The sequence below is a fragment of the Bufo gargarizans genome, chromosome 3 (genome assembly GCF_014858855.1).
Source record: "Bufo gargarizans isolate SCDJY-AF-19 chromosome 3, ASM1485885v1, whole genome shotgun sequence".
In the NCBI taxonomy this organism is placed as follows: domain Eukaryota; kingdom Metazoa; phylum Chordata; class Amphibia; order Anura; family Bufonidae; genus Bufo; species Bufo gargarizans.
Genome location: NC_058082.1, coordinates 383,504,584 through 383,576,672, shown reverse-complemented (window position 1 = coordinate 383,576,672; position 72,089 = coordinate 383,504,584). Strand labels below are relative to the sequence as shown.

At 44.3% G+C, this 72,089-nt stretch overlaps 2 long non-coding RNA genes across 2 annotated transcripts; one reads left to right on the top strand and one right to left on the bottom strand.

Moving 5' to 3' along the window:
* Nucleotides 1-39,057: 39,057 nt before the first annotated feature.
* On the bottom strand, nt 39,058-68,203 carry LOC122933264. The gene is made up of 2 exons (XR_006388406.1): nt 68,147-68,203; nt 39,058-39,276 (listed from the first exon to the last, which is right to left on the bottom strand). It is a non-coding gene; the product is annotated as an uncharacterized LOC122933264 (long non-coding RNA).
* Nucleotides 57,863-58,461, top strand: LOC122933265. The gene is made up of 3 exons (XR_006388407.1): nt 57,863-57,916; nt 58,027-58,166; nt 58,250-58,461. It is a non-coding gene; the product is annotated as an uncharacterized LOC122933265 (long non-coding RNA).
* Nucleotides 68,204-72,089: the final 3,886 nt, after the last annotated feature.

The following is a 72,089-nucleotide window of genomic DNA, read 5'->3' as shown; positions in this document are numbered from 1 at the left end:
AAATAATATTTTTGTTGTTGTGGTGAACGATAACAATGAGGAAAACATCTAGTAAAGGACGCGGACATGGTCGTGGTGGTGTTAGTGGACCCTCTGGTGCTGGGAGAGGACGTGGCCATTCTGCCACAGCCACACGTCCTTGTGAACCAACTACCTCAGGTCTCAGTAGCCGCCAGAATTGACAGCGATATTTGGTGGGGCCCAATGCTGTTCTAATAATAATGGGCGAAATCTCGTTGCAGCTCTGGGACTAGCCGGTTTGACGCACATCCCTTGCTTGGTGCATGTGCTGAATTTGGTGGTGCAGAAGTTCATTCACAACTACCCCGACATGTCAGAGCTGCTGCATAGAGTGCGGGCCGTCTGTTCGCGCTTCCGGCGTTCACATCCTGCCGCTGCTCGCCTGTCTGCGCTACAGCGTAACTTCGGCCTTCCCGCTCACCGCCTCATGCAACATGCCCACCAGGTGGAACTCCACCTTGCACATGCTGGACAGACTGTGCGAGCAGCAGCAGGCCATAGTGTAGTTTCAGCTGCAGCATGCACGGGTCAGTCGCACTGCGGAACAGCACCACTTCACCACCAATGACTGGGCCTCCATGCGAGACCTGTGTGCCCTGTTGCGCTGTTTCGAGTACTCCACCAACATGGCCAGTGGCGATGACGCCGTTATCAGCGTAACAATACCACTTCTATGTCTCCTTGAGAAAACACTTAGGGCGATGATGTAAGAGGAGGTGGCCCAGGAGGAGGAGGAGGAGGAGGAAGAGGGGTCATTTTTAGCACTTTCAGACCAGTCTCTTCGAAGTGACTCAGAGGGAGGTTTTTTGCAACAGCAGAGGCCAGGTACAAATGTGGCCAGCCAGGACCCACTACTGGAGGACGAGGATGAGGATGAAGCATGGTCACAGCGGGGTGGTACCCAACGCAGTTCGGGCCCATCACTGGTGCGTGGCTGGGGGGAAAGGCAGGACGATGACGATACGCCTCCTACAGAGGACAACTTGTCCTTACCCCTGGGCAGCCTGGCACACATGAGCGACTACATGCTGCAGTGCCTGCGCAACGACAGCAGAGTTGACCACATTTTAACGTGTGCGGACTACTGGGTTGCCACCCTGCTGGATCCACGGTACAAAGACAATGTGCCGACCTTACTTCCTGCACTGGAGCGTGATAGGAAGATGCGCGAGTACAAGCGCACGTTGGTAGACGCGCTACTGAGAGCATTCCCAAATGTCACAGTGGAACAAGTGGAAGCCCAAGGGCAAGGCAGAGGAGGAGCAAGAGGTCGCCAAGGCAGCTGTGTCACGGCCAGCTCCTCTGAGGGCAGGGTTAGCATGGCAGAGATGTGGAAAAGTTTTATCAACACGCCACAGCTAACTGCACCACCACCTGATACGCAACGTGTTAGCAGGAGGCAACATTTCACTAACATGGTGGAACAGTACGTGTGCACACCCCTCCACGTACTGACTGATGGTTCGGCCCCATTCAACTTCTGGGTCTCTAAATTGTCCACGTGGCCAGAGCTAGCCTTTTATGCCTTGGAGGTGCAGGCCTGCCCGGCGGCCAGCGCTTTGTCTGAGCGTGTATTCAGCACGGCAGGAGGCGTCATTACAGACAAACGCAGCCACCTGTCTACAGCCAATGCGGGCAAGCTGACGTTCATAAAAATGAACCAGGCATAAATCCCACAGGACCTGTCCATCCCTTGTGCAGATTAGACATTAACTACCTAAATATATGACAATGGACTGTTATAGTGTTGGGTGACGTGAAGCCTGATTCTCTGCTGACATGAAGCCAGATTCTCTGTTACGGGACCTATCTCCTCTGCCTGGGTGCTGGGCCTAAATATATGCCAATGGACTGTTGCAGTGGTGGCTGACATGAAGCATTCTCTGCTATGACACGCAGACTGATTCTCTGCTGACATGAAGCCAGATTCTCTGTTATGGGACCTCTCTCCTCTGCCTGGGTGCTGGGCCTAAATATCTGACAATGGACTGTTTCAGTGGTGGGTGACGTGAAGCAAGATTCTCTGCTATGGGTCCTCTCTCCAATTGATATTGGTTAATTTTTATTTATTTTATTTTTATTTTTATTAATTTCCCTATCAACATTTCTTTGCAGGTGATTTACCTACATGTTGCTGCCTTTTGCAGCCCTCTAGCCCTTTCCTGGGCTGTTTTACACCCTTTTTTACTACCGAAAAGTTTGGGTCCCCATTGACTTCAATGGGGTTCGGTACGAAGTTAGGGTCGGGTTCTGATCCCGAACCCGAACATTTCTGGGAAGTTCGGCAGAACTTCTCAAACCCGAACATCCAGGTGTTCGCTCAACTCTAATCACAAAGTGACTTCAGAACTGAATTCGTACCTAAAAATTTGTTTTGTAAAAATTGGGGAAAAATTCAAGATTGGCTTCTAAACTTCTAAGCCTTGTAACAACGCTAAAAAATTATATATCATTCACAAAATCATCAAAAAATTAAGTGGACATATTGGGTATGTAAAGTAATAACTATTTTATTGAGGCATTAATATGTATTATAGAAGTAAAGAAATTGAAACTTGAAAATTTGTTAATTAAAAAAAAAATTATTGTTAAATTTGGTATTATTTTATATATATATAAAATTATTTATACTTCATTTTAACAGTATCATAAAGTACAATATGTGAGGGGGGGGGGGGGAATTCTCAGAATGGCCTGAATACATCAAAGCGTTTTAAAGTTATCTCCACTTAAAGTGACACTGTTCCGATATGCCAAAAATAGCCTTATGGTGATAAACAGACCAGTCCCTAAGGGGTTAACAAATAGAACGGATATATGACTATATGTATGAATAGTGCATTATAGCAGTTGGATTATCAATGCTAATAATGCTAGTAAATACTTTTGATTCACCCAATAGGTTGAATTGATATCTGTGTTAATCCTGCTAATAATAAGGTCTTTACGCAATGCTATTATTTTAACTTAAATTAATAGCATTGCTATTTTAACTTTCAACTGTCCAGATTGAACCTAACCAACCAATAAAGTGAATCCTGCTCTATTTTCTTATTTGTTAAATCTAATAATTGTTCACATTAGTCAAGTTTCCAATTAGTCCCCCACTATAAGTTTGGATCGCGTTCGAATGGAACATTAGCGCTATTAGTCTGATTTTAATAGTGTTTGGCTCAATATAAATAAGTTACATTCGCACTCGAATACAACTTAGAGCAAGGTACCAATATGATATTTGCCTGCCTATACAGTCTACTATGTTTGGTTCGTTATCTCGAAAAAACGTAATTTAAATCATTGTGCGTCTGTGCGTGCCACTGCCTGCGTCTGTAGGGGCGTGTCTAGGATAGCATAGTGAGTGGAAAGAGACTGAAGAAAATGGCACGAAGCAATTTTGATGTGGAAGAGCTGGAGTATTTCATCACTGTAAGTAATTTGACTGGAAAAAGTATGTCACTGTTAAAGTCCAAAGTGTGGCCACTGTTCCAAGTCACTCTTAAAGGGGCGGCCACTGTGCTGTTGTCCAAGTCCAAGGTGCGGCCACTGTTCCAAGTCACTCTTAAAGGGGCGGCCACTGTTCCAAGTCACTCTTAAAGGGGCAGTCACTGTTCTAGTCACTGTTCTAGGTGCGGCCACTGTTCCAAGTCACTTTTAAAGGGGCGGTCACTGTGCTGTTGTCCAAGTCCAAGGTGTGGCCACTGTTCCAAGTCACTCTTAAAGGGGCGGCCACTGTTCTAGTCACTGTTAAAGGGGCGGTCACTGTTCTAGTCACTGTTATAGGTGCGGCCACTGTTCCAAGTCACTATTAAAGGGGCGTCCACTGTTCCAAGTCACTGTTAAAGGGGCGGTCACTGTTCTAGTCACTGTTATAGGTGCGGCCACTGTTCCAAGTCACTTTTAAAGGGGCGGTCACTGTGCTGTTGTCCAAGTCCAAGGTGCGGCCACTGTTCCAAGTCACTCTTAAAGGGGCGGCCACTGTTCCAAGTCACTCTTAAAGGGGCGGCCACTGTTCTAGTCACTGTTATAGGTGCGGCCACTGTTCCAAGTCACTTTTAAAGGGGCGGTCACTTTTCTAGTGACTGTTATAGGTGCGTCCACTGTTCCAAGTCACTGTTAAAGGGGCAGTCACTGTTCTAGTCACTGTTATAGGTGCGGCCACTGTTCCAAGTGTCGGAATATTTATGCTATCTCCGATTGACAGTCTATATGATTTATGTGAATAAATTAAAATCGGTAATAAAGGAGATTCTAACTTATTATCATAAATATCAAGCTAAAACAAGCTCGTGATCTGCGTTGAATTGAAGACAAAACCCAGTTACAGACAAAATATATATGTAATTTATTAATACAATTTATAGTGCAAAATAATATATATAATAAAAATTGGCGGTAATAAAATTCACTCAATGATATGCAAAATAGTGGTAAAGACAAAAATAATTGAGAACATATATATATATATATATATATATATATATATACACAATTATGCCTTCTTATAATAATACCCCTCACTTATTTTAAAAGTCAATTTAATACTTGATTTCTCTCAGCCGACAAATGTCCGATTAAACCCAAATCTGGTTTATCTTTTATCTATATAAATATATATATATTATCAACCATACTGGTCTAGAACTGAATTCAGTTCCTTGGAGATAACACTGTGCTTTCACTAGTATATTTTTAATCTCCCTGTATTGGATTAATTTTCAGGATGATGCTGTAGGTACACCCCAATCTTATTCCAAAACAGATACTATACACAAAGTATGGTTAATTGAATATATATGTAGATATGTATTATATTAATTTATTATCCTATAAAATATAGGTAAGGTTATACTATACCAAAATGTCAGCTAGCAGAAATCAGTTTCAATGGTTCTAAGATGGCTGCCTCCAATACTGGCAAGGTGGTCAGGGCTGGATCTGGTCTTTTGATGATGTTCAGAGAGAGAGCTAGATAGCTCTAGAGATCGATCTCTTCTGTCAGCCCATACCATCTTATTATCCTATCTTAGAAAGGGATTGGCCAAGTTTAATCATTAACTAGTGACCTCACTTTACAATTAATAGAACCTCCCTCTAGGGAAAAATATACCCTAGATCTTTGTTACCCTAACACTAGATGGCACTAGTATTCCATACAAAAATCGAAGCACTCACTTATTTCTCTTATTTATATAATAGCAATAAATGTTATCTAAGGTTTCAAACAAAACCTTGAGAAGATCCCGAAGGGACAATGACCTTTATATTTGGTCCACTACCTTGTGTATCCTTAAATCTTTTGACCAGACTTAATTAAATCAAGATAAATAGGGCTATCTCAATTCATTGTTCTTGGAGGAGACAGGGTTTGTTCATGATCACCTGTGTCCACATTTCTCCATTCAAGGAAAGAAATACTTTGTCTTATCTAGGCCTTGGGACATCTTCTTCTCACAAAACAAACCTAGGTAAACACTTTGGTATATATCGTAAACCTTAGGTTAGCAATTTCAGAGTAAAAAAAAAAAAATCCTGAATTCACTCTGCCTTACAATAAGACAAAATGGTTGTCCCTTAGGCTCATGTCCATACTCTTATATAGGCCTTATAATTATGGACTTTTTTTCATACCCAATAGTTCTGACAAATCCCCCCCCCCCCTCCTTCTTCTTCCCACGTTAGTCAAGGATCCCCTTAAGACCTAACTGGGAGAAGGTTGGAAGAATTTTCATGTTCATCAATATTGTATCTGAGTCTTTTATCGCATCATAACGTCAATCCTGGAAAAGTATATTATCACAGAGATCCTGTGTTCAATGGTTTTAGCATGTGAGAAAAATGCAAAACTTGGCACCAATCATGCCATTATTGCTGTGACTTTGTTCTCATGCATAATGTACCAATTTGGTTCCTTTCCCAAGCTAAAATGGTGATATTCGGTATCTTCATCCAATGAATGTCCTTGGATCCAGTTTCGCAAAGATTCTTGAAATATAATCTTCTTAGCCATCATTCACAATCCTGGGACATCTGAAACACGACTGTAGATTCGGGTTGATGATTAGTTCCGTCTTTAATTGGACCTCTTGAATCAACACCATCTGCACGATATCTATATCTTTGTTGTCATCATCATCGCCAGGAATCACGTCTGGTTCCGCCCGTCCTTTTTCTATAAAGGAAAATGAAAGTATGAATACAGTATATATATATATTTTTCTTTTTTTTTTTCTTTTGAGATATACAGTTTCCCTAGCGTTGCTATGTAAAATGCTTTATATGGAAACCCCAGAATTGGAACATCTGTGAACTGAGAGAAATTAGATTAACGCATCCTTATTCATTCTCTTATTCAGCGTCATCTTCTATGATTCTTAGTTCTGATCTTGGATGACATACTCGCAATTGATTTACATGGACCCATTTCTCGATGAAACCATCTTTGGTATTAATTTTCACCTTATAAACTACAGGTGATATTTTATCAATTACATCATACGGACCTTTCCATGATGGGAGAAATTTTCTTTCTTTTACCCGATCCCGGGCAAAGTTATAGAGATACACTCTACATATCTCCTACCTCATATTCCTTTTTGGTCGTTTTCAAGTCATAATAAGTTTTGTTACTTACGGCTGCTTTCTCAAGATTCTTCTGCGCGAAAGCAAACGCGTGTTGAAGATATTTATGAAGGTCCTCCACATACTGATGTGTCGTGGCTGCATTGATCAGGTTATGATCTGATGTGCGATACAACAGATGTTGAGGTAGTACCATTCTTCTTCCTGTCATCAGCTCAAAAGGTGACATCTGGGTAGCCGTGCTTGGAGTAGCTCTAATGGCCATGAGTACTAATGGTAACCTTATATCCCAGTCTTTACCCGACTCCTTAACATATTTCTTAAGGATGTTGACAATAGACTGGTTATAGCGCTCAACGGATCCACTAGATGTTGGACGATAAGCAATGTGTAATTTTCTCTTCACACCCAACATCTTCCACATCTTCGCCATTACCTCACTTACAAAGTGTGATCCACGATCTGAATCAATCCTTAACGGTAACCCAAATCTGGAAAATACATGGTTAATCAACAAAAATGCACAGGTCTCGGCTGTGTTATTGCGGGCCGGTAGACACTCTACCCATTTTGTAAACACACAAGTGACGGTTAACATGTATTTATTTCCTCGGGATGACCAGGTAACAGGACCAATAAAATCGATTTGGATGTCAGACCATGGTAATGAAAAACCTTTCTTCTGAAGTGGAGCACGATGTTTAGGACCTTGCGGTTGAAATTGCACATATACCAAACAACCTTGACAATAACTCTGGACATCCTTTAACATATGAGGCCAGTAGGCATAATCACGTAGTGACTCATATGTAATCTTTTCTCCACGATGACCAGCTGTAGGTGCATCATGGGCATGCTGTAACATTAAACCTCTAAATGTAGTAGGAACTACCCACTGCTGAATACCATTTTTAGAGGTTCTCATTAATAACCCATCCTGAATACTAAATTGGGATTTGGATTTCATAAGTAATCGGAGGTCTTCTTTTTGGGTATAATTATCCTCCGATATGGGATTATTATTAGGATCCTCAATATGTCTATAGAAGATTCCCAATATAACATCTTCCTTCTGGCTTTTGATCAGATCCTCACTAGAAGATTCTTGGCTCCATAGAACTATACTATTTTCAGTTTGGGCCTTAGCCTGTTGTCTAGTGATAGCGTCAATGGGAATCATCTCTAGTAGATTATCTATATTCACATGATCACCATTTATGGCTCCTTGTTTGGCTAGTTTGTCAGCTAGGTCATTACCCTCTTTATCTTTATTTTGGGTTTTGGAATGACCTTTAGTCTTTTTCCAATAAATGGTTAGATCATTATGTCGGACTAGCTCATCTATGGCACAAAACAACTTGGCGTGTTTCACTGGTTTGTTATTGGACCGTAACATATGACTCCTCTTCCATGTGGGCATATATTCTAAAAAACTGTTCCGCACATAATTTGAATCGGTAACTATGACGAATTCCTTTATATTGTGCTCTATAGCAATTTTAACGGTTTGGTAGACAGCTGCTAATTCGGCTACCTGGCTACTCTTAGCCCCAATACTATAACCTATTGAAATACTCGGGCACCCATCTATCCACGTGATACCAATTCCTGCCACTAGTTTTCTTTCGTCCCGTACAATGGTGTGGTAAGCACAACCATCTATGTACGCACAAGGGAGTAGAGAGCAATAGTCGTCTTCATACGCTATGTAAGGGGAAGATTTTTGTTCCTCTAGAAAATCATCTACCAGCTCCTTGGGCTACTGGACACTTTTTATTTTGCTTATACTGAACTTCCAACGGCCATCCTTGTAAAGACAAGGTCCAAGCAGTGATCCTGCTGTTAGACAAGTTACCATCCCTAATTTTATCACTCTGTAGATATTGTAGGGGTTGATGGGCCGTTTCAACAATGATTTTCTCACCCTGTACAAAACTTCTAAAGTTTTGAAGCGCCCAGACTGTGGCTAGTAAAGCTTTTTCACAGTTGCTAAACTTTATTTCTACTGGTGACAGTGATTTACTTGCATAAGCTATAACTTTATGCAATTTATCCTGTTTTTGGCATAGGACAGCACTAATACTAAGATTTGTAAAACCAGTTTCCAGATAAGCTAGACATGGGGCTTGGGTGAGTCTCCTTTTAAGCTCAGACATAGCTTGTTCCTGATCCTCCCCCCATGTCCAGGGTACACCTTTCTTTAACAATGTCAGCAATGGTTTACTAATCTCCGCATAGTTATCAATGAATTTACGGGAGTAATTCATCATACCCAGAAATGATCTTAATTCACTAATGTTGGTAGGCGTTTTAGATTTCATAACAGCCTTCACCTTTTTCTTCTGGGGATTCAGGCCTTCACAGGTAACCTCATGTCCAAGGAAATTTACCTTAGTTCGACACCACTGGGCTTTCTGTAAAGAAATTTTCACACCTGCCTCTTTCAACTGATTCAGTACATGCCTAATTTCTTGAATATGCTGGTCAAATGAAGTACTTTTCATCAAAATGTCATCTACATAAGTTAAATTTCCTCTTTCTGTGGCATCAGGCATAGCCTTATGTAAAAATACAGAAAATTCATGACCTGAATTTATGTACCCAAACGGTAGTCTAGTCCAGGCAAACTGTTCTTTACCAAAAGTAAAGGCTAATTTGTATTGATCTTCAGGGCTCACTTTGATGGTCCAATATCCCTGAGCGCAATCTAAGGTGGTAAAGATCCTAACGCCTTGCATTTGTACCAAGCATTGGTCTATATATGGCACGGGCCAGCCGGACATATATACACGTTTATTTAGCTGACGAAGATCAGCACATAAACGCCATTGACCATTCGGTTTAAGAATTCCAAGAATAGGGTTGTTATAAGAACTGTGCACTGGTCTTATAATACCTCTCTCCTTGAGATTTTGGATTATTTCCGCTAGCGAGTCGTAACAAGCTAGTGGAAGACGATATTGCTTGATATAAACGGGAGGTGCCTCGGGATCAGTCTGAATCCTAGCAATGTGTATGTCAGTCAGACCACAATCAAAGGAATCTTTAGCAAAGATATCCTTGAATTCTAAGAGAACTTCCTTTAGTTGTTGTCGCTCTGGGTCATTGGAGCATCCATCAGCTAATGAGATTTGTTGCTGGACCATTTCTATAAACCCTGGAAAAACTTCTGGTTGACCTATTTCATAGGTTTCCTCCAACCTGTCAGTGAGGTCATGATTTGACTTACCTGCTTTTTCAGCAAACTCATGATATTCCTGGGCTTCCTGCTCATTGATTGCATGATCAAAGGTGAGAGAGGATTCCTCTACCTTACAGGTACCTTCTTCAAGATTAAAAGGATATACTGAACTAATGGTGAACAATCCTTCAGGAGAAGAATAAAATGTTTGTTCAACCAATTGTTCTTCTGTTAGATACGATTCAGGTATTAGGCCAATAATTATATTCTGAAACCCAAAAGTATAATAATCTAAATCTAATGCCATACCAATGATAGTGTCTTTAGACAAATGAACTTCATTTGGCATACCATTATTCACAATTATTTGGGTTTTAAAGGTTTGTAAATTCACCATAGGGGTATGATTTACTGAAATACCTAATTGTTGCATTCTGTTTGATAGGCATATCAATGCATCACCATTCTTTAATTTTTGGCCTTTTGACACCTGAATGGGTAACAGGAAATTATTAGTACCTGGAGGGATGATTATATCTCGTGGCACTAATACACTGACTGCATAAGGCAGTATCTGGGATGACTTGAGTGCTTCATGTTCATCCATAAAACCTTCAGGATTCCCTTTTAATCTTGTCCACAATGTGGAATTCACTATATCCACATGGATAGCAAAACGATGTAAAATATCGTTGCCAATGTACATAGGATATCTGGGTTCATCAAGCACCAGGAATAAATGAGTAGCCGATTTTCCTGCAATAGAAATGGTTAATATACATTTTGCAATTATATTATGATCATCAGAATCATTATCTAAGTCATGTATCCAATTATCTTGTGGATTTGGATATCAAATCACTTTAGAATTGGCCACTTGATTTAGTAGATCCCTACTAATATAACTGTTTTCATGGCGCAAATCCAATTTAGCCCTCTTAGTTCTTCCTAAGTCATTCACCTGTACTGGGAAGAACATCTCATCATCCACCTTTTCCATTCCCACTAGGAATTGTTCGTGACCATTAAACCCAATAGGGTCAGTAGTTTCTGGGTGTAGGTGGATTGTAAGAACATCCCCTTCCAAACAGACATCTTTTACTCGTTCAGGAGACATACATATAGTGTTATCTTCCTGTTCAACTACAGTGGAATTTGGAGTGATTTGCAAGAAAGAGACATCCGGGACTTGGCTATTTCGGAAATGTACCTCAATGGAATCCGGCCTTTTCTCTATCACATGGCAGTTACACCTATTGTGATAGGATTGTGATTGTTCATAATTAATGGGCATCCTCACTTGAGACCATATCACCTTATTAACAAAATCGATAACTGGACTTAATCTTTTCAGGAAATCAATGCCAATAATTAATCTATCAATGGGCATATCCACGATCAATGTAGGATGGCTAATTACTTTGTTTCCTACTTTAAAATCCAGCCAAGCTTTACCTAAAACCTTGAGGGCATTGCCTGAGACACTTACCAGGTTAGCATTAAAACTTTTTAACTTATACCTGTTAGAAGATACATCCTGCAATTGTTGGAAGTGTTTTACAGATAATAAAGTTGCTTGGCTACCTGTATCTATCAAGGCTATTATTGGCGAGAAATTATCAAATAATTTAACTTTCATATAATATCTATTATCTATTTCCTGTATGGAACAAAGATATTTGTCATGATTATTGAAATGGTTTTCCTGCTCAGCAGTTAGACTTGTCCTCAACTCCGCCTCCTTCCTTTTATGAGCAGGATCGCATGTCTTCTTCTGTGCAGCTGAAGACTTTGTGTGCTGTAAGACAGAACAAACAGGTTTCCCCTCCCCCTTGCCATGTGGCTTTGTAAGGGTTAAATTCCTTTTAAAGGGAAGGACAATTATGTTAGATTGCTCCACTTTACATACATTTAAGTCATCAACCTCTGCAACATTTGACATACTCACCTGCTTCTCCCCCTTTATATTTGGGGAGGATTCTCTACAGGAGGGGTTACCCCTAAAAAAGGATTTTTAGGGTTAGCAGTGATTGTTTTAGACAATTCCTCCATCCGTTGCATTAACATACCAAACTGATCTTGGATTTGATCCATTCGATCATATAGGTTACTTCTCTTTCTCCCATAATCTTTGGGAGATTGATTTTGGTACCGATATGATTGTGATCTCCCAGAACCACCTGACTCAGAACCACTTTGAGCCCTTTCTGGCCTACGTTGATATCCCCTATAATAATTATTTTGATATTTTTGAAAAGGAGGGAACCGTCTATTTCTAAACTCCTTCTGGTGGTTTAGGTTCTTTTCAGCAACATTTGGACCCTTATTCCCATCTGGCCTAGGCTGAATTTTATTTGGCTGGGAAGGTCTAGGAGTTTTTAACACATCAGCATAACTTCTTTTAGGGCTTTCAAATTTTCCTTGATCTCTTTTTATGTGAGTTTCTGCTATTTCCTCACTCGCTCTTTTAAATTTTCTATCAGGAGACTCATCACAATTTTGTATTGCAGCGTACATAGTTGTACTCTCAGTGAGTAACCAATCCAGAGTCTTTCTGGGATGGTAATCCCTGGCCAAAATAAATTTTATTTTATTGGGCAAAGAGTCATAAAATAACTGGATAAATTCGCTACCTTCAAAATTGGGATCTTTTTCGGATAAACTATAGGCATTTTTGAGGACTGACAAGAATTCCCTGGGACTTTGATTATGTCTACATTTCAGGGTAAATAAGGCCCTCCTTGCAGCAGTAGCGGACTTATAGGGATCAAATTCAGTTTTTATTTCTGCAACCACATCTGACCAAGAATCCCTACCCATATCTCTAAGGGAATTAAAGAAATACCGGTGTTTTGGTTCAAATACCCAGGTAATAAACTCAAGTTTCTGTATGTCCTTTTCTAAATGTAAAGTTTTCATGGCCTCCTCATATATTTCCAAATGACTTATTATGGAGGGTGATCCCTTTTTTGCAAATTGACCCACAGTTTACTTGAGAAACTTGATCACTTTAGTAGTGTCTATCATGGGTTGATAAGATCTCTGTACTGAACTTTTAGAGGACCTAGGAGGTGAAATCTGTCTTAATTTAGGAAGAGAATGTTCTCTCAGAGCCATTAACTCTTCTCCATTAAAGGGTTGTCATATCTACTTTCTTCATCTGATTCCCCCCTGGAATATTTTACCTTCACTCTATTAGAATCCTTAGGCTGTCTGAATTGAAGAGGGTCAAGATCCCGGTTATCTAACTCTGTTTGTAAATTTCTATTGTCCTTATACAACTTTTTACATTCCTCATCTAGATCCACCATAGACAACTGACATTTAGACAGTTCATTAGTAGCCTGACTTAACCACTTCAGCCCCGCTAGGTGAAACCCCCTTCATGACCAGGCCACTTTTTACACTTCGGCACTACACTCCTTTCACCGTTTATCGCTCGGTCATGCAACTTACCACCCAAATGAATTTTACCTCCTTTTCTTCTCACTAATGGAGCTTTCATTTGGTGGTATTTTATTGCTGCTGGCATTTTTACTTTTTTTGTTATTAATCAAAATGTAACGATTCTTTGCAAAAAAATGACATTTTTCACTTTCAGCTGTGAAATTTTGCAAAAAAAACGACATCCATATATAAATTTTTCGCTAAATTTATAGTTCTACATGTCTTTGATAAAAAAAAAATGTTTGGGCAAAAAAAAAATGGTTTGGGTAAAAGTTATAGCATTTACAAACTATGGTACAAAAATGTGAATTTCCGCTTTTTGAAACGGCTCTGATTTTCTGAGCACCTGTCATGTTTCCTGAGGTTCTACAATGCCCAAACAGTAGAAAACCCCCACAAATGACCCCATTTCGGAAAGTAGACACCCTAAGGTATTCGCTGATGGGCATAGTGAGTTCATAGAACTTTTTATTTTTTGTCACAAGTTAGCGGAAAATGATGATGATTTTTTTTTTTTTCTTACAAAGTCTCATATTCCACTAACTTGCGACAAAAAATAAAAAATTCTAGGAACTCACCATGCCCCTCACAGAATACCTTGGGGTGTCTTCTTTCCAAAATGGGGTCACTTGTGGGGTAGTTATACTGCCCTGGCAATTTAGGGGCCCAAATGTGTGAGAAGAACTTTGCAATCAAAATGTGTAAGAAATGACCGGTGAAATCCGAAAGGTGCACTTTGGAATATGCGCCCCTTTGCCCACCTTGGCAGCAAAAAAGTGTCACACATGTGGTATCGCCGTACTCAGGAGAAGTTGGGGAATGTGTTTTAGGGTGTCATTTTACATATACCCATGCTGGGTGAGAGAAATATCTTGGCAAAAGACAACTTTTCCCATTTTTTTATACAAAGTTGGCATTTGACCAAGATATTTTTCTCACCCAGCATGGGTATATGTAAAATGAAAGAACTAAAGGGGCAGTAGACTAAATAAAACTTTACTTTTAATACATCAGGAGATAAAAAAGCCCCTACTAGACAAACAACGATTAAGACGTGCCCGGTGGGTATTAACACCGAACAAAAATGTCACTGGTAAAACAGGCAGGAAGGGGGTGATTGACGGGCGGCGGATACGTAGACAGAGACCACTAGCCCTAGTACCTCCCTGCTTGACCTGTGACACCCTATAAGTATCCGAGTGACGGGGTCCAAAAAACCCCGCAAGGGGTGGCCCAGACAGGAACTCTGTTCCTAAATAAAATTCCCTGGTAAAGCCCTATTAGAGCAGTGCCAGAAAAAATAGGTGGAGTTCCCACTTTGGGATACTGAAGGGTACAAGTGAACACAATGCAATAAAGAAAAAAAAAGGGTATAACACCACCTGGATGTCTAGAAGTCAGAGTGGGTGCATACCTATATAGTCCCGACGCGTTTCTTCAGTTTAGAGCCCCAAGATTCTTCAGGGGACACGGGGCTGCGTGTTCATGTAAGTCAGACCTTGACTACGCCTATGGACAAAGACATGTGCATCTAAAAATATGTCACTATAGCAATAGTCAGATAGACAGAAAGTGAACCTCCCCCATTGTCTGTATCAGATCAAGGAGAGGTATAGAACTTACTTCGTTTGCGGCTGCGGTCGAGAGTGGCTGTTAGCGCACTATGTGGCAAGACCCAGTGTGGTGGTGTCTGCTGGAGTTGTGACCGGCACTGGTGGGGTGAAAAACGCCGCATTATAAGGCTAGAGGGCCAGGTGGAGCGCATCAGTCGGAACTAATGGACTTCCGGTAGGTGCGCTCCTTGATGACGCTACTGTATGGCGTCCTGAGGTCGCGATCACGTGGGCGGAAGTGACGTTTCCGCGCCTGCGCCTCTCTCATGCGTACCATGGAGCTTGTGTGGAGCGCACGGCCGGCGCCATATTCAGACGTCATCCGGCCGCGTCGCACCACTCATGCACATGTCAGAGATGCGGTCACATGATCGAGGCCAAGCCTCGGTCATACGGGCGCAGTGATTCCTCTTTATGGCCAGACTGCTGTGCATATCCACGATAGTGCAGTCGGCCGTTTCTACAGTAAGACAAAGAATCCTGTCTTATTATCTCCTACACTAAGCAGGGTACTTATAAATTCAGCCTGAAAAATGGATGATTCCCCATTTAGCCAAATGTGGGAACCTACACCCATCCCGGCTATGGAAGGTGAGGGGGGGGGGGGGAATCGAAAAGGGATGGGGGGGAGACGCATTGCTCGCTGGTCCAAATGCGACCCCAGCATTTCCCTAAATATCCCCCGCCTCCTCACGCGTAATTGACAGTTGTGTCAAGATCACGCGTGTACAAGTTCTGTGATATACTGCCGATGCCCGAGACATTAGTTTTATGGAATCGAACATGTTGCCAAACCGACCCGTGGGGGGGACTGGAACAGGTCCATCCTCCAAAGGGAGTGTTGGTGGACATATACACTGAATACAGTAACCCCCAATGGACTTAATGAACAGTTGAATTTCAGCTGTTTTCTGTAATTTACTCCTTTTTCCTGTATGGGCCCTGTGGCCACTTATTCTTACTTTTAACCTCTTTCTTTGGTCTTGTACACGCGTGATCTTGACACAACTGTCAATTACGCGTGAGGAGGCGGGGGATATTTAGGGAAATGCTGGGGTCGCATTTGGACCAGCGAGCAATGCGTCTCCCCCCATCCCTTTTCGATTCCCCCCCCCCCTCACCTTCCATAGCCGGGATGGGTGTAGGTTCCCACATTTGGCTAAATGGGGAATCATCCATTTTTCAGGCTGAATTTATAAGTACCCTGCTTAGTGTAGGAGATAATAAGACAGGATACTTTGTCTTACTGTAGAAACGGCCGACTGCACTATCGTGGATATGCACAGCAGTCTGGCCATAAAGAGGAATCACTGCGCCCGTATGACCGAGGCTTGGCCTCGATCATGTGACCGCATCTCTGACATGTGCATGGGTGGTGCGACGCGGCCGGATGACGTCTGAATATGGCGCCGGCCGTGCGCTCCACACAAGCTCCATGGTGCGCATGAGAGAGGCGCAGGCGCGGAAACGTCACTTCCGCCCACGTGATCGCGACCTCAGGACGCCATACAGTAGCGTCATCAAGGAGCGCACATACCGGAAGTCCATTAGTTCCGACTGATGCGCTCCACCTGGCCCTCTAGCCTTATAATGCGGCATTTTTCACCCCACCAGTGCCGGTCACAACTCCAGCAGACACCACCACACTGGGTCTTGCCACATAGTGCGCTAACAGCCACTCTCGACCGCAGCCGCAAACGAAGTAAGTTCTATACCTCTCCTTGATCTGATACAGACAATGGGGGAGGTTCACTTTCTGTCTATCTGACTATTGCTATAGTGACATATTTTTAGATGCACATGTCTTTGTCCATAGGCGTAGTCAAGGTCTGACTTACATGAACACGCAGCCCCGTGTCCCCTGAAGAATCTTGGGGCTCTAAACTGAAGAAACGCATCTTCAGTTTAGAGCCGGGACTATATAGGTATGCACCCACTCTGACTTCTAGACATCCAGGTGGTGTTATACCCTTTTTTTTTCTTTATTGCATTGTGTTCACTTGTACCCTTCAGTATCCCAAAGTGGGAACTCCACCTATTTTTTCTGGCACTGCTCTAATAGGGCTTTACCAGGGAATTTTATTTAGGAACAGAGTTCCTGTCTGGGCCACCCCTTGCGGGGTTTTTTGGACCCCGTCACTCGGATACTTATAGGGTGTCACAGGTCAAGCAGGGAGGTACTAGGGCTAGTGGTCTCTGTCTACGTATCCGCCGCCCGTCAATCACCCCCTTCCTGCCTGTTTTACCAGTGACATTTTTGTTCGGTGTTAATACCCACCGGGCACGTCTTAATCGTTGTTTGTCTAGTAGGGGCTTTTTTATCTCCTGATGTATTAAAAGTAAAGTTTTATTTAGTCTACTGCCCCTTTAGTTCTTTTGTTTGCATTTTTGAGCAGTATACCAGGGAGGCTTTGATAGCCCCTCCTGTTAAGACCACCATTTATTGTATATGTAAAATGACACCCCAAAACACATTCCCCAACTTCTCCTGAGTACGGCGATACCAGATGTGTCACACTTTTTTGCTGCCAAGGTGGGCAAAGGGGCACATATTCCAAAGTGCACCTTTCGGATTTTGCAGGGCATTTTTTACACATTTTGATTGCAAGGTACTTCTCACACATTTGGGCCCCTAAATTGCCAGGGCAGTATAACTACGCCACAAGTGACCCCATTTTGGAAAGAAGACACCCTAAGGTATTCCGTGAGGGGCACTGCGAGTTCCTAGAATTTTTTATTTTTTGTCACAAGTTAGCGGAAAATGATGATTTTTTTTTTTCTCTTTTTTCCTTACAAAGTCTCATATTCCACTAACTTGCGACAAAAAATAAAAAATTCTAGGAACTCATCATGCCCCTCACAGAATACCTTGGGGTGTCTTCTTTCCAAAATGGGGTCACTTGTGGGGTAGTTATACTGCCCTGGCAATTTAGGGGCCCATATGCGTGAGAAGTACTTTGCAATCAAAATGTGTAAAAAATGGCCTGCAAAATCCGAAAGGTGCACTTTGGAATATGTGCCCCTTTGCCCACCTTGGCATCAAAAAAGTGTCACACATCTGGTATCGCCGTACTCAGGAGAAGTTGGGGAATGTGTTTTGGGGTGCCATTTTACATATACCCATGCTGGGTGAGAGAAATATGTTGGCAAACGACAACTTTTCCCATTTTTTTATACAAAGTTGGCATTTGACCAAGATATTTTTCTCACCCAGCATGGTTATATGTAAAATGACACCCCAAAACACATTCCCCAACTTCTTCTGAGTACGGCGATACCAGATATGTCACACTTTTTTGCAGCCTAGATGCGCAAAGGTTCCCAAATTCCTTTTAAGAGGGCATTTTTAGACATTTGGATCCCAGACTTCTTCTCACACTTTAGGGCCCCTAAAAAGCCAGGGCAGTATAAATACCCCACATGTGACCCCACTTTGGAAAGAAGACACCCCAAGGTATCCAATGAGGGGCCTGGCAAGTTCATAGAATTTTTTTTTTTTTCGCATAAGTTAGCGGAAATTGTTTTTTTTTTTTTTTTTTCTCACAAAGTCTCACTTTCCGCTAACTTAGGACAAAAATTTCAATCTTTCATGGACTCAATATGCCCCTCACGGAATACCTTGGGGTGTCTTCTTTCCAAAATGGGGTCAGTTGTGGGGTGTTTGTACTGCCCTGGCATTTGAGGGTCTCCGCAATCATTACATGTATGGCCAGCATTAGGAGTTTCTGCTATTCTCCTTATATTGAGCATACAGGTAATGAGATTTTTTTTTCCGTTCAGCCTCTGGGCTGAAAGAAAAAAATGAACGGCACAGATTTCTTCATTCGCATCGATCAATGTGGATGAAAAAATCTCTGCCCAAAAAAAAAAATGGAGGGGAAAGGCGTCTGCCAGGACATAGGAGCTCCGCCCTACATCCATACCCACTTAGCTCGTATGCCCTGGCAAACCAGATTTCTCCATTCGCATCAATCGATGTGGATGAATAAATCATTGCCGGGATTTTTTTTTTTTTATATATATATATATACATACAAAGTGCTTGCCAAAGCATAGGAACGCCGCCTCCTCCTCAGCTCGTATGCCTCGGCAAACGTATCTGTCACTGCAGAGGAGAAAATCCCGTCTTGCAGCGCCGCATACACCGACTTGCGTGTAATCTGACAGCAGCGCAATGCTTCTGTCAGAATGCACATCGGTGCTGCAGCTAGTAGATCGGTTGGTCCACCTGGAAGGTAAAAAGACAAAAAAAAAAAAAAAAAAAGAAAAAACCAGGCCACAACGCAATAATTTTATTAACTTTGGAACAGAACATGTAACTTTAACTTTTGGAACTAAACATTAACCTGTTTGCTTACCTGTTTTTTTTTTTTTTTTTTTGTTTTTTTACCTTTATAGAACAAACCTCTCCTTCCCCATGGGTCAATGTGCAAAGCGCAAATCGCCCAAAGATGTGGCGAAGTGCGTTATGCACTTTGTCCCATGTGAAAGGAGACGTTTGCAGCAGCTGTGAGTGAATGGGCCCTAATAGCCCTGTGTGCCTATCCTGGTGAGATGATCCCTATGCTAATAGTGTACCTGTGAGTGGTACTTCCGGAAACACTCTCCAAAGCATAGGGCAGGGTGGTCGGGACAGTCAGGACAGAAATAGCGGGTGTCACGCCTTATTCCACTCCTGCTACAGACACGACATTTTTTTCGGGGTGGCGGTCGGTTTGAGGTACCAGCAATGACACTGGGGAAGTGTCGCTCGTGTAGACGGCTAACTACACTGGTGGATGGGGCCACGGAACCTCCTGGATACAGGAGGTTCGCGATGATCTCTTCCTGAAATTTGAGGAAGGATCCAGTTCTCCCAGCCTTACTGTAGAGAACAAAACTATTGTACAGAGCCAATTGAATTAAATATACAGACACCTTCTTATACCAGCGTCTGGTGCGTCGGGAAACTAAATACGGAGCCAACATCTGGTCATTGAAGTCGACCCCTCCCATGTGGAGGTTATAGTCGTGGACTGAGAGGGGCTTTTCAATGACACGGGTTGCTCGCTCAATTTGTATTGTCGTGTCTGCGTGAATGGAGGAGAGCATGTAAACGTCACGCTTGTCTCTCCATTTCACCGCGAGCAGTTCTTCGTTACACAGTGCGGCCCTCTGCCCCCTTGCAAGACGGGTGCTAACGAGCCGTTGGGGGAAGCCCGCGCGACTAGTTCGCGCGGTACCACAGGCGCCAATCCGTTCTAGAAACAAATGCCTAAAGAGGGCCACACTTGTGTAAAAATTGTCCACATAAAGATGGTACCCCTTGCCGAATAAGGGTGACACCAAGTCCCAAACTGTCTTCCCACTGCTCCCCAGGTAGTCAGGGCAACCGACCGGCTCCAGGGTCTGATCTTTTCCCTCATAGACCCGAAATTTGTGGGTATAGCCTGTGGCCCTTTCACAGAGCTTATACAATTTGACCCCATACCGGGCGCGCTTGCTTGGGATGTATTGTTTGAAGCCAAAAATTTCAGGTTGAAATGGTCTATGAGAAGCCGAATTTTGTGGAGCCGGTCAAAAGCAGGGTGGCCTCTGGGACGAGAGGTGCTGTTGTCACTAAAGTGCAGGAAACGCAGGATGGTCTCAAATCGTGTCCTGGACATAGCAGCAGAGAACATGGGCATGTGATGAATTGGGTTCGTGGACCAATATGACCGCAATTCATGTTTTTTTGTCAGGCCCATGTTGAGGAGGAGGCCCAGAAAAGTTTTAATTTCGGAAACTTGGACTGGTTTCCACCGGAAAGACTGGGCATAAGAGCTTCCCGGGTTAGCGGTTATAAATTGTGTGGCATATCTGTTTGTTTCGGCCACAACTAAGTCTAAAAGCTCCGCAGTCAAGAACAGCTCAAAAAATCCCAGGGCCGAACCGATCTGAGCTGTCTCAACCCGAACTCCAGACTGGGCAGTGAAAGGGAAAACTACAGGGTGCGGCTGAAGTTGGGGACTGCCAATCAGGGTTTGCCAGCACCTCTGGGATTCTAGGGGCTCTACGGGCACGTCTTTGCGGTGGCTGCGACGGGGTCACTACTGCACGTGCCACCGTACCAGCTTCAACTGCCCTTCTGGTGCTCGCTACTTCACCAGGTTGTACGGCAGTGCTGGTACTAGGTCCAGGAAGGGCTGGGCTGCTGGTGTATACCTCACCACGTAATCCGACAGCACCAGCCCCACTCTGCTGCTCTTGAAGCGGATCCTGCGCAACCTGCGGTCTAGCGACACGGGGCCGGGTACGCCTGGTGCTATCAGGGACCTCAACCTCCTCGTCCGAACTTTGGGTCAGAGAGCCACTGCTTTCTACAGGTTCGTATTCTGACCCGCTGGATTCATCAGATGAGGGTTCCCACTCCTCATCCGACTGGGTCAGAAGCCTGTAGGCCTCTTCAGATCAATACCCCCTGTTAGACATGTGGGCAACTAAATTTCGGGGTATTCCCTGAGACTATCCAAGAAAAAAAAAAGCAAGCCTGTCTTACAAAAGGGAGCCTAGCGAAGTACCGGAGGCCGCTGCGGTTGATAAAAAATATCAAAACTGATTTTTTTATCGCCGCAGTGCGTGTAAAGTGAATGTGCAGTGATCAAAAAAAAATATTTTTTTGTCACTGCGGTGGGGCGGGCGTGGGCAAACGCACGTGTGGGCGACCGATCAGGCCTGATCGGGCAAACACTGCGTTTTGGGTGGAGGGCGAACTAAAGTGACACTAGTACTATTATAGATCTGACCGTGATCAGTTTTGATCACTTTCAGATACTATAAAAGTACAAATGCTGATTAGCGATATGCTAATCAGCGAATAACGGACTGCGGTGCGGTGGGCTGGGCGCTAACTGATCGCTAACTACCTAACCAAGGGACCTAAACTATACCTAAAACCTAACGGTCAATAACAGTGAAAAAAAAAAAGTGACAGTTTGCACTGATCACTTTTTTTCCTTTTCACTAGTGATTTACAGGGTGATCAAAGGGTTAATTGGGTGCTGGGAGGTGATCTGGGGGCTAAGTGTACTGTAGTGGGTACTCACAGTAATGATGTGCTCCTCTGCTCCTCTCCTGGAACCAACCGACCAAAAGAAGGAGCAGAGGAGCACAGCAGCCATATAACCCCATCATATTTACTAATATGATGGGTTATCTGGCTGCTGATTCGTTTTTTTGAAAATCATCAACCTGCCAGCCAATGATCGTGGCCGGCAGGTTGATGACGAAGTTCTTCTTTGAATTTTGCCGGCCCGCGATGCGCATGTGCGGGCCGGCATACCCGGAAATCTCGCGTCTCGCGAGAGGACGCACCGGCGCGTCCACCCAGAACAGCACGACCGCCGCGAAGACGCAATCCTGCGTACGGCGGTCGTGAGGAGGTTAATTTCCATTGCAGAGTCCTAATAACCTCTTGCTGTTGACTGTCTCTGTCATTATATTCTGATAATTTAGCAGACCATTGTGCTAATTCACCAGAAACCATGGCCGCCTTATTTTCCATTTCAGATAAATCTTTTTGAAATTTATCAATTTCATATGCCTGTTCAACATTTTTATATTTTGCTTTTTCTAATTGCTTTGCTATTTCAATAACTCAATATACAAATTCAGGATAAGATTGAAGGATTAATGAATTCTTATCTTTCTTATGTTTAGCTTGGGAAATGTGACAGAGATAATCAGCAAACCGGGATTTATCAGACCAGATATCATCTGCATATTCTATAGCTCTCTTTTCCAATTCAACTCTCCAATCCTTTAACTCTCTCTTAATATCCAACCTGTCATGCATATGACCCAACACAATATATTCAATTAATTCTTGAGTCTTTCTATCATGCATATCAGTCTTTACCACTGCAGCAGCAGCCTGCATGCCTTGGCTAGCCTCGCCATTGTTATCAGACATATTTTTACTTGTTGCACTACAAGTACCACAATAACTTTATCAAACATATATTTTGCACCCCAAAATTTTGTTTCTATTACAAGCAGATCTCGGTAGGGACCTCCAAATTAATGTCGGAATATTTATGCTGTCTCCGATTGACAGTCTATATGATTTATGTGAATAAATTAAAATCGGTAATAAAGGAGATTCTAACTTATTATCATAAATATCAAGCTAAAACAAGCTCGTGATCTGCGTTGAATTGAAGACAAAACCCAGTTACAGACAAAATATATATGTAATTTATTAATACAATTTATAGTGCAAAATAATATATATAATAAAAATTGGCGGTAATAAAATTCACTCAATGATATGCAAAATAGTGGTAAAGACAAAAATAATTGAGAACATATATATATATATGTATATATATATATATATATATATATATACACACACACAATTATGCCTTCTTATAATAATACCCCTCACTTATTTTAAAAGTCAATTTAATACTTGATTTCTCTCAGCCGACAAATGTCCGATTAAACCCAAATCTGGTTTATCTTTTATCTATATAAATATATATATATATTATCAACCATACTGGTCTAGAACTGAATTCAGTTCCTTGGAGATAATACTGTGCTTTCACTAGTATATTTTTAATCTCCCTGTATTGGATTAATTTTCAGGATGATGCTGTAGGTACACCCCAATCTTATTCCAAAACAGATACTATACACAAAGTATGGTTAATTGAATATATATGTATTATATTAATTTATTATCCTATAAAATATAGGTAAGGTTATACTATACCAAAATGTCAGCTAGCAGAAATCAGTTTCAATGGTTCTAAGATGGCTGCCTCCAATACTGGCAAGGTGGTCAGGGCTGGATCTGGTCTTTTGATGATGTTCAGAGAGAGAGCTAGATAGCTCTAGAGATCGATCTCTTCTGTCAGCCCATACCATCTTATTATCCTATCTTAGAAAGGGATTGGCCAAGTTTTATCATTAACTAGTGACCTCACTTTATAATTAATAGAACCTCCCTCTAGGGAAAAATATACCCTAGATCTTTGTTACTCTAACACTAGATGGCACTAGTATTCCATACAAAAATCGAAGCACTCACTTATTTCTCTTATTTATATAATAGCAATAAATGTTATCTAAGGTTTCAAACAAAACCTTGAGAAGATCCCGAAGAGACAATGACCTTTATATTTGGTCCACTACCTTGTGTATCCTTAAATCTTTTGACCAGACTTAATTAAATCAAGATAAATAGGGCTGGGGGGCGGAGCCTGACCGTGCTGCATGGCGGCTGCTTGAGAGGAGCGCTCCCGCCACCAAGCTGCTTTCAGCCACATTAGCATTCTAATCCCAGTGCCATGGTCAAGATCCAGCCTAAACCTGGTGCAGGAGTACTAGCTGGAGGTTCTCGGGAAGAGCAGGAGGAGAACAGAATGGAGAAATTCGTTCACAAGCGTGCGGCACAGCTCCCCATCAGGGAGGACAAGATGGCGCCGAAAGCGCTGAATCGCAGACTGGACGCGGCTCAAGGAGAATGCACTCCGCCCCTGGAGGGAGACGGCCGGCCGCAACATGGGGTGAGCGATTCTACCCACCTATCTAAGGACTATTTTGACATGGCCCTGCAGAGAGCCTTAGCCCCGATCGCTGCGGACTTGGCATCTATTAAAGTAGATATCCGCCATATAGGCAACCGCGTGGAGGCCCTAGAGCAATCGCAGGACGCGCTCTTTTCACAAGCGGCGTCCGTTGCTAAAACTCTGGAGACCCACAACGAGGCGATCAACACGGCCCTGCTGTTAATAGAGGACCAAGAAAATCGCAGCCGCCGCAAAAACATCCGTGTGAGAGGCCTTCCAGAGGCTGCGGACAAAGAAAACCTCTTTGCGGCTATGCATGAGCTCTTTACTTACCTCCTGGGTGCTGAGCGTGCCAAAAACATCATAGTGGAGAGGGTGCACAGATCCCTTCGTCCCAAGCCGTCCCCGGCGGATAATCCTAGGAACATTATTTGCGGCCTACTAAGTTTTCAGGACACTGACGCAATTTTAAACAAAGCCAGAGGTATGGAGGAAGTAAAAATTGCAGACTCTACAGTCCAGTTGTTCCAAGATGTCGCCCCTTCTACTCTCCAAAAAAGAAGAGTTTTGAAACCACTTACAGAGGCTCTGCGTGCAGCCAGGATCCCATACAAATGGCTCTACCCCTTCGGGGTCCAGGTCACATCTGGAAATAGGCGCATTACAATCCGTTCACCCGAGGACTAACCTGTGCTCTGGAATGCCCTACAGATCCCACCAATCGCCATTCCTTCATGGCTTCCAGTCCAGCATGATGGCACGATCCCGCAACTCCCTACTCCGTGGACCACCGTTGGAAAGCAGAAACTTAAGAAGCCCAGAACGTCGCGGTTGGACTCTAATGATTAAGGCCTTTTTTAGGGTCACTTTAGTTTCTTCTTTTTCTACTTGCATGTCATTGGGTTGAGGTTGGAGTTGTGAGGATGAGGCCCTTTTTTGGTCTTTTTCCTCACTAATAACTAATTGGTTATAATGCCTTATATTTTAATGCTTATATATAATAGGCTATATGCTTACTTTATTCTCCCTCTCCCCTCTCCCTCATGTAATTTTCCTATGTAGTGTTGGGTTTGTTCCCCCCCCCCCTTGTCTGTCCACATTTTTGCCTCCCTTCCTCACCCATTGTTGTTATTGACCATATCTTTCCCTGCACGGGATTAGACCTTTTTCTTTCTTGCACTTTATGTGCTTCGGTCTGAAATGCTTGGCAGCTTGGGCAGATCAGGCCAGAGATTTTGAATCCTTACTTCCCCCCCTCTCACGCTCGTTATAGAGCGCACCATATCTACACTTGCTCCATACTTATGTGTATTGCTATTCTACATTTTTGTGGCAATGTTTGCCTGTTTCTTTTATTTTCAGTTAAGTTTATCGAGGACATATCTTGTTGGTACGTGCGGTTATCTGGTGTTTTTATGACATGGCAGCTCTGACTATCAATGTAGCCTCGTTCAATGCGAACGGGTGTAATAATCCCATCAAGCATAGTCGGGTTTTCCAAATACTAAGGAGACATAAGGCTGACATCATTTTACTCCAAGAAACCCACTTTAGAGCGGGGCATGCTCCTAATTTATCCAGATCTAGCTATTCCAAATGGTTTCATGCGTGTCACTCTAGCTCTTCCAGGGGGGTTAGTATTGGGGTACATAAGGATGTCCCCCTCACTGATCCCACTATAGTTGCAGACCCGGAGGGTCGCTATATATTTCTTAGCTGTAAAATTGGGAATGTGGCGGTCACTTTGTGCAACTTGTACGCCCCCAACAAACAAACTGTACCCTGGCTCACCAAGATCATTAGGGACATTTCTGCTATGTATACTGGTTTGTTACTAATTGGCGGTGATCTGAATCTCACTCTCAACCCTATTTTAGATGCATCATCAGGGAGATCGGCTATATCATACCGTGCTCTGGGGAGTCTGCAGGGTCGCCTGAGGGACCTTAACCTGTGTGATGCCTGGAGGTCCGTCCATGGAGATGCCAAAGATTTTACTTTTTATTCTAACCCACACAGATCGTACCAGAGGCTCGACTACTTCTTTATCCAGGACAGGTACTTGCAGCAGGTGCATGGGGTGGATATCCACGCTATCACAGTCTCTGATCACGCTCCTATTGTTATGTCCCTGTCACTGCCCGGGGTTGCTTCTAGAGAGTGGACATGGAAGCTGAATCCCACTCTTCTTAATACATCCTCACAAATGGATGCTATCTCACGTTCACTTACAGATTATTTCCAGACCAACTCAGTCACAGAGGTATCTCCCGCATCTATATGGGAAGCCCACAAATCTGTGATTAGGGGGGAGTTGATCTCGATTGGTGCCTTCCTGAAGAAGAAGTGTCTTGCGGACATCAACTCCCTTCTATCTAGAATTGCGACTCCAGAATGTACACATAAAAAATCACTGGCTATTCAGAAGCATAAGCTCCTTCTATCTTTGAGGAATGAACTAAAAACGCCAAGGCCGCTAATGCTTACTTAAAACTGCGTCACAGACAGTATGCCCATGGCGACAAGGGCAACAAGATAATGTCGGCTCTGATCAAAAAACGTAAAGAGCAAACACACATTAGCTCCATGAGGAACAATGCAGGTGCTTTAGTTTCTGATACTTCAGAAGTCGCTAAGGCGTTCACTGAATATTACTGCTCTTTATATAACATTCGTCAGAGCGAGACTCCTGCAGTAATTGATTCTAGGTCAAAGAAAGTGGCAGACTTCTTAGACTCTCTCGCCTTACCTGCCCTGTCTGAACCAGAAAGGGACTCCTTATTAGCTCCTATAATGCTTGAAGAAATTAAGAAAACCCTCTCCTCCATTCCCCAGGGAAAAAGCCCTGGCCCCAACGGGTTTCCGATCACGTACTACAAAAAATTTCTCCCGGTCTTAGGCCCCCGACTCGTTTCCTATTTTAACGCTTTGCTTACTGGTGCCGCCATGAATTCACAGGCTTTGGAGGCGCATATAGTGGTGCTCCCTAAAGAGGGGAAGGATTTGTCTCTCCCTTCCAGCTATAGGCCCATTTCTCTGCTAAATGCAGACACTAAATTATGGGCAAAGATTCTGGCCCACAGAATAAACCCTTTACTCCAGAGACTTATAGGGGGCGATCAGGCCGGTTTCGTGGGGGGCCGGGAGTGTAGGGACGGCACTTACAGGGTATTGCAAGCCATAGAATATTCTTTGAAGAGTAACAAGCAGCTCACCCTTCTCAGCACTGATGCCGAGAAGGCATTCGACAGGGTTGATTGGAAGTTTATGGAAGCCACTCTTAACAAATTTGGTTTCCCTCCTCATTTTATCCGGGCGGTGCTGTCCCTGTACTCCTCGCCCCACGTGAGAGTTAGAGTCAATGGGGTACTCTCACCCTCCTTTGCCATAGCCAATGGGACCAGGCAGGGTTGCCCCCTCTCCCCTTCCCTTTTCATCCTTTGTCTGGAAACGTTGTTGCAGGCCATCAGACAGGATGATGACATTGCCGGGCTAAAGGTTGGCACGTCGAGTCATAAGGTCGCAGCCTTTGCCGATGACATGTTGCTCCTCCTACCAGATCCAATAAAGGCGTTCCCAGCTATCCTGGGTCTTTTTGAGGCTTTTGGCCATATATCCAACTTCAAGATTAATCTATCTAAATGCACGGCACTGGGGGTTGGTGTCCCCGATGCAACCATCTCATTGCTGTCACAGGATCATCCCTTTCAATGGTCGTCCAGTATCACCTATTTAGGGGTAAAGATCTCAGCCAGTATAGATCAGGCCTTCCAATTAAACTATGCCCCTCTCCTTGCTGATATTAAAGATCAATTGAAACACTTAGATATTCCGTTTGTTTCTTGGATGGGGCGGAAAAATATAATTAAAACATATATCCTTCCCAAAGTGCTGTTTCTTCTCCAGACTCTACCTTCGAGGACCTGCGTAGGATTATTTCAGGCTTCATTTGGAGGCGAGCTCGTCCGAGATTGGCTTATAACTTGTTAACCCTGCCAAAACATAGAGGCGGCTTTGGCTTGCCGGACATCAAATTATACTATAGGGCTATTCAGCTCCGTCTGTTGAGTGAATTACTAAACAATAACATTAAAAAATTGGGTTGCCAAATTGCAAGCCAATTAACTCCACCTGATGTGTTCGCCCGCCTTTGGACGGGGGATCGTGGTCCTGCGTTTGGCATTGATGCACCACCCCTTCTAAAAGGTCTTTTAACAACTTGGAACGTTACAGCCAGGAAGTTTGGGTTTTGCCCTGGTCCCTCGCCCCTCCTCCCCATGCACCTGCTGCCGTACTGCTTATCTCCAAGCTATACAGATGTCTTGGGGATATGGCCTGCCTTCAAAGAATTTGCTGTTGGTGATTTCTTGAGAGACGAGCGGATTGCGTCCTTGGGGGACCTCCAGGCATCACAATTGGCTTTGAATTGGACCCCTTTGCATTACTCTCACTTTTCATTTATAGGCCAACAGTACCTCGCTAAGGCTATTAGAAACTTTATTCCTTCTTGGTTCGACACTCTGGTAGCCTCACACAAACCGGTGAGGAGGGCTATTTCGTTATTCTACAACAAATTGTTGCTGGAGGGCGTACCTAGAAGACCGTCCTTCATTGAGAGGTGGGAGCAAGATTTAGGCATTACTTTATCAGATGAGTCTGTCTCTTCACTACTCAGGAATTCTCACGGGTTCTCCAGATGCATCAGAATCCAGGAGAATTCCTTTAAACTGCTGACGAGGTGGTACCGCACTCCGGAGGTGCTACATAGGATGAACCCTCTCACTTCCCCAGCCTGCTGGAGATGTCACGAAGAAGTTGGCACAGTCTCACATGTATGGTGGTCGTGTCGAGGGGTCTCCCAGTTCTGGACCTCGCTTAGTAAGATAATACAACAAATATGCCCTTCAGCCCCTCCACTTTCTCCGACTCTGGTTCTTCTCAATGCACCATCAAAGGATTTCCCCTTGCATAAATATTCTCTACTAGCGCACATGTTGACGGCGGCCAAACTTTTAATCCCTCTACATTGGCTCTCGACACATACTCCTTCAATTGAGGAATGGACCCAAAAGGTTCACGAGATCTGTAGGGTTGAAGAACTTACTAGCTGGGAGTCCTTCTCACACGACAAGTTTAATGATATGTGGGGACCGTGGTTTAGATGGTTGGAATCAGAGTCGAGGAACTTGTGTCTTTCTACTGGGGTTACTGTTACCTCTCCCCCTTTTTAGTAGCTAACCATTTGTGTCATACACCCTATATTGTATATCATGCCTGTTCTACTTACTAATGGTCATGCTTCACTCTACATCAGCATACTTTATTATTACTATTACTGGCCTACACCACCTCTGTCTTGCGGACTAGGGTGGTTGAGCCTCAGGGGTATCTGACCCTCCTTACATGTCACGCATACTACTCTTGTTAGGTCCGCCTGACTAACTTATCTTTATTCATTGCCTGTTCACTCATGATAATGCACTTATGTTCACATCATTGTACTGCATATGTCTCCTCGATTGTTGGGCTGTTGCCCGCATATTATTCTTGTCTTTTTTACCATGCTTGCCGTGATAAATAAAGATTTGTTAAAAAAAAGATAAATAGGGCTATCTCAATTCATTGTTCTTGGAGGAGACAGGGTTTGTTCATGATCACCTGTGTCCATATTTCTCCATTCAAGGAAAGAAATAATTAATTTGTGTGTTACACTGAGACAGATTCTAAACATGACAGAGGAGTTTATACCTCGTTTCTAATCTTAAAACTGAATATATCTATGAGGACTATACTCTTATATATATACACACTATATATTCAGCACACCTATTAAAATTGATAATATAAAATCAATCTACACCTATATTGATTAATATAAAAACCACAAAGAAAGATTAGAGTCTTTCTATTCACTAAAATCATCAGAACTCAAATACATTGTCTTATCTAGGCCTTGGGACATCTTCTTCTCACAAAACAGACCTAGGTAAACACTTTGGTATATATCGTAAACCTTAGGTTAGCAATTTCAGAGTAAAAAAAAAAATCCTGAATTCACTCTGCCTTAAAATAAGACAAAATGGTTGTCCCTTAGGCTCATGTCCATACTCTTATATAGGCCTTATAATTATGGACTTTATTCATACCCAATAGTTCTGACACAAGTCACTTTTAAAGGGGCGGTCACTGTGCTGTTGTCCAAGTCCAAGGTGCGGCCACTGTTCCAAGTCACAGTTAAAGGGGCGGCCACTGTTCCAAGTCACAGTTAAAGGGGCGGTCTCTGTTCTAGTCACTGTTATAGGTGCGGCCATTGTTCCAAGTCACTCTTAAAGGGGCGGCCACTGTTCCAAGTCACTGTTAAAGGGGCGGTCACTGTTCTAGTCACTGTTATAGGTGCGTCCACTGTTCCAAGTCACTTTTAAAGGGGCGGTCACTGTGCTGTTGTCCAAGTCCAAGGTGCGGCCACTGTTCCAAGTCACTCTTAATGGGGCGGCCACTGTTCCAAGTCACTGTTAAAGGGGCGGTCACTGTTCTAGTCACTGTTATAGGTGCGGCCACTGTTCCAAGTCACTTTTAAAGGGGCGGTCACTGTGCTGTTGTCCAAGTCCAAGGTGCGGCCACTGTTCCAAGTCACTATTAAAGGGGCGGCCACTGTTCCAAGTCACAGTTAAAGGAGCGGTCACTGTTATAGGTGCGGCCACTGTTCCAAGTCACTCTTAAAGAGGCGGCCACTGTTCCAAGTCACTCTTAAAGGGGCGGCCACTGTTCCAAGTCACTTTTAAAGGGGCGGTCACTGGTCTAGTCACTGTTATAGGTGCGTCCACTGTTCCATGTCACTGTTATAGGTGCGTCCACTGTTCCAAGTCACTGTTAAAGGGGCGGTCACTGTTCTAGTCACTGTTATAGGTGCGTCCACTGTTCCAAGTCACTTTTAAAGGGGCGGTCACTGTGCTGTTGTCCAAGTCCAAGGTGCGGCCAGTGTTCCAAGTCACTCTTAAAGGGGCGGCCACTGTTCCAAGTCACAGTTAAAGGGGCGGTCTCTGTTCTAGTCACTGTTATAGGTGCGGCCACTGTTCCAAGTCAATCTTAAAGGGGCGGTCACTGTGCTGTTGTCCAAGTCCAAGGTGCGGCCACTGTTCCAAGTTACTCTTAAAGGGGTGGCCACTGTTCTAGTCACTGTTATAGGTGCGGCCACTGTTCCAGGTCACTCTTAAAGGGGAGGCCACTGTTATAGTCACTGTTAAAGGGGAGGTCTTTGTCAAAGTCAGTATTAAAAGGGCGGACTCTGTCAAGGTCACTGTTACATGGGAGGCCATTGTTGAAAGTCACTGTTAAAGTGGCGTCCACTGTAGAGTTTAATTTTTATATTTGCTTTTAATAAAAAAAAAAATATTATTACTTTACTTTCATATAGTTCCATAGTGAACTATATAAATATGTACTCGTTTACCATTTTCATATTAAATTATATTTTTTTTTATGGTTGAGATGACTATAATTACTAATAATTGGATTTTAGAACTTTGGGATTACATCCTTTAATTGTTATATTGCAGAAAATGTTGGAAAAAGGGTACGACGAACATACTTGTCGGGGGGAGAAGCAGGCAATTCTTAGGCGAATTGCCCAGTACCTATATGATAAAAATGGAAGGAGGCATTCGAAAAATGCGTATTTGAAGAAATGGTCCGACCTGAAAAGGCATCGGATGGACCTCATCAAAGAGGTCAGAGACAAGAACTGTCCAGGTATGATGCTTACATTAATTTTCTATCACCCACCTATTGTTATTTATGTGTTCAGTTAGGCAAATAAGTATTTCTATCCCTTTACAACTGATAACTTAGTTGAGTGGTGTCGAACCGATGGGACGGGTGCTAGAGGCAGCACTCAGAGCCCTCTCTGTGGGCCGCATACCCTTGAAAAGGTCTAAGGTGCACTAATCACCTTTAGACATTTCCTACCATACAGCTTCGCAGGCACACTATTAACAGCACAGTCACCATTTTGAATGTAGGCAGCTGTTACAGCAAAATGATAATTGTGTGGAGGACAGTCTATACTGGTATTCAGGTACAATGGGAACTTTGGAAATTTGCAATAAATAATTTAGTTGGGTTTCTCTTCTGCCTAAAAGTTCTCCAGCACGGATTTAGTACATGGTGGGACACGCAGCTGATATTTACAATATATACATACACTCACAGCGAGATACAGATATATGATGTAAACCCTTATCCAATGTCAAAACAGTTGACTTGGTCCACCTCATTTCAATAACCCTGCAACAGTACCTTCCGAACCAATACCCCCCCGCTACCTCATCTTAGCTCTTAACAAACTCAACTGTAAACCATCTGAAAGACTTCATAGTTTCATCAAACACCAAATCATGTGAAATCAAACATAGGGGTAATCATCATCCCATTGAGATCACACCATAGATTCATTTGTGTACCGTTAGCTTTTTTTTTTTTTTGTTTATCTTGGAATTTTTGTAACATTTGTTCATTACAGGGGCTACTCTTCCTAAAGTGCGCCCTAAGCGCTCCAATAAGAAAAAGGTGGTGGAAGATGAGCTTGAGGAGGATGAGCAGGAAGAGGAGCAGCCAGGACCATCAGGGCATCAGGCCCATAGCCCACCAGAGGCAGATAATGTACAGGAGGATGAGGAGGAGGAAGAAGACGAGTTGGTGACCACCCCCCGCCAGGAGGGTAAATACATTCTGGTGTTTTAATTCAAAAAATGTCCCCACACACATACAAGTGTCAGTTTAGTCTTCACCACAGGCAGATTTTAGTCAAGAAAACAATTATAAACAAGTTCAAGTTCAACCTCTAATTGTTATTCAGACTTCAGATATTACATAACCTAAAGTCCCACACTTTGCGTTTGCTCCAAGCAGTGTAACAAAAATATTAGTATATCACCACTCTTTAGGGTCTGTCAGAGACCATGCTCATTTCTCCGCAGGTTAAGTTTTCACATCTCCTGTCCACACTTGAAAAGAACAGCATTTTTAATCCAAACTTTATTAAAAAGGCTTGATGGAGTACAGGAGTGACCTGTGCCACTATATCTGTCTGGGCACCCAGTTCAAAAACCCGGAGCCTAATTAAATACTAGTAATTTTTTTTTTACAGCTAGCTGATGTTACTGGTGTACTGATTTCCGTAAAGTATCTAAACGAGGCATTCTGTTTAATAATGGCTGTAACGAACATCCAAAATATAAAATGTTTCTTAGACTAAAAAATTAAAGTGCACAAAACAATATTAATATTTATATAAAAAACTGTCAACAAAGAACGTACAACACACAACAGTAATATAAAACATGAACACTATAAAGTAATTAATCTACATAAAAAGCATTAACTTAACTAATAAGTCCATAACCATAAAGTCTAAAGAACTATTATTAATCCTAACTAAACCAATATATAATGGATTAACATAGTAACATAGTACATAAGGCCGAATAAAGTCATTTGTCCATCCAGTTCGGCCTGTTATCCTGCAGGTTGATCCAGAGGAAGGCAAAAAAAAAAAAGCTGAGAGGTAGAAGCCAATTTTCCTCACTTTAGGGGAATAAAAAATTCCGACCCGACTCAAAACAGGCAATCAAAATAACTCCCTGGATGAACGACCCCTCTCTAGTAGCTATAACCTGTAATATTATTACACTCCAGAAATACATCCAGGCCCCTCTTGAATTCCTTTATTGTACTCCCCATCACCACCACCTCAGGCAGAGAGTTCCATAATCTCACTGCTCTTACCGTAAAGAATCCTCTTCTATGTTTGTGTACAAACCTTCTTTCCTCCAGACGCAGAGGATGTCCCCCTCGTCACAGTCACAGTCCTGGGGATAAATAGCTGATGGGAGAAATCTCTGTACTGACCCCTGATATATTTATACATAGTAATTAGATCTCGCCTCAGTCGTCTTTTTTATAAAGTGAATAACCCTAATTTTCATAATCTTTCAGGGTACTGTAGTCGTGTGTGTGTGTCCACCGCCCCCCCATTCCAGTTATTACTTTAGTTGCCCTCCTATGGACCCTCTCGAGCTCTGCTATGTCTGCATTGTTTACAGGAGCCCAGAACTGTACACAGTACTCCATGTGTGGTCTGACTAGTGATTTGTAAAGTGGTAGGACTATGTTCTTATCACGGGCATCTATGCCCCTTCTGATGCAACCCATTATCTTATTGGCCTTGGCAGCAGCTGCCTGACACTGGTTTTTGCAGCTTAGTTTGCTGTTTATTAAAATTCATTGATCCTTTTCCATGTCAGTGTTACCGAGTGTTTTACCATTTAATAAGTACGGGTAACTTGCATTATTCCTTCCCATGTGCATAACCTTACATTTGTCAGTGTTAAACCTCATCTGGAACTTCTCTGCCCAAGCCTCCAATCTATCCAGATCCATCTGTAGTAGTATACTGTCCTCTTCAGTGTTAATTACTTTACACAGTTTAGTGTCTTCTATGAAAATTGATACGTTACTATGCAAGCCTTCTACAAGATCATTAATAAATATATTAGAGAATAGGGCCCAATACTGACCCCTGAGGTACCCCACTAGTGACAGTGACCCAATCTGTTTAAATTCTTTTTTTATTAAGTTTTGAAAGTTCAAAAAATAATTCTGTTTCACAACAGTGACCCAATCTGAGTGTGTACCACTAATAACCACCCTCTGTTTTCTATCATTGAGCCAGTTACTTACCCACATTCAGACGTTTTCTCCCAGTCCGAGCATTCTCATTTTATATACTAACCTTTTATGAGGTACAGTGTCAAATGCTTTGGAGAAGTCCAGATATAGGACATCCATTGATTCGCCGCTGTCAAGTCTACAACTTACCTCCTCATAGGAACTGAATAAATTAGTTTGACATGACCGATCCCTCACGAAGCCATGCTGATATGGCGTTATTTGCTTATTTCCGTTAAGATGCTCTAATATAGCATCTCTCAGAAAACCTTCAAACAGTTTACCCACAACAGATGTTAAACTTACCGGCCTATGGTTTCCAGGCTCAGTTTTTGGACCCTTTTTGAATATTGGCACCACATTTGCCATGCGCCAATCCTGTGGGACATTCCCTGTCAGTATAGAGTCTGCAAATATCAGAAATAAGGGTCTGGCTATGACATTACTTAATTCCTTTAGGATACGGGGGTGTATGCCATCCGGTCCTGGCGATTTGTCTATTTTAATCTTTTTAAGTCGCTGATGTACTTCTTCCTGGGTCAGACAGGAATTCATCTGCTTTATACACCAATCAATGATTGTCTTTTAAAGTAGATTTAAAATGTACATTTCCTTTACTTTTACAGAGATGAACAAGATGATTCGCAAAATTAAAAAGCTGAAGCAGGAGCAGCTTGAAAGGATGAAGTTGTTGAGGGCGCATCAAATGAGAAGGATGAGGGAGCAGAAGCGCCGATTCTCACATGAGATCTCCCAGATGGAGGAGGCCAACCAAAAGGCCCTTGATGAAGTGCTCCAAGAGCTGATAAAAATGAAAAAGCTTCCATAATTTTTTTTCATTTGATTTTTGTATGTTACTTCTGTTATTTGTTAATAATATTTTTCTTTTTTTAAAGATTGTTTTCGAAAAATTTATTGACTATCTAATTTATTGTGTTTTGTTTTATTTTAACCAAAGGGGTTACAGTACGTACAATTTAGTCTGGGCCAAAGTAATAATTCATTATCATTACATACAGCAGCCGCCGTTACATGGAAACAGGGTAATAGACATGGCGCCGCTTATGGTCGCACCACTTATTCACTATGACTATTTTCTTATGCCGGTGGTCATGTGTGTGCCACAATTCAAACCGAATACTGCGGACTGTGACACTCTTAGCAGCACGCGTGATGGGACCAGGTCCAATCATAGACCTTTTACAACATGCATACATGTAATCAAAAACTTTGGAAATACAAGTATTTGTACTTAATGTGATCATGTCATCAAAATTGAAAAAAAATATGGGTATAAATGGAAATTTTTTTATTTTAGGTTACCGTTATAAGATTCCATTGTATTTAAATTGCGTGTGTGGGGTATGAGCAATGGGGTATTGGCCAATGGTCATCTAAGGAGAGGTGTACCTGTGTAGTGAGGTGACGGTACGGTATGGGGTGTACATCTGGTTCGCCTCTACGCGGTGCACCCTGGGTTATGGTAAATGAACCAGCGAATACTGAAATACTGGAGGTCAATCATTACTTCTCATAAACTGTGTGTGAGTGAGGAGGTGGGGGGGGGGACATGATGGAGGGGGGGGGTTTAAGGTGGTGGAGGGTTTAAGGGGGGAGGTGGGGTTGGTGTGGATTTTATAGCGTGGGATATACAGTGTGTAGCACGTAAATAGGGGTGCTATGTGCTTATGAGAGACATTTGTCTGCTCTCCATACATACATGTTACAGACATTGTAGTGTGATGTAATCACTATAATTTGTGCCATAATCATTTACCGCTTCACACCCAATGACGTAGCTATACTTCATCCAGCAGAATAATTAAACATGGATTAATACTTATGCGGGCGCCGTGGCCACCTGCTTTGTGTGGCTGCATACACTCACGGCTAATGTGCGTGACCACCAGTAATACCGATGGTGGACATCTTAACCCATAAGATGTAGTGGTCACTTGTTAACTATAACAATACCAGCAATACGAATATTTTAGCAATAGTGTTGAATTCGAAATGCAACAAATTTTTATTGCATTGAAATTCCTGCTTTGGAGATTTTGCTATAGGTGGTATTGGTAGAATTAACTAATAAAACAAATATAGTACTGTATGTCAGAATAGTGCATTATAAAAGTTGGATTCACAATGTGGTTACTAATAATAGCAAATATTATCACATTGCGATTAAAAATTACCACTGCTAGATTCAATATCAGTTAAGTTCGTTAATTCTAGACCCATTCCATTAGAGACCCAGCAGAAGCCTCAAGTTGAAATCGCAATGCGATTAATCTAACTTGAAGTAATCGCATTACGATTTAGCAAAATCCATATTAGGCTAGAATTAACGAATATGGAATATAGCATTACTTCTAAGTTGAAATCGCCATGCGATTCCTTCGAGTTATATTAATCGAATTGCGATTTCAACTTTCACCTGGTTTACTATGGTTGGCTTGGTAGAATTAGCGAATATGACGAATGTATTCGTTATATTCCACTAAACGAAGATAACGAAGTATTCTCCATCTTCGTTTTAGCTACCTATTCGTCAACTTCGCTAATTCTAGCAATCATATAGCAAAGTTTACTATAGAGACAGCTAAGTTTAATTCGCTATGCGATTATATTATTTTTCTTTTTTTTAATAAATAGAATAATTATGATAATTATCAGGTATTATAATTATTCTATTTTAAAAAAAAAAGCTAAGTAATATAATCGCATAGCGAATTAAACTTAGCTGTCTTTATAGTCAACTTTCCTATATGATTGCTAGAATTAGCGAAGTTGAATAGGTAGCTAAAACAAACATGCAGAATACTTTGTTATCTTCGTTTTGTGGAATATAACGAATAAATTCGTTTTGTGGTATATGACTAATGTATTCGTCATATTCGCTAATTCTACCAAGCCAACCATAGTAAACCAGGTGAAAGTTGAAATTGCAATTCGATTAATTCAAGTTATAATAATCGAATTGCGATTTTAACTTAGCGCTGCTATATTCCATATTAGGATAGAATTAAAGAATATGGAATATAGCAGTGTTAAGTTGAAATCGGAATTCGATTATTATAACTAGAATTAATCGAATGGCGATTTCTACGTAATTCTCAAATCCGACAGTACATTATAGTATATGGAGACGTTACCATGGTGATGGGGACGCTCCATGATGAGCACGGAACTCGGCAGAAGCGGCAACAGCCAGGCATCCAAAGGACAGGTAAGAACAACTTTAGGGAAGTGGGAAAGAAAAAAATATAACAATAAAAAAATAAAAAAAAATATATATATATATATATATATTCAAAATATCGAATTTATAGCACTATATTCGAAATATTCGTGAATTAGCAAAGTGCCGATATTCGCGAAAAAAATTCGATATTCGAATATTCGCGCTCAACACTAATATACAACAATTACTTCTATTTACTGAAGCAGCGCTGTACTTCATCCATTCTAACCATAGGTTGGCATCAGAGAACCCAGTTTCTGCTGCAAGAGCCTCCTCATATGTTGGGTCAGATATTGCTCTGATATTGTTAAAAGTTAAGATACAGGGTTTGAGGGGGTTTGTTTGTTTCTGAGGGTATGTCCATTCTTATAGTGGTTGCTGCATCTCGTGGAAGGACTACACTTCATTATACTGCATAAACAGAAGGAGTAAGTTGCAACGTGAGTACTGGAGGAATTGTACCAGAAGGTAGTGATTCCACCTTTCTGAGTTATAGCAACTTCAGCTTTGTTATTCTCCGGCAGAGTCATTAGGATCGTCAGTAATCCCACAGTCCAAGTGGACCATCTGTGCCATCTTCTAGAATTGAGGGAGTGCATCCTGGTGGAGGTCAAAGCTGTCTGCTCCCGTTAGTACCTCTCTTTGCCATTTTTCGAGGTCAGAGCTGTCTGCTCCCGTTAGTACCTTACTTTGTCCTTTTTCGAGGTCAGGACTGTCTGTCCCCGTTATCACCTCCTTTTGGGGTGCCTCCTTTACCAGTTTCACTCTGGTGGCATGGATCCAAGTAGGTGCTTCTTCTGTGAGCACTGCTGTGCGGGTCGCGGCTACCACTGTAGTCGGTGGTCCGTAGGTGAAGTCTCCTGCAAATTTTCCCTTCTTTAATTTCTTTATCAGCACACTATCTCCCACTTGGAATGGGTGAGTTGGTTCCTGTGGAAGACAAGGAGACTTACAAGCAACTTTTTTCCTCAATTTGACTTAGGGTTTTAATCAATCTGGTTACATTGGTGTTTGGGTTGTTCCTCAAACATGTGATACATCTTCCCACATAATCTGACCCTAACTGTTTAATGCCTGTAATATAGAAATTCTGTGCCAGCAGCATGTGTGTTGTTTGAGTGCTTTTGTGTCCTACTCCATGAAAATGTGCAATGAACAGAGGGGAGCTGTGCTGTGGTATGCATGTTTCCCCCTCTTTGCAGAATAATCCTGTCCTAGGATTCTTCTGCAAGATTGGATAACACCAATTGGCCATTTCATCATCAGTAGCTGAGGACATCATCAGTAGCATCTGAGTTAACTCAAGTGAAGGAGGTACCAATTTCACCATTTGCAATGTGGCCGGGGCCATCAGTGCAGCCTTCTTGGCCTCCGCGTCTGCCAGGGCATTGCCTTGGGACACATGATCTTTACCACCAGTATGTGCCCTGCAGTGGACAATTGCAATCTGTGAGGGAAATCTTATGGCCTCTATAAGTTGTATGACAAGTTGTGAATGTGAGATGTGCTTACCATCAGCTGCAATGAATCGTCTCTTTTGACAAATGACCCCGTGGTCCCAGACCACTTCATGTGCATACCTGCTGTCAGTGTAAATGGTGACTAGCCTGCCTTCATGTAGTATGCATGCTCTCGTGAGTGCAATCAATTCTGCTGCTTGTGCAGATTGGTATGTGATGTGTTTGGCTTTCAGGACAAGTGTGTCATGTTGTATGGCGTGTATACAATCATGTGCCTCTGTCAAGTGATCCTCAGGTCCTTTAAGTCCAAATAGGGCATTCAAGATAGGTGCTGGACCTGAGGTGTGTGTTGCATATTTGATTTGGAGGGAGGGATTGCTGAGGAGTAGAATCTCACATCTAGACAGTCTTTGTGCAGACATGTGCTGTGTTTTTATATGCCCCTGAGAAGGCCCACTACATCATGTGTGGTGTACAGGATAGTCTCATGTCCCTTTGTGAGTGGCGTTGCAAGCTCAGCCATCATAGCACAGGCTGCAAGAGATCTCAGACAGGCCGGCATTCCTTGGACGGATGCCAGAACCACCTTTAAGAAAAAGGCACAAGGATGTAACTTGCCTCCGTGATACTGTGTCAGCACACCCGCCATGGTTTTACAAGTCGAGCATATACGTGGAATGTGAGTTTGTAGTCAGGGAGGCCCAAATCCAGACTTGTCATTAAAAGAACATTTCAAATAATCAAATGCATTATACATTTCCTCAGACCACCTGATGAGATCTGGCATGTCTGCCAGGGTGGCTTGTCTTATTACATTGTCATAGTAGGAGCAATCAGGAATCCATTGTCTACAGTAGTTTATCATACCAAGGAAAGATAACAATTCTTTCTTGGTGTGTGGGGTGACCAGGCCCGCAATCAGACTGGACTCTTTCTGTGCTGATTCTCCTTTCTCCCTTTGTGAGAACAAAGCCCAAGTATTCAACTTGCTTTTTACACCATTGCATTTTCTTGCGCGACACCTCGTGTCCACATTCAGACAACCATTTCAACAAAGATAAACCATATGTTACATTGTCCTCCTCTGACATAATACACAATAACAAATAATCCACGTGGAGGTACCAGTGTTTTAAACTGGCTTGGAGGACAATGATGTACACTACAGGTGAATCAGCATATCCCTGGTGCATCCTGCACCAGGTGAGTTGACGGCCCTCAAAGGAAAAATCAAAAAAATCTGGTCTGCTTGTCAACCAGAATAGAGAAGAAAGTCTATCAAGCTGAAACAGACAGCATCTGCAGTAAATGGCTGACAGCAACTGAGAAATGTCTCTGTTTACTCACGTGTTTGCTCCTAAACGTTTGTAACTATGTGTGAGGGTCTGTATCTTCCTGATCTCAAAGCATCCCGCTGTCTCCTTCTCATATAAATGTTTCTCAAAGTCTTGTATTTTGTCTGAGATCCATGAGAAAATGCGCTGCTTTACAATCAACATGAGATTAGGCTGTCACTATTTGCAGCCTGCAGTCCCTGGTTGGGAGGGGGAAACTCACACTTAGTTTTTCCTCCACCCACAGTAAGAAAATTCATCAAGTGACAGTGATAATATTACAGGGAGATATGTTCTTACACTTACCACCAGAACAATAGCTCTCACACAAACAGGTGAATCTTAACACACTATGTATCATGGCCCTCCAGATGTTGCAAAACTACAACTCCCATCATTCCCTGATAGCTGTAGTATGCCCAGGCATGATGGAAGTTGTAGTTTTGCAACAGCTGGAGGGCCACGAGTTTGACATCCCTGCTCTAAATATAGGTATGCCTCAAACCAAGGTAGGTCAGTCTCCCTGAGACTGTTCTCTTACATGTACCCCTGGTACTAAAAAATATCTCTCTCTTTCGACAGTTAGATAAAGTAAATAGATCTCCTGGAGATCTTTTGGTGTGTCCCTGACACAAACCAACTTATGGATAGATCTCCTCAAGACTCCATACCGTGCATGGCACTCCAAGTGCCGGCCTTATTCATGAAAGTACTCCAAGTACTTATTATAAACTCCGGGAGTCTATTTTTAAGGTTTAACAATGTATCCCAGATACCGTATTTTTCGCCGTATAAGACGCACTTTTTCCCCCCCAAAAGTGGGGGGGAAATAGCAGTGCGTCTTATACGGCGAATGTAGCCGATTTTGCCCAGTTTTCAATGATACACCCGCCGCGATGCCGTGCGGCGGGTGTATCAGCTGTGAGGGAGGAGGGGCTGGGGGTGGCATCTGCATTTATAATGACAGCGGGGCCCGTGCAGTGACTGTATTCTACTACACGGGCCCCGCTTACTGTATAATCATATCTCTAATAGTTAATTGTTGTATGCATGTAATCGCATAATGAGCGATAATGAGCGCCGTGTATCACTGTACTTACAATTAGAAGCGCTCGCCGTTCGGAGCAGAGAGGAGGCAGGCCGGGAGGACGGGCGCTGGCAACGTGAGTCATACGTCACGCGCCTGCGCCGCCCACTTTATGAATGAAGCAGGCGGCGTGGGCGCATGACGTATGACTCACGTTGCCAGCGCCCGTCCTCCCGGCCTGCCTCCCTCCTCTCTGCTCCGAACGGCGAGCGCTTCTAATTGTAAGTACGGTGATACGCGGCTCTCATTATCGCTCATTATGCGATTACATGCATACAACAATTAACTATTAGGGATATGATTATACAGTAAGCGGGGCTCGTGTAGTAGAATACAGTCACTGCACGGGCCCCGCTGTTATTATAAATGCAGATGCGACCCCCACCCCCATTATAAAAGGAGATGCAACCCCCACACTTATGGAGGGGATCTGTGGATGACACATAGCATAAGATGCTATATATGTGTCATCCACAGATCCCCCCCATAACTGTCATACACAGATCCTCATAACAGTGCCATCCAGAGAGGATCCCCCATAAGTGTCACCCACAGATACCACATAACAGTGCGTCACTCACAGATCCCCCATAACAGTGCGTCACCCACAGATCCCCCATAACAGTGCGTCACCCACAGATCCCCCATAACAGTGCGTCACCCACAGATCCCCCATAACAGTGCGTCACCCACAGATCCCCCATAACAGTGCGTCACCCACAGATCCCCCATTACAGTGTGTCATCCACAGATCCTCCATACCAGTGCGTCACCCACAGACCACAATTAGTTCAAAAGCGCACCTTTTGGTTCAAAATATATTTTTTCTTATTTTCCTCCTCAAAAACCTAGGTGCGTCTTATAGGCCGGTGCGTCTTATAGGGCGAAAAATACGGTACATAATAAAAACTCACGGGTAGAGATGTGGCCAGTGCCCTCAGACCGGGCAGTGGACAAAGGGATGTCTCTCTTACCGGACACGAGGATGGCCTTCTCTACCCCGGACGGAGCCCCCAAACTGAAAGGATTTGGACTTTTCTGGACCTCTACAACCTTGGTTTGAGACACTGACGTCAGGAGAGATGTTTCTCAGTTGGCAATAATAGACACACACATCACTGAGAAACACTCTAATTTTATTATGCTATAGTTTGGCCTTATATAGGCAGTACAAAAGTTTGCATAACAACAGCGTTAAACCAATCATAAAAGATACACATTGGTGGTCACACAGATACCACCGGAACATCCCTTTATGGTATGTAATACGTCACTATAAGAATGTACGCAGTTGTGCCAAATGACCCTAAATAAGGCAAGAACGTTTGTTCTAGTTCTGGGATATTCTCAGAATCTGTCCTAAGACAGATAAGGAAACCTAACTTACAGCAGGAGGGGGGGGGGGGGGGGATGTGAAGTGCGTGGGTAAGATATTATAACAATTCTGTACATGTAAGAGAAGAGAAGATGGAGTTACATTTGCCTTCAATCCCCCAGCCCATAACAGTGCCATCCACAGACCCCCCACCCCTTAACAGTGCCATCCACAGACCCCCCACCCCTTAACAGTGCCATCCACAGATATCCCCCATAAAACTGTCATCCACACAGATCCCCCCCCCCCCCACCAGTATACAAATATAAAATGTCTCATTCAATTAAAAGTGATTAAACATGCCCCCTCACTCCTAATATTACCGTACACCCTAACAGCTTCTGTACAACGCAGACAGGCCGGGCGGCTGGCGCGTCACTTACTGCCGTCACGTGCCTGAGCCGCCTGCTTCATTCATAAAGTAGGCGGCGCAGGCATGACGTCAGGGAGTTACGCTGCCGCCCACCCGGCCTGCATTCTACAGAAGCTGTTAGGGTGTACGGTAATATTAAAAGTGGGGGGCCATGTTTAATCACTTTTAATTGAATGAGATATTTTATATTTGTATAGTGCAGCACTGGAGCGGCGGGGCCGAAGTACAGTGACTGCACCAGCCCCCGCCACAATTGCCGGCCCCCAGCTCTTTATTATGAATATTCTAAAAAACAAAGTTATAGCAATATAGCGAGTATTCGTAAAATACACATATAGACTGTAATTTAGCTAATATAGTGCTATAATCTTTTTTTATAGTCTAAATTTTTTGGTGTCTTCTGAACTTCAGATTTGGTAAAAATGTACACTATTTACAAAAAAATAATGTCACAGGAGGGGGATACGGAAGGACACCACCACTCAGTGTGACACGTGCCCTGATCATCCGGGTATCTGCATTGACGGTTGCTTCAGGGAGTACCACACTTCCATGGAGTACTAAATTTATAATCCCCTTCCCCAATTTTAATTCTATTTGGCCACAGACGATCACCCAGAAAAAATAAAAAGTTATGGCTCTCAGGACCTAACCCTTCAGATGAACACAGTCAAAAAAATAAAGTTTAAATGGTGTAAAAAATTTGTTATTTTTATAGAGCCGATTTTTACGGACACGACAATACCTAATATGTCTACTTTTTAAAATGTATTTAGAATATCCTTTTTTAAACAAAAAATTAAAATTACAAAATTTAACGTCAACAGGCTGTGCTAAAGTTGGTCTGCTTAAAGGACAGCACACTGGCACTTCGCGTAATAGCACTTATGGTGGGCTGATAACACTGAGGGGAGGGGGGAGGCTGATACCACTTGTGTGGGCTGATAACACTAACAGTGGGCTACTGGCACTTGGAGGGATGATTGCACAGGGGTGGGGGTCTGCTGACACTTGGGGGGGTGATTGCACTGAGGGTGCTTGATAGCACAGAAGGGGCTGCTGGCATCTGGGGATAAATGCACTGGGGAGGGGGGGTTGATAGCACTTGGGGTTGATTGCACAGATGGGAGATGCAGGCATTTGGGGGACAGATTGTGCTGAGGTGGGCTGCTGGCACTTGGGGGGAGCTAATAGCACTTGGAAAGGGGGGCTGATGAAACTGAGGGGAGGCTGATGGCACAGAGAGGGGTTGCTGGCTCTTGGGGGGCAGATGGCACTTGCGGATGCTTCTGTCACTTGGGTAGATGATTGCACTGAAGGGAAGGCCGATTGTGCTGAGAGGGGGCTGATAGCACTTGGGGTGCTGATGACACTAAGGGTGGGCTGCTAGCACTTGCTAGGCTAGTTGCACTGAGTGGGATGCTTCTGGCACTTGGGGGGCTGATAGGTCTCAATGGGGGGCAGATTGCACTGAGGGGTGGCTGATAGCATTAGGGGAGGCTAATGTCACTTTGTCTGCCATACCTCTCATGTGCCACCATGCCTTACATCCACATAAATCCGTGCTCTACATCCACATATTGCAAAACTAAAGAAAGAGGGAGACTTTTCTGTGGCGGGCAATCAGCAGTTATCTACCTGAAAGTAAGTTCCTAAAATGAATATTTTATAAATAAAATATCTGTCAATTATGTTGTTTTTGATCTGCAGCTGGTCTTGTATTATGTCTCTTACAGATGTCGTTAATATCAGATTTGGAAAGGAGACGCCCACACAAATGGCAATGTCACATTCAGTGGCCTGTAAGCATAACTAGCAATGTTTGTAGTTTGTAATACTGTTTGATTCATTGCATTAATCAGTATGTTCTTTTATTCTAGTCTTCATCATTATCATCATCCGATTCATCTGCTGGAGCCTTTCCATCACCAACGAGAGGTGTATCGAGTCTGGACCAAGAAGTAAGCATATACTGTGTGTGTATGTATGTATGTGTGTGTATATATATATTTTTTCGTTTAGCAACTTACAACAAGGGCAGCCAGGCAGCATCCCCCAGTCTCCTTCAGAGTTCGTGGGAGAGACCGTAAAGGTTGGGAGCGCGTAGTCTTGAGTAAGTAGTTATAATTAGCATTTGGTTTTTTGGACTTTCACTAAATGTATTTTTCTTTTTCTTTCAGAATTCCAGAGGCTCCACCAGGGAAGATGAGAAATTTGTTGTCCCTCACATCGATAATGAATTCCTCACCCAATTGGTGGAGGCACGTCCTACCCTATGGGACCACATTAATCATCACCATGCTGACCATTACCTCACCCAGCGTCTCTGGAGGGAGATGAGTGAAGTATTATTCAGCACCCGGGGGGTATCTCAACGTGGCGGCTCAGAGCCAATGTGTGAAATAGAGCATTATATTTTAAACACATTCACACTTAAACAGGTTACCACTCATTGACGATCTATCCGGGAACACTTTAAAAGGGACTACAACTTGGAGGTACAGGCCCCGAGTGGATTCACAGCAACTTCAAAGCCATCATTTATGTATAGTGCGGCTGTGGGGTTCCTAAGACGGATGCTGGCGCTAAGAAGGTAATTTCTATTTTAAGGAATAGAAAAATGATTTCCTTTCCCTCTTAGTTTAAGGGGCTGTCTGACACAGAGGAACGTTTGGCTCCCCTGTTTTGGGCAGTCCCCTATGGTTTAACCACTTCAGCCCCGCTAGGTGAAACCCCTTCATGACCAGAGCACTTTTTACACTTCGGCACTACACTACTTTCACCGTTTATCGCTCGGTCATGCAACTTACCACCAAAATGAATTTTACCTCCTTTTCTTCTCACTAATAGAGCTTTCATTTGGTGGTATTTTATTGCTGCTGACATTTTTACTTTTTTTGTTATTAATCAAAATGTAACGACTTTTTTGCAAAAAAATGACATTTTTCACTTTCAGCTGTGAAATTTTGCAAAAAAAACAACATCCATATATAAATTTTTCGCTAAATTTATAGTTCTACATGTCTTTGATAAAAAAAAAAATGTTTGGGCAAAAAAAAGAAATGGTTTGGGTAAAAGTTATAGCATTTACAAACTATGGTACAAAAATGTGAATTTCCGCTTTTTGAAACGGCTCTGATTTTCTGAGCACCTGTCATGTTTCCTGAGGTTCTACAATGCCCAAACAGTAGAAAACCCCCACAAATGACCCCATTTCGGAAAGTAGACACCCTAAGGTATTCGCTGATGGGCATAGTGAGTTCATAGAACTTTTTATTTTTTGTCACAAGTTAGCGGAAAATGATGATGATTTTTTTTATTTATTTTTTTCTTACAAAGTCTCATATTCCACTAACTTGCGACAAAAAATAAAAAATTCTAGGAACTCACCATGCCCCTCACAGAATACCTTGGGGTGTCTTCTTTCCAAAATGGGGTCACTTGTGGGGTGGTTATACTGCCCTGGCAATTTAGGGGCCCAAATGTGTGAGAAGAACTTTGCAATCAAAATGTGTAAGAAATGACCGGTGAAATCCGAAAGGTGCACTTTGGAATATGCGCCCCTTTGCCCACCTTGGCAGCAAAAAAGTGTCACACATGTGGTATCGCCGTACTCAGGAGAAGTTGGGGAATGTGTTTTAGGGTGTCATTTTACATATACCCATGCTGGGTGAGAGAAATATCTTGGCAAAAGATAACTTTTCCCATTTTTTTATACAAAGTTGGCATTTGACCAAGATATTTTTCTCACCCAGCATGGGTATATGTAAAATGACACCCCAAAACACATTCCCCAACTTTTCCTGAGTACGGCGATACCAGATGTGTCACACTTTTTTGCTGCCAAGGTGGGCAAAGGGGCACATATTCCAAAGTGCACCTTTCGGATTTTGCAGGGCATTTTTTACATATTTTGATTGCAAAGTTCTTCTCACACATTTGGGCCCCTAAATTGCCAGGGCAGTATAACTACGCCACAAGTGACCCCATTTTGGAAAGAAGACACCCTAAGGTATTCCGTGAGGGGCATGGCGAGTTCCTAGAATTTTTTATTTTTTGTCGCAAGTTAGTGGAATATGAGACTTTGTAAGGAAAAAAGAAAAAAAAAAGAAAAATCATCATTTTCCGCTAAATTGTGACAAAAAATAAAAAATTCTAGGAACTCGCCGTGCCCCCCACGGAATACCTTGGGGTGTCTTCTTTCCAAAATGGGGTCACTTGTGGCATAGTTATACTGCCCTGGCAATTTAGGGGCCCAAATGTGTAAGAAGTACCTTGAAATCAAAATGTGTAAAAAATGGCCTGCGAAATCCGAAAGGTGCCCCTTTGCCCACCTTGGCTGCAAAAAAGTGTCACACATCTGGTATCGCCGTACTCAGGAGAAGTTGGGGAATGTGTTTTGGGGGGTCATTTTACATATACCCATGCTGGGTGAGAGAAATATCTTGGCAAAAGACAACTTTTCCAATTTTTTTTATACAAAGTTGGCATTTGACCAAGATATTTTTCTCACCCAGCATGGGTATATGTAAAATGACCCCCCAAAACACATTGCCCAACTTCTCCTGAGTACGGCGATACCACATGTGTGACACTTTTTTGCAGCCTAGATGCGCAAAGGGGCCCAAATTCCTTTTAGGAGGGCATTTTTAGACATTTGGATCCCAGACTACTTCTCACACTTTCGGGCCCCTAAAAAGCCAGGGCAGTATAAATACCCCACATGTGACCCCACTTTGGAAAGAAGACACCCCAAGGTATTCAATGAGGGGCCTGGCGAGTTCATAGAATTTTTATTTTTTTTGCATAAGTTAGCGGATATTGATTTTTTTTGTTTTTTTTCTCACAAAGTCTCACTTTCCGCTAACTTAGGACAAAAATTTCAATCTTTCATGGACTCAATATGCCCCTCACGGAATACCTTGGGGTGTCTTCTTTCCGAAATGGGGTCACATGTGGGGTATTTATACTGCCCTGGCTTTTTAGGGGCCCTAAAGCGTGAGAAGAAGTCTGGAATATAAATGTCTAAAAATGTTTACGCATTTGGATTCCGTGAGGGGTATGGCGAGTTCATGGGAGATTTTATTTTTTGACACAAGTTAGTGGAATATGAGACTTTGTAAGAAAAAACAAAAACAAAAACAAACAAAAAATGTCCGCTAACTTGTGCCAAAAAAAAAGGCTGAATGGAGCCTTACCAGGGGGGGGTGATCAATGACAGGGGGGTGATCAATGACAGGGGGGTGATCACCCATATAGACTCCCTGATCACCCCCCTGTCATTGATCACCCCCCCTGTAAGGCTTCATTCAGACGTCCGCATGATTTTTACGGATCCATGGATACATGGATCGGATCCACAGAACGCATGCGGACGTCTGAATGGAGCCTTACAGGGGGGTTATCAATGACAGGGGGTGATCAGGGTAATCACCCCCCTGTCACTGATCACCCCCCCTGTAAGGCTCCATTCAGACGTCCGCATGATTTTTACGGATCCATGGATACATGGATCGGATCCACAAAACGCATGCGGACGTCTGAATGGAGCCTTACAGGGGGGTTATCAATGACAGGGGGTGATCAGGGTAATCAGGGTGATCACCCCCCTGTCACTGATCACCCCCCCTGTAAGGCTCCATTCAGACATCCGCATGATTTTTTACGGATCCATGGATACATGGATCGGATCCACAGAACGCATGCGGATGTCTGAATGGAGCCTTACAGGGGGGTTATCAATGACAGGGAGTGATCAGGGTAATCAGGGTGATCACCCCCCTGTCACTGATCACCCCCCTGTAAGGCTCCATTCAGACATCCGCATGATTTTTTACGGATCCATGAATACATGGATCGGATCCACAGAACGCATGCGGACGTCTGAATGGAGCCTTACAGGGGGGTTATCAATGACAGGGGGTGATCGGGGTAATCAGGGTGATCACCCCCCTGTCACTGATCACCCCCCCTGTAAGGCTCCATTCAGACATCCGCATGATTTTTTACGGATCCATGGATACATGGATCGGATCCACAGAACGCATGCGGACGTCTGAATGGAGCCTTACAGGGGGATTATCAATGACAGGGGGTGATCAGGGTAATCAGGGTGATCACCCCCCTGTCACTGATCACCCCCCCGTAAGGCTCCATTCAGACATCCGCATGATTTTTTACGGATCCATGGATACATGGATCGGATCCACAGAACACATGTGGACGTCTGAATGGAGCCTTACAGGGGGGTTATCAATGACAGGGGGTGATCAGGGTAATCAGGGTGATCACCCCCCTGTCACTGATCACCCCCCCTGTAAGGCTCCATTCAGACGTCCGCATGATTTTTACGGATTCATGGATACATGGATCGGATCTGTAAAAATCATGCGGACGTCTGAATGGAGCCTGACAGGGGGGTGATCAATGACAGGGGGTGATCAGGGAGTGTATATGGGTGATCACCCGCCTGTCATTGATCACCCCCCTGTAAGGCTCCATTCAGACGTCCGCATGATTTTTACGGATCCATGGATCGGATCCGTAAAAATCATGCGGACGTCTGAATGGAGCCTGACAGGGTGGTGATCAATGACAGGGGGGTGATCAATGACAGGGGGGTGATCAGGGAGTGTATATGGGTGATCACCCGCCTGTAAGGCTCCATTCAGACGTCCGCATGATTTTTACGGATCCATGGATCGGATCCGTAAAAATCATGCGGACGTCTGAATGGAGCCTGACAGGGCGGTGATCAATGACAGGGGGTGATCAGGGAGTGTATATGGGTGATCACCCGCCTGTCATTGATCACCCCCCTGTAAGGCTCCATTCAGACTTCCGCATGATTTTTACGGATCCATGGATACATGGATCGGATCCGTAAAAATCATGCGGACGTCTGAACGGAGCCTGACAGGGCGGTGATCAATGACAGGGGGGTGATCAGGGAGTTTATATGGGGTGATCAGGGGTTTAATAAGGGGTTAATAAGTGACGGGGGGGGAAGTGTAGTGTAGTGTAGTGTTTGGTGGGACTGTACTGACCTACCTGAGTCCTCTGGTGGTCGATCCTAACAAAAGGGACCACCAGAGGACCAGGTAGGAGGTATATTAGACGCTGTTATGAAAACAGCGTCTAATATACCTGTTAGGGGTTAAAAAATTCAGATCTCCAGCCTGCCAGCGAGCGATCGCCGCTGGCAGGCTGGAGATCCACTCGCTTACCTTCCGTTCCTGTGAGTGCGCGCGCGTTCACAGGAAATCTCGCGTCTCGCGAGAGGACGCGTATATGCGTCCAGGAGGAGTAAAACAACCACCTCCCGGACGCATATACGCGTACAGCGGTCGGGAGGTGGTTAAGGGAAAACAGTTCTCTCCCTCTAAGTGTAAGGCAGGGTTCACACCTGCGCATCCCGCTTTGCGCGTACGCCACTCTATCTTTACTTTTATTTTCGCATTGCGAAAATGAAAGTAAAAATCGCGCATCATGCGCGCGTTTGTGCTATATATCCCTATGGGGGACGCACGACGCTACGCCCCAAAGAAGCTCCTGTTTTTTCCGCGCGGGTGCAATGCGTTTTGATGCGTTTTTCACGCGCGTGATAAAAAACTGAAGGTTTACAAACAACATCTCCTAGCAACCATCAGTGAAAAACGCATTGCATCCGCACTTGCTTGCAGATGCAATGCGTTATTAACGCAGCCCCATTCACTTCTATGGGGCAGGGGCTGCGTAAAAAAAGGCAGAATATAGAACATGCTGCGATTTTAAAGCATTGCAGAAGTGATGCATGAAAAAAAATGCTCATGTGCACAGCCCCATTGAAATGAATGGGTCAGGATTCAGTGCAGGTGCAATGCGTTCATCTACTGCATTGCACCCGCGCGGAAATCTCGCCCGTGTGAACTCAGCCTTAGGTGTAAACCAGGCCTAAGGGGCTGTCTGAGACAGAGGAGCTTTTGGATCCCTTGTTTTGGCCAGCCCCCTACAGTCAGAGGGACAACTGTCCTCTCCCTTTTGTGTTTAAGGAGCTGTTTGAGACAGAGAAGCATTTGACTCCCCATTCATAGTTTTGTTAACTTAAACTTATTTGCTTTCCTCTCCCTCTAAGTGTAAGGGGCTGTCTAAGACAAGTAACATTTGGTTCCTCTGTTTTGGGCAGCCCACTACATTAGGAGGGACAACAGTTCTCTCCCTCTTAGTGTAAAGGTCTATCTAAGACAGAAGAGCATTTTGCTCCCCTGTTTCGGGCATCCCCCCTACAGTCAGAGGCACAACTATTCTCCCCCTCTTAGTGTAATGGGCTTTTAGAGACAGAGAAGCGTTTGGCTCTCCTTTTCTGGACAGCCCACTACAGTCCGAGCAGTGGCGTTGCGAGGGGGGTGCGGGCCGCACCGGGTGACACCAGTCTGATGGGGTGTCACCCGCGGCCGCCGGAGTTCTCCTTGACTGATCCGAGCCGTTTTGAAACGGCTCAGCTCAGTCACACAGAAAATGCAGAGACGCTGGCAGCAGGGAGCCTGAGGGAGGGACGGGGAGGAGCGTAATATGAGCTTAGAGTGGAAGCTGGCTTCTGCCAGCCCCTCCCCTCCCCGCCCACCAACCAATCACCGACCAGAGCTGAGGGGGCAAGGCAAGCACAGCACACCAGCAGCTCTCTGAATCGAGTCGTCTGAGTCACACAAGTGCAGGGAGTCAGAATAGAAAGGAATCGAATGAGTCACAAGTTAAAAGAATCTAAAGATCCGACTTAGTTTGTGACTCATTCGATTCTTTGAGTTAAAAGAGCCGTGAGTCAGAGGGTAGAACAGGTTACATCACACTGAGGCTGAGGCTGTCTGGCTGCTTTTGTTGAAGCAGTGATAAGATTAACCCTAAGTTCACACCTGAGCGTTTTACAGCGCGTTCCTACGCGCTGTAAAACGCTCAACAAGGAGAAACCAATGATTCCCTATGGGAATGGTTCTCACCTGGGCGTTTTACAGCACGTACGATCGCGCTGTAAAACGCCCGACGATCAAACAAGTTCTTGAGCTTTTTTGGGGCATTTTGTCGCGCGTTCCCGTACACAGAGATATTCGGGAACGCGCGACAATGTGTGTTCGCTTGTCTCTGTATGCGCGATTGTAAACGCCCGTACAATCGTGCATACAGAGCGCTCGTTTCAGAACGCTCAGGTCTGAACCCAGGGTCAGGGATAGGAGCAGAGAGATAAGGCTAGTTTCACACTAGCGTTCGGCTGTCCGCTCGTGAGTTCGCTCAGAATGCATCAGTCTGGCGGCGTTCAGCCTCCGCTCCGCTCGCCTCCGCACGGACAGGCGGACAGCTGAACGCTGCTTGCAGCGTTCGGGTGTCCGCCTGGCTGTGCGGAGGCGTGCGGCTCCGTCCAGACTTACAATGTAAGTCAATGGGGACGGATCCGTTTGAAGATGCCACAATATGGCTCAATCTTCAAGCGGATCCGTCCCCCATTGACTTTCAATGTAAAAGTCTGGACGGATCCGCTCAGGCTAATTTCACACTTAGCTTTTTTTTTGCTAATATAATGCAGACGGATCCGTTCTGAACGGAGCCTCCTTCTGCATTATTATGATCGGATCCGTTCATAACGGATCCGATCAAACGCTAGTGTGAAAGTAGCCTAAGAGAAGTGACAGATGACACAGAGTTTAGATTCCAGGTTGAATTAACCCTTTAGGATCAAATTGGCTGTCAAAAGAGATGTCACCGTTCATGTGGGAGACGGAGTGTGTTATATCTTTATCTTACTCTATATTGAGCCTGTGAGCCATGTGCATGAGGATGAGGGATGGCTACTGCTCGTCCCCCTACAGAATCATTGTTTCTGGGCAGCAGATGACTGTGAAGACCACGCGATCTGTTGCTCAGAAGCCATGAGATTGTAAGGCTACTTCCACACTAGCGGCATGACGGATCCGACAGGCTGTTCACCCTGTCAGATCTGTCCTGCCGTTATTTCGCCGGACCACCGTTCCGTCCCCATTGACTATAATGGGGACGAGGGTGGAGCTCCGGCGCAGCAAGGCAGTGCATGGCGAAAGGCTGCCGGACTAAAAGTACTGCATGTCCAACTTTTTAGTCCGGCGGCCTCTCACCGCAAACTGCTGTGCTGGAGCTCCACCCCGTCCCCATTATAGTCAATGGGATCCGGGGACGGAGCGGTGGCAGGACGGATCCGACAGGGTGACAATCTCTCTTCAGGTTTATTAGAAAATCGTGCACAAATTGCACACTAGTTATTTTCCTTAGTGATGACAGTGGGGACTATTTTATTATCAGCCAGTGACTGTGTTACTGTAATACTGTTATCAATTCAGCACATAGTTTTCCCTGTGCATTCACATTTCACTTCACTTGGTTCCTTGTACTCCTGTCAGTGTCAGACTGTTGTCACTGTGGGTAACAATGCACATTGCACACCACAGTGACAGCTTCTGACTCCTGAGTCCTCCTGTCCGGCGTCAGCCTCAGCTTCCCTTCACTATCACTATAATCAATCACTCTTCCTGATCCTGACTCACTACTAATTAGAGAGCTGAAGAGCCGACTGCACTGAGTCAGCAGCAAGTGAATCGAATGTATAGCATCTGCGCATGCGCACCGGCACCTAGAGTCTTCGGTTCACTTGCGAGTCAACTCAGCAGTCAGTGACTCAGCAAGTGAACCGAAGATCCAATTCATGAATCGGTTCATTTGAATGAGCTGATTCAAATGAACCGATTCACCTAAAAGATCCGAACTTCCCATCACTACTCCTTACTCAGTAGCAAGGATGTCGGTCCGGCCGTCACGTGGAGAAGGGGGTGTGACTACCTGGTGAGTAGCGCCGCCGCGGCTGCACTGCAGGAGCAGCCTGCAGGCCCAGGACTGGAGTCTGGAGCTAATGGATGGGGTGGTGAGTCACTCACACAGCCAGCCAGACCTGCCACTGCCGCAACTGAGGGAGGAGGAGGTGTGGTAGGTAGCGCAGAGAGCGCATATTGACTTTATATTTAGATTTAATTTAATACCCCATTATAGTATTTATTATATTTAGGGGGGGCAGGGGGTTGGGGCCTCCAGCCAGGGTAAAGCTTGAACAGAAGGTGGAAATGCACTTTAATGCTCCATGACTCATGGAGCATTAAAGTGCATTTCCTGGAAATGCCGCAAACTACATAATGGAGGGCAGTGTGGGGAAAAATTACTTAGTGGGGGGCAAAGTACATAATTGAGGGCAGTGTGGGGGGGCATATTACTTAAAGGGGTTTTGCACTTTGTTTAGCATCTGATCAGCGGGGGTCCGACACCCGGGACCCCCGCCGATCAGCAGTTTGAGAAGGCAGCAGCGCCGCTGGCTCAGTGACGTCACGACTAGTATCAAATGGCCTGGGCGCGTCTAAGCTCCATTCAAGTAAACAGAGCTTAGCCCCGCCCACGCTAGTTGATACTAGTCGTGACGTCACTGGGCCAGCGGTAAACAGTGAGAAGGCCGCGGCGCTGCTGGAGCGCCGCTGCCTTCTCAAACAGCTGATTGGCGGGGATCCCGCGTGTCGGACCCCTGCTGATCAGATGCTGATGATCTATCCAGAGGATAGATCATCAGTTAAAACAAAGTTCAGAACCCCTTTAATGTGGGGCAGTGTGGGGGGGCATATTACTTAATGTGGGGCAGTGTGGGGGGCATATTTTTTATGTGGGGCAGTGTGGGTTACCGCTTGGGTCGGTCGGCAGGCTCAGTGAAGGGATGTCAGCGGCGCGGCGGGGGCAGGGCGGAGCTTGATGGACGTCCCCTACGTGACTCGTCCCAGGGGGGGTGACACCATTTTCTACCGCACCGGGTGACACCAGCCCTAGCAACGCCACTGAGTCCGAGGGAGAACATTCTTTCCCTTTTAGTGTAAGGTGTAAGGGGCAAGGGGCTGTCTGAGACAGAGGAGAGTTTAGCCCCCCTGTTTTCGGCAGCCCACTACAGTCCAAGGGACAACAGTTCTTTCCCTCTGAGTGTAAGGGCTGTCTGAGACAGAGGAGGGTTTGGGCCCCCTGTTTTCGGCAGCCCCCTATGGTCAGAAGGAGAGAAAAGTTGTCCCTCTGACCAAAGAGACCTGCCCGAAACAGGGGAGACAAAAGCTCTTCTGTTGCACACAGGACCTTACATGTGGCAGCTCACAGACAATGTGGTAAGTAGAGTAACAAGTATTTTAACATATTCATAGTGTTGTTCGCCTAATATTCAAATTTTATATTTTTTTCACAGATAAACAGGTTACCACTCAATGGCGATCTATCCGGGACCACTTTAAAAGGGACTACAACTTGGAGGCTCAAGCCCCCAATGGATCTGCAGCAACCTGAAAGTCACCATAAATGTATACTGCAGCTTTGGGCATTCTAAGACGGACGCTGGCGCTTAGAAGGTAATTTCTTTTTTTAAGGAATAGAAAAATCATTTGATTATCTCTTCATTTTAGTATAGGTGGAGACGGGTGTTGGTCCTGTCCGTGGTGCTTACTTACGTCTGAGGGAGGCCGTGGGGGGTGCGTGTTCGCTGCTCGGTGGGCCGCCCGGGCCTCGGGCCTATGCTCCCTCCCAGTATAGAGATAATAATAATATTAAATAAGATCTCGTTTTCTATCTGTAATGCTAAACCCTTTGATGCCGGGTTGGTCCTGCTTCCCCCCCAGGCAGTGAGACCTCTATTTGATTTTAGTTAATATCTATATAATTATGGGTATTTGCATGAAATCATATTTAACTATGCTTTAAGGACTAGAACTGACGGACTTTTGGATTTTATAGCATTGTAAATGGTATATTGTTATGTATCTTTTTGTATGATAACTAAAAAATAAAAGTTTATATTTAAAAAAAAATTGTATAGGTGGAGACATGCCCCACTCTATGGGACCACACTGAGCATCACCATGCTGACCATCACTTCACCCAGCGGCTCTGGAGAGAGATCAGTGAAGAATTATTCAGCACCTGGGAGTATCTCAACACGGCTGCTCAGAGCCAATGTGGGTAAGTACAGCCATATGTATTTTTAACACATTCATAGTGTTGTTAATCTAACATCATTCTAATTTTATTTTTATTTTTCAAAGGTCTTTCTGGGACTGCTTCGTGACGGACTATAACTGGGTAGTTCAGGCCCCGAGTGGATCCGCAGCAACCTTAGAGCTGCTATTAATATATTGCGGCTTTGGGGTTCCTAAGACGAATGCTGGCGCTAAGAAGGTAATTTTTTTTTAAGGAATGGAAAAATCATGTACTTTCCTCTCCCTCTTAATGTAAGGGGCTGTCTAAGACAGAGGAGCGTTTTGCTCCCCTGTTTCGGGCATCCCCCTATGGTCGGAGGCACAACTATTCTCTCCCTCTTAGTGTAAGGGGCTGTCTGAGACAGAGGAGGGTTTAGCCCCCCTGTTTTCGGCAGCCCACTACATTCCGAGGGACAACAGTTCTTTCCCTCTGAGTGTAAGGGGCTGTCTGACACAGAAGAGGGTTTGGCTTCCCTTGTTTTGTGCAGCCCCTACGGTCAGAGGGACAACAGTTCTTTCCCTCTGAGTATAAGGAGATGTCTGAGACAGAGGAGCGTTTTTTTCCCCCCTGTTTTGGGCAGCCCCCTATGTTCAGAGGAAGAGAAAATTTGTCCCTCTGACCAAAGAGGCCTGCCCGAAACAGGGGAGGCAAAAGCTCCTGTGTCGCAGACAGACCCTTACATGTGCCAGCTCAGAGCCAATGTGGTAAGTAGAGCAATATGTATTTTTAACACATGCATAGTGTTGTTAGCCTAATATCATTCAAATTTTATATTTTTTTCACAGATAAACAGGTTACCACTCGATGGCAATCTATCCGGGACCACTTTAAAAGGGACTACAACTTGGAGGTTCAGGCCCCAAATGGATCTGCAGCAACCTGAAAGTCACCATAAATGTATAGTACAGCTTTGGGCATTCTAAGACGGACACTGGTGCTTAGAAGGTAATTTTTTTTTCTTCTAAGGAATACAAAAATCATTTGATTATCTCTTCCTTTTACTGTAGGTGGAGACATGCCCCACTCTATGGGACCACACTGACATTACCATGCTGACCATCACTTCACCCAGCGGCTCTGGAGGGAGATCAGTGAAGATTTATTTAGCACCTGAGGTATCTCAGCGCAGCTGCTCAAAGCTAATGTGGTAAGTACAGCAATATGTATTTTTAACACATTCATAGTGTTGTTAATCTAACATCATTCTAATTTTATCTTTATTTTTCAAAGGTTACTGGGTGGCTGTCTTTCTGGGACTGCTTCAAGACAGAATACAACTTGATGTTTCAGTACCCGAGTGGATCCGCAGCAACCTAAAAGCCGCTATATATGTATAGTGCTTCTACCCTCCTTTCCCTCTACACGAAAAACTTTTTGTAGTTAGATAACGACAATCGTACAAACGTAGAACCTTATATCTCAGAAATCCATCATTATCTCAACTCCTCATTTCATATTGTAAACCCCACTTACCAGTGTCAACTGCAACCCTAGCTAAGGTCTCCCAAACTATGTCCTTAGCTGGGGTGGACACTTCTCTTTTTAGTGCACACTCCACTAGAGGAGCTATGTCCACTAGGGCTGCAGCTAACGATTATTTGAATAATCGATTAGTTGCCGATTAATCGGCAAAAACGACAAAATTACAAAACAGAGGTTTATATGATCTTACTTGAAAAAATATGTTCAAAGGCCATATTAAAACAAATTGTGGACGACACTATTATGGGGGATCTGTGGACGACACTATTATGGGGGATCTGTGGACGACACTATTATGGGGGATCTGTGGACGACACTATTATGGGGGATCTGTGGGCGACACTGTTATGGAGAGGGGGATCTGTGGACGGCGTAGTTATGGAGAGGGGGATCTGTGGACGGCGCAGTTATGGAGAGGGGGATCTGTGGACGGCGCAGTTATGGAGAGGGGGATCTGTGGACGGCGCAGTTATGGAGAGGGGGATCTGTGGGTGGCGTAGTTATGGAGAGGGGGATCTGTGGGCGGCGCAGTTATGGAGGGGGGGATCTGTGGGTGGCGCTGTTATGGAGAGGGGGATCTGTGGGTGGCGCTGTTATGGAGAGGGGGATCTGTGCATAACAGTGCACAGATCCCTTTCCTCATAACAGTGCACAGATCCCCCTTCCCATAGCAGTGCCATACACAGACCCCCCCTCCTCCCCATAGCAGTGCTATACACAGACCCCCCTCCCCATAGCAGTGCCATAGACAGATCCTCCCCCCTCCCCATAACAGCCCCGGCCCCGATGCTTATAAGTCGGATTTATCACGTCTGCATCTTTATTTTACCTTTTTACAATGACGCTCCTGTAACAGCCAGGCAGAGCGGACGGCGGCGTAACGTCACTCACTCACTCACGTGACGCACCTGCTCCGCCCACCTCATGAATGAAGGAGGCGGAGCAGGCGTGTCACGTGAGTGAGTGACGTTACGCCGCCGTCCGCTCTGCCTGGCTGTTACAGGAGCGTCATTGTAAAAAGGTAAAATAAAGATGCAGCGACCGCCCGCATAGCAACGAATCGGCGATTATTCGATAACTGGATTCGTCGACAACGAATCCAGTTATCGAATATAATCGATTACATCGATTAATCGTTGCAGCCTAATGTCTACTAAAGTTAGACAAGCCGGAGGATCCCCATGGGACATTCTAAAAGCAGCCAACTTGTCCTCTGAATCAACTGTTAACACCTTTTAATTTTTGAACAGAATGACACAATGCCATGGTATTATTTCAGTAACCATTAGTTAAGTATTGTTATTATTCTGTTTATGGTTGTGACAAACTCCCCTCTTTTGAGGTTGCCACGAGTGCTTGCCAGCCTCTTACCATGTGATTACGGTCCCATGTTGTATGCACCGGTTTTATGCAATAGAGGCATAGTTATATAAGTTCATGTATTTTGCTGTCTTTTGCTACCATGTGGCTAATGGAGTCTGGCCTCTGTCCTTGGGAGATAAGTGGATCACTTCTCAATTGTCTCCAGGACAAAAGACTGTGTAGAACCGGTTTTGGACAGAAAAGCCATGAGTACAGCCAGGCCAAAGAGACTTCTACTAACTTTTGAATTACTGGTCTAATTTGTGCCATTTTGGTATGTGTTAAATGTCTATGTGTATTGTAAAGGGTGGGTGTCACGGACGGTGTACAGGAAACAAGGCAAAGCAACATGTATAAACGACTCACTGGATCCAAAAACTAAGGAACCAAGGGAGACCCCTGCAGAAGACCTGGCACTTTCCCTGGCTGCTCAGCCTATGCAAAGATCCGAATGGTGGAGGTTTGCATATCCACGAACCTTGACTATAAAGCCCTGAGCACCCTACAATAGTGAGGGGACACGACCACCGGCTCCCTACACAAGATACAGAGGGAGTCAGGGTCACCTGGGATCCAGCAAACAGAAAATAACAGATAAAGGTACAACACTTAGCTTTGAAGCAAACAGGAGGACAGAGTCAGCGTGCACACACACTCCAGGAAGTAGTATAAGCCGCCCAGAAAAGCCTTCTGGGGAAGAATTTAAAGGGAAGCAATTAGTCCAACACATGACAGCTGAGATAGGCTAACGAGAGGAGGAGCTGAATACCACAACACAGAAACTCAAGGAGGAGGTTCTGAAAGGCCTCTGTCAGAGCTTCTCAGCTGTCTGGTTGTGACAGTGGGACATTGTATATTTGAGTAAGTGATGTCTGTCCTATTGTCTCCCCGTGTTTATTGGCGATTTCTCTTTGTCCTGAGAGATAATGGAATTACACCTTGGTTGTCTCCAGGACAGAGGACATTGTGTATTGTCCTGCCTGGGATAATTATGTTAACCATTGTACCATAATTATATCACAGGCAGACGGGAGGATGTTATGTGGGTTGTAACCTTTGTGTTATTGGTTAATGTATGTTTGTTGTGGGTGTCTCCCTTGCATGGGAGCAGGGGATAAAAGAAATTGCATTTTTGAATGTAGGGGCCTTCCAGTAAAGTATTTTTCGCATTCAGCTTGGGCTCATGTATAGACTTATTTGGCGATAATAGCGATTTATTGCTCTGTGGATTACTTGGCGGAGCTATTTCAAGGGAGGAAGGAAATACTAGACGGTGACACGGATGATACCGTTACAATGGTCATATCAAAGAACATAAGCTTTGGACTTGCATAACTGAGTCTCCTGTCTTGATTTAAAATTGTGTAGATTTTCCTAATTTTAATAAAGGAAAATATAGATTCTATGAAAAATAGGATATGAACATTATTGCACCCTATTGACCCGACTCTTATACTTTATTTTCAAGATAGTTTTTTTTTGTTCAAAGAGTCATCAAACCCTACTTCATCTTTCAACCACTGTTTTATTATGATGGAGGTTAAGGTTTCATACTTCCTGTTACCCTTCACCATTTCATTAAGAAATAACCTGTGGTGCATACTGATTGGCTCTTCCTAAACATTGATTTACATATCTTGTAAAGACTTTGTTTCTGTTTAATGATGTTAACTCTTTGCTTCTGGGAGTAAAAAGAAAAATCTTATAGCATAATGTTTGTCTCCTGTCTTTCATAAAATCTAGGAAAATCTTCAATTATAATTTACTTCACTGTGTGTGATTTCTGTGTCAAATACAGGGGATTAGTAATCTTTGATACTCCAGCTGCTGCGACATTGAAACTACTATGGGCTCACTATTCTGCATTTATTATAATGCCCTTGGTAGTTTTAGTTTCAAAACATTCATAGTGCTAAAAGTGGCTAAACCTTAAACATCTAATGTAGCACCATCAATAATGAGCTATCTTATGACTCCTTATTGATCGTATTCCTTCAGATTGGCACATGAACAAGCAAACCGCTTGCCAATTGGTCAATCTTTTGCCCTTTCACATCAGCCCTTGTGGGAGTCATGGTACATCAGCATCATCAAGAATTCATTAACTATAGAACACTGTTTTGTTAATGATTTCCAGATGAAACACTCAAACAACTAGTGTGATTACCACCAGAAACAGGCAAGGGCCATGCTACTGTTAAGGCTACTTGCACACAACCAATAACCTCTTATATATATATATAAAGCCGTCGAGTTGGATGCACCTAAGGATCAGAGTAGGTGCACCTAAGGGTCGGGGTGGGTGCACCTAAGGGTCGGGGTGGGTGCACCTAAAGACTAGGGTGAGTGCACCTAAGGGTCGGGGTGGGTGCACCTAAGGGTCGGGGTGGGTGCACCTAAGGGTCGGGGTGGGTGCACCTAAGGGTCGGGTGGGTGCACCTAAGGGTCGGGGTGGGTGCACCTAAGGGTCGGGGTGGGTGCACCTAAGGGTCGGGGTGGGTGCACCTAAGGGTCGGAGTGGGTGCACCTAAGGGTCGGAGTGAGGGGTCACATGGTAGTCTGGGGGGGGGGGGTCACCTGGTGGTCTAAGTAAAATGGCTGAAATTTGATTGGCTATTTTAGTCTCCGCCCACTTTTTAAAATTTAAATTCCAGTCACCCATTGACCAACTGTTCCAAGTTTAGTGATTTTGCCATTGACCCTCTAAGAGCAGCGGCAGTTTTAAATTTTCCCATTAAAACATATAGCTAAAATTTGATTGGCCGTTGTAGACTCCACCCACTTTTAAACATTTGAATTCGAGTCACCTATTAACCGAATATATTAAGTTTAACAACCCTGCCATTAACAATGTTGAAATGGCAGCAATTAAAAATTTTCTCATTGAAGTCATTAGGGAAAATCTGATTGGTTGTTTGTGGCCCCGCCCACTTTTTTAGCATCCCCAAAATGAGATATAAATTGGCACAGTCCTCCAGTGACCAACTGTGCCAAGTTTCAGAATCCTGCCATTAACAGTCTTAGAGCAGCGGCAGATAGAATTTTTCCCATTTAAACAAATGGCTGAAATTTGATTGGCCGTTGTAGACCCCGCCCACTTTTTAAAAAATTTTGACCCGTCACCCAATGACCTACGGTGCCTTTTTGGGTATTCTGGCTTAAATATTGTGTGAATGACAGCAATTCAAAGGTTTCTCATTGAAGTGAATAGGAAAAATCTGATTTGTCGTTGTTGGCTCCGCCCACTTTTTCAATTTTTGAAGCCGAAGCAATCTATGACCTGATTTCTGAGATTTGAAGCCCCTGACATCAATAATGGCAGCATTTTTAAATTTTCAGCATTTTTCAATTTTCCCATTGAAATCAATCAAAGAAATCTGATTGGTTGTTTTTGGCCCCGCCCACTTTTCTAAATTTCAATCCTAATCCTAAATTGTCCAACTGTACCAAGTTTGGGGACCCTGCCATTAACAGTGTAAGATCAGCGGCAGTTTTAAATTTCCCCATTAAAATAAACAACAAAATTTGATTGGCCGTTGTAGACTCCGCCCACTTTTTATACATTTTTGAATCCAGTCACCCAATGACCTACGGTGCCAAGTTTGGGTATTCTGGCTTAAATACTGTGAGAATGACAGCAATTTAAAGGTTTTTCATTGAAGTCAATAGGGAAAATCTGATTTGTTGTTGTTGGCTCCGCCCACTTTTTAAATTTTTTAAACCGAAGTAATCTATGACCTGATTTCTGAGATTCGAATCCCCTGACATCAATAATGGCAGCATTTTTCAATTTTCTGTATTTTTCAATTTTCCCATTGAAATCAAAGAAATCTGATTTGTTGTTTTTGGCCCCGCCCACTTTTCGGAATTTTAATCCTAATCCTAAATTGTCCAACTGTACCAAGTTTGAGGAACCTGCCATTAACAGTCTAAGAGCAGCGGCAGTTTGAATTTTTCCCATTAAAACATATAGCTGAAATTTTATTGGCTGATGTAGACTCCGCCCACTTTTAAACATTTGAATTCTAGTCACCTATTAACCGAATATATTAAGTTTAACAACTCTGCCATTAACAATGTTGAAATGGCAGCAATTTAAAATTTTCTCATTGTAGTCAATAGTATGTAATGGGGGGGAACACTGGGGGCCCCTTTATGTAATGGGGGGGAACACTGGGGGCCCCTTTATGTAATGGGGGGGGAACACTGGGGGCCCCTTTATGTAATGGGGGGGGGGAACACTGGGGGCCCCTTTATGTAATGGGGGGGGGGGGAACACTGGGGGCCCCTTTATGTAATGGGGGGGGGGGAACACTGGGGGCCCCTTTATGTAATGGGGGGGGGGGGGAACACTGGGGGCCCCTTTATGTAATGGGGGGGAACACTGGGGGCCCCTTTATGTAATGGGGGGGGGGACACTGGGGGCCCCTTTATGTAATGGGGGGACACTGGGGGGCCCTTTATGTAAATGGGGGGCCCCTTTATGTAAATGGGGGGCCACTTTATGTAAATGGGGGGCCACTTTATGTAAATGGGGGGCCACTTTATGTAAATGGGGGGCCACTTTATGTAAATGGGGGCCCTCTGGGGGCCACTTTATGTAATGGGGGGCCACTTTATGTAATGGGGGGAACACTGGGGGCCACTTTATGTAATGGGGGGGCCACTTTATGTAAATGGGGGGGCCACTTTATGTAAATGGGGGGGCCACTTTATGTAAATGGGGGGCCACTTTATGTAAATGGGGGCCCTCTGGGGGCCACTTTATGTAATGGGGGGCCACTTTATGTAATGGGGGGAACACTGGGGGCCACTTTATGTAATGGGGGAACACTGGGGGCCACTTTATGTAATGGGGGGAACACTGGGGGCCACTTTATGTAATGGGGGAACACTGGGGGCCACTTTATGTAATGGGGGGGAACACTGGGGGCCACTTTATGTAATGGGGGAACACTGGGGGCCACTTTATGTAATGGGGGGCCACTTTATGTAATGGGGGGGCCACTTTATGTAATGGGGGGCCACTTTATGTAATGGGGGGCCACTTTATGTAATGGGGGGCCACTTTATGTAATGGGGGGGCCACTTTATGTAATGGGGGGGCCACTTTATGTAATGGGGGGGCCACTTTATGTAATGGGGGGGCCACTTTATGTAATGGGGGGCCACTTTATGTAATGGGGGGGCCACTTTATGTAATGGGGGGCCACTGGGGGAAACTATATGCAATGGGGGGCCACGGGGGGCAACTATATGCAATGGGGGGCAACTATATGCAATGGGGGGCCACGGGGGGCAACTATATGCAATGGGGGGCAACTATATGCAATGGGGGGCCACGGGGGGCAACTATATGCAATGGGGGGCAACTATATACAATGGGGGGCCACGGGGGGCAACTATATGCAATGGGGGGCCACGGGGGGCAACTTTATCAATTGTGGGGACTCAGCGGGCAACTTTATCAATTGTGGGGACTCAGCGGGCAACTTTATCAATTGTGGGGACTCAGCGGGCAACTTTATCAATTGTGGGGACTCAGCGGGCAACTTTATCAATTGTGGGGACTCAGCGGGCAACTTTATCAATTGTGGGGACTCAGCGGGCAACTTTATCAATTGTGGGGACTCAGCGGGCAACTTTATCAATTGTGGGGACTCAGCGGGCAACTTTATCAATTGTGGGGACTCAGCTGGCAACTTTATGGGGGACCACACCTGGAAAGTGTTGGCCAGGGACGATCCGGGCGCCTACAGTTCCTGAGGTTACTCCGGCCTGCTCTTTCCCGGTCTGAAAAGATCAGGGCCTTGAGGACTGCCTCATAGAACTGGAGGAATGTCCCTGTGTTGCCAGCGCTCCAGGACAGCACAAAAGAGTTGTTCAGAGAGATCAACTCCTCCCATATACCGATTGTAGTCGACTATACAATCGGGCTTGAGGACCGTTGCCGCGGTACCTCGCACGGGGACAGGTGTGATGCCGTTACCATGAATTGTGATCAGCTTAAGAACATCCCTCTTGTCCTTATACCTGACCAGCAACAGGTTTCCAGTGGTAAGGGAACGGGTCTCACCCCTGGGGATAGGTACCTGGAGGGGGAGGGCAGGGAGGCCGCGTTGATTTTTTCACACTGTCCCACAAGCGGACGTGGATCTGGCGGCAAGGGACTGGAACAAGGGGATACTGGTAGAAAAATTATCCATGTACAGGTGGTAACCCTTATCCAGCAGTGGGTGCATAAGGTCCCACACAAGTTTCCCGGTAACACCCAGAGTGGGGGGGAAATTCTGGGGGTTGAATCCGGGAATCTCGCCCCTCGTATATACGAAATTTGTAAGTGTACCCTGAAGTACTCTCACAAAGTTTGTATAGCTTCACGCCATACCTCGCCCGCTTGGAGGGCACATACTGGCGGAAAATGAGTCTCCCCTTGAACGCAATGAGAGACTCATCAACCGAGACCTCCCTTCCAGGTACATAGGCCTCCATGAATTTGGCCCCAAAGTGATCAATGACCGGCCGTATCTTATACAGACGGTCATGGGCAGGATCACCTCGGGGGAGGGGGGCATGCAGAATTATCGGAATAATGCAGACATTTCCGGATGGCCTCAAACTGGGAGCGTGTCATGGCCGTACTGTAAAGTGGGGTCTGGTATAGGATGTCCCCACTCCAGTAAAGCCTGACACTGGGTTTCTTGACCAGGCCCATATGCAACACGAGGCCCCAAAAATGTCCTAATTTCGGCTGCACTGACCGGCATCCAGCCACCGGGACTGGCCCAAAAGGAGCCTGGGTGTTGAGCAACGAACTGTTGGGTGTACAGGTTCGTCTGCTCCACCAGTGGGTCACTGAAAAAAATTACAAAAAAAGTAATATTCAGTGTAGCCCAGTGTGGAAATCTGGATTCCTGATTGGCCTACAAAATCAGGAATCACGGGCTCGTATCGCTCTGGGCTACACCAGACTAGTTCACCGGCAGGGTGCTCCGGTGGATTTAACTGGTGGGCCGGGAAACCAGTACGAGCCCCAGAGCTGCTCGGAACTAGGCTGGGCCACAGGGTCCCTAACATGGCGGTCCCCTTGCTCCGCCTGGCGGCTCGTTATCATCGCTCGATGATTAGGAGGACACGGATGACAACAGGAATGTGGGGTCCTCACTGGGACTCTCAGAGGCGGAGGCAAGCTGGGCGTATATGCCTCCTCGGCCGAGAACGTCCGGCGGGCCATAGGGGAGTGTGTGTCTGCGTGTGTATGTGCGTGTGTGTAAATCTTTATTTGGTGTACGTGTGTCTGGGGGCATGGGTGTTGGCGGACTTAACCCTAAAACTAACAGAAAAAATAAATTAAAAAAAAAGGGCAAAAAATGTGAAAAAAATAATAATTCTAAACCGCTGATCAACTGTCCAAAGTTGATTAGCGGTGGGGTGTGCGATTCGCTAACAGTGGCCGAACGCTAAGAGTGTCGGCCACAATCAGTGTACACAAAAAAATAAAAATAAATCCTGCACCCCAAAAAAGTGTGCAAGCGGCAGCACCCCTGGGGGGTCTAGGGTCACACAGCTGTGCTGTGGACCCCAGACACCCTAACTTAGGGTGATGCAATCAAAGCTAACGCAACTAACTTTCCCTTTTTTTCCCTGCCTAACCCAAACTTTCCCTATGTACCTGAAGTTCAGATGGGGGGTGCTGGGGCACAGATCGGGGCCTGGATCGCTGGATGGTGATTGGTGGGGTGAAATCACACCACCATCCACATCCTGTTCGGGTCTTCAGAGACCCGAATAACCCGGAAACGCAAAAAAACGCAGGTCTGAATTGACCTGCGGTTTTCTGCGATTGCCGACATGGGGGGAGGGGGTCACAGGACCCCCCCGGCGCATTTAGCCTAGGTGCTGCTCAATGATTTAAGCAGGCACCGGGTTCCGATCACCACCCGCCGGTGATCGGAACCATACATGTACGTCATGTGTCCTTAAGATGTCAATGTTGTTTTGTCCTGCCATGTTCTTGCTATGCCTTGGTCTGTGATGCATCCTGCTATGTCTTGCTATGCCTGTTCTAGTATGTTCTTGTATCTGTATTCTGTTCTGGTACTTTGTATTTCTCTCATGCCTAGCAGAGCGCATCGGCCCCAGTTCGCCTAGCAGAGCGCATCGGCCCTTTGCCCGCCTTCCAAGTCCAGACCTATCGATGAGGCAAGAGACTTGGAGGGCGGGCAAAGGCAGAGGCTGGGGAGGAGTAAAATGAAAAGAAGGCAAAGCAGCCTGGGCACTTACACACTGAACGCCCTCCTGGGCACTTGCGAGTGCTCATTTGCATATGAATTAAACTTCGTTTTTCCTGCTGGTGCAAGTCTAAAGAAGAGAACAAAGGTACTGTTACAATCCTGTATAGGTGTGCTGCAGAGCCATGTAAGCAGTGTATATGGCCATATGGAGGTGACAGACTCCCTTTAAATAATTTTTTAACCTTTGTCACACACTGACCCACCCTGCCATGTTTGGGTGCTGTGGCTTAAATACTGTGAGAATGGCATCAATTTCAATGTTATCAACTGTAAGGCCTCATGCACACGACCGTTGTTTCATTCCGTGTCCGTTGTTCAGTTTTTCGTGACTTTCAATGGGTCAGTTTAAAACTCGGCTAATGCACCGTTTGTCATCCGCGTCTGTGGTTTCAGTCCATCAAAAAAATCTAACCTGTCCAATTTTTTTTCCCGAAAAACGGTTCGCGAACCCATTCAAGTCAATGGGACCATGAAAAAATGCAGAGGCACGCAAGAATAAAGGAAGACACACGGAAACGGATACGGATCACGGAACCCCATTTTACGGAACGGAACACAACAACGGTCGTGTGCAATCTATATTTACCAGTGTACATGTCCAAAAGATTACATTGGCAAGACAGAGAGAATTTAGGTGGAGGCTGCGAACATATTAATATTGATATTGTCAAACTCCGTAATACACCAGTTGCTAATCATATTAATGGTCATCACAATGGGGGACTTAAACTATTTGTTTCTCTGACCTTGAGGTTATAACTTTTTCTAACTTTTTCAGGAGGAGGCAAAACCACAGTGTGGAGGAGGCAAAAACACTGTGTGGAGGTGGCACAGAGGAGGCAAAACCACAGTGTAGAAGTAGCACGGACTGAAACCACAGACGCGGATGACAAACGGTGCATTAGCAGAGTTTTAACCACTTCAGCCCCGCTAGGTGAAACCCCCCTTCATGACCAGGCCACTTTTTACACTTCGGCACTACACTCCTTTCACCGTTTATTGCTCGGTCATGCAACTTACCACCCAAATGAATTTTACCTCCTTTTCTTCTCACTAATGGAGCTTTCATTTGGTGGTATTTTATTGCTGCTGACATTTTTACTTTTTTTGTTATTAATCAAAATGTAACGATTTTTTTGCAAAAAAATGACATTTTTCATTTTCAGCTGTGAAATTTTGCAAAAAAAACGACATCCATATATAAATTTTTCGCTAAATTTATAGTTCTACATGTCTTTGATAAAAAAAAAATGTTTGGGCAAAAAAAAAAAATGGTTATAGCATTTACAAACTATGGTACAAAAATGTGAATTTCCGCTTTTTGAAGCAGCTCTGATTTTCTGAGCACCTGTCATGTTTCCTGAGGTTCTACAATGCCCAAACAGTAGAAAAACCCCACAAATGACCCCATTTCGGAAAGTAGACACCCTAAGGTATTCGCTGATGGGCATAGTGAGTTCATAGAACTTTTTATTTTTTGTCACAAGTTAGCGGAAAATGATGATGATTTCTTATTTTTTCTTACAAAGTCTCATATTCCGCTAACTTGTGACAAAAAATAAAAAATTCTAGGAACTCGCCATGCCCCTCACAGAATACCTTGGGGTGTCTTCTTTCCAAAATGGGGTCACTTGTGGCGTAGTTATACTGCCCTGGCAATTTAGGGGCCCATATGTGTGAGAAGTACTTTGCAATCAAAATCTGTAAAAAATGACCGGTGAAATCCGAAAGGTGCACTTTGGAATATGTGCCCCTTTGCCCACCTTGGCATCAAAAAAGTGTCACACATCTGGTATCGCCGTACTCAGGAGAAGTTGGGGAATGTGTTTTGGGCTGTCATTTTACATATACCCATGCTGGGTGAGAGAAATATCTGGGCAAAAGACAACTTTTCCCATTTTTTTATACAAAGTTGGCATTTGACCAAGATATTTTTCTCACCCAGCATGGGTATATGTAAAATGACACCCCAAAACACATTGCCCAACTTCTCCTGAGTACGGCGATACCAGATGTGTCACACTTTTTCACTTTTTTGCTGCCAAGGTGGGCAAAGGGGCACATATTCCAAAGTGCACCTTTCGGATTTTGCAGGGCATTTTTTACACATTTTGATTGCAAAGTTCTTCTCACACATTTGGGCCCCTAAATTGCCAGGGCAGTATAACTACCCCACAAGTGACCCCATTTTGGAAAGAAGACACCCCAAGGTATTCCGTGAGGGGCATGGCGAGTTCCTAGAATTTTTTATTTTTTGTCGCAAGTTAGTGGAATATGAGACTTTGTAAGGAAAAAAGAAAAAAAAAGAAAAATCATCATTTTCTGCTAAATTGTGACAAAAAATAAAAAATTCTAGGAACTCGCTGTGCCCCCCACGGAATACCTTGGGGTGTCTTCTTTCCAAAATGGGGTCACTTGTGGCGTAGTTATACTGCCCTGGCAATTTAGGGGCCCAAATGTGTAAGAAGTACCTTGCAATCAAAATGTGTAAAAAATGGCCTGCGAAATCTGAAAGGTGCCCCTTTGCCCACCTTGGCTGCAAAAAAGTGTCACACATCTGGTATCGCCGTACTCAGGAGAAGTTGGGCAATGTGTTTTGGGGGGTCATTTTACATATACCCATGCTGGGTGAGAGAAATATCTTGGCAAAAGACAACTTTTCCCATTTTTTAATACAAAGTTGGCATTTGACCAAGATATTTTTCTCACCCAGCATGGGTATATGTAAAATGACACCCCAAAACACATTCCCCAACTTCTCCTGAGTACGGCGATACCACATGTGTGACACTTTTTTGCAGCCTAGATGCGCAAAGGGGCCCAAATTCCTTTTAGGAGGGCATTTTTAGACATTTGGATCCCAGACTTCTTCTCACACTTTCGGGCCCCTAAAAAGCCAGGGCAGTATAAATACCCCACATGTGACCCCACTTTGGAAAGAAGACACCCCAAGGTATTCAATGAGGGGCATGGCGAGTTCCTCGAATTTTTTTTTTTTTTGCATAAGTTAGCGGATATTGATTTTTTTTTGGTTTTTTTTTCACAAAGTCTCACTTTCCGCTAACTTAGGACAAAAATTTCAATCTTTCATGGACTCAATATGCCCCTCACGGAATACCTTGGGGTGTCTTCTTACCGAAATGGGGTCACATGTGGGGTATTTATACTGCCCTGGCTTTTTAGGGGCCCTAAAGCGTGAGAAGAAGTCTGGAATATAAATGTCTAAAAATGTTTACGCATTTGGATTCCGTGAGGGGTATGGTGCGTCCATGTGAGATTTTATTTTTTGACACAAGTTAGTGGAATATGAGACTTTGTAAGAAAAAACAAAAACAAACAAAAAATGTCCGCTAACTTGTGCCAAAAAAAATGGCTGAATGGAGCCTTACCAGGGGGGGGGGGGAGTGATCAATGACAGGGGGGTGATCAATGACAGGGGGGTGATCACCCATATAGACTCCCTGATCACCCCCCCTGTAAGGCTCCATTCAGACATCCGCATGATTTTTTACGGATCCATGGATACATGGATCGGATCCGTAAAAATCATGCGGACGTCTGAATGGAGCCTTACAGGGGGGGTGATCAATGACAGGGGGGTGATCAATGACAGGGGGTGATCAGGGAGTGTATATGGGTGATCACCCGCCTGTCATTGATCACCCCCCTGTAAGGCTCCATTCAGACGTCCGCATGATTTTTACGGATCCATGGATACATGGATCGGATCCGTAAAAATCATGCGGACGTCTGAATGGAGCCTTACAGGGGGGTGATCAATGACAGGGGGGTGATCATCGACAGGGGGTGATCAGGGAGTGTATATGGGTGATCACCCCCCTGTAAGGCTCCATTCAGACGTCCGCATGATTTTTACGGATCCATGGATCGGATCCGTAAAAATCATGCGGACGTCTGAATGGAGCCTGACA